This window comes from Cryptomeria japonica, chromosome 5, assembly GCF_030272615.1.
Source record: "Cryptomeria japonica chromosome 5, Sugi_1.0, whole genome shotgun sequence".
NCBI classification, from domain to species: domain Eukaryota; kingdom Viridiplantae; phylum Streptophyta; class Pinopsida; order Cupressales; family Cupressaceae; genus Cryptomeria; species Cryptomeria japonica.
Genome location: NC_081409.1, coordinates 686,095,058 through 686,167,146, shown reverse-complemented (window position 1 = coordinate 686,167,146; position 72,089 = coordinate 686,095,058). Strand labels below are relative to the sequence as shown.

The 72,089-nt window shown below is 34.5% G+C and overlaps 5 protein-coding genes across 5 annotated transcripts; 4 read left to right on the top strand and 1 right to left on the bottom strand.

Annotated features, from left to right (window-relative positions):
• Positions 1-12,230: 12,230 nt before the first annotated feature.
• On the bottom strand, positions 12,231-16,178 carry LOC131875651 (protein SRG1-like). The gene is made up of 4 exons (XM_059220256.1): positions 15,870-16,178; positions 15,404-15,645; positions 13,243-13,567; positions 12,231-12,684 (listed from the first exon to the last, which is right to left on the bottom strand). Exons 1-4 carry the CDS (start codon positions 16,140-16,142, stop codon positions 12,421-12,423), a joined length of 1,104 nt encoding a protein of 367 aa, XP_059076239.1. The 5' UTR covers positions 16,143-16,178; the 3' UTR covers positions 12,231-12,420.
• A 25,708-nt stretch (positions 16,179-41,886) lies between these two features.
• LOC131875650 (uncharacterized) lies at positions 41,887-42,474 on the top strand. The gene has a single exon (XM_059220255.1). The coding sequence runs from the start codon at positions 42,105-42,107 to the stop codon at positions 42,459-42,461; it is 357 nt and encodes a 118-aa protein (XP_059076238.1). The 5' UTR covers positions 41,887-42,104; the 3' UTR covers positions 42,462-42,474.
• A 3,265-nt stretch (positions 42,475-45,739) lies between these two features.
• On the top strand, positions 45,740-46,482 carry LOC131040736 (17.6 kDa class I heat shock protein-like). Its single transcript, XM_059221618.1, has 2 exons — positions 45,740-46,109; positions 46,202-46,482. The coding sequence occupies exons 1-2, from the start codon at positions 45,887-45,889 to the stop codon at positions 46,480-46,482; spliced, it is 504 nt and encodes a 167-aa protein (XP_059077601.1). The 5' UTR covers positions 45,740-45,886.
• Positions 46,483-50,962: 4,480 nt separating this feature from the next.
• Positions 50,963-51,736, top strand: LOC131876392 (class I heat shock protein-like). The gene is made up of 2 exons (XM_059221617.1): positions 50,963-51,246; positions 51,342-51,736. Exons 1-2 carry the CDS (start codon positions 51,126-51,128, stop codon positions 51,620-51,622), a joined length of 402 nt encoding a protein of 133 aa, XP_059077600.1. The 5' UTR covers positions 50,963-51,125; the 3' UTR covers positions 51,623-51,736.
• A 2,655-nt stretch (positions 51,737-54,391) lies between these two features.
• Positions 54,392-55,266, top strand: LOC131876391 (18.1 kDa class I heat shock protein-like). The gene is made up of 2 exons (XM_059221615.1): positions 54,392-54,804; positions 54,900-55,266. The coding sequence occupies exons 1-2, from the start codon at positions 54,582-54,584 to the stop codon at positions 55,178-55,180; spliced, it is 504 nt and encodes a 167-aa protein (XP_059077598.1). The 5' UTR covers positions 54,392-54,581; the 3' UTR covers positions 55,181-55,266.
• Positions 55,267-72,089: the final 16,823 nt, after the last annotated feature.

The following is a 72,089-nucleotide window of genomic DNA, read 5'->3' as shown; positions in this document are numbered from 1 at the left end:
AATACAATAGGGTTTTTCTAGGCTCTCTCAACCATGAATGTGGGTTTTACAAGGCTCCCACATCCAGACAAGGCCCAAACCACAACAATACAACCTAAAAGTATAATATGGGAAATGGGGTTTTGAAAAGGCACCCGAAACCTTTTACATAATAAACCACAGGGGTTTTTATAGGCTCCCTCAACCCACAAAACAATCTAGGAAACTACATTTTGATAGGGAACCCAAACCCTTGTGTGAATAACACCATGAAAGAATTGATAGAAAACCTCAACCAGCAACACAAACATCAGCAACTAAAAGCACCCTAACCCCTTCTCTCCACATCAATAGGAGAAAGAGTCACCTCAATAGGACAAGGAGGAAAGCAAACCAATGGCCCAGAAAGTCCTCTCACAACCAACAAAAGCCAAACCACTCTCTCACACCTAGTCTCCACCTCAATACGAGAAAGGGCCACCTCAATAAGACAAGGAGGAGAGTAGACCAATTGTCCATACAATCCTCTCACAACCCAACACACAAGCAACCACTCCACCTTTATAAGAGGGAAACCCACCTTTGACAGAGGTCTGAGAAAACAGGGAGAAGAAGAAAAAGAAACCCAAACCAAGGATGAAACAAGGAGAGAACCGATGATCTACTCACACTAGAGTCAATGACTCCCACCAAAACAACTGCACAAAACCAAGACCGAGAAACGCTCTACACCAAGCACCCAATGCCTACCAAGGATAGCAAGGGAGAGAATGAAGAGGGGAGAAGAGGGGAAAGAGCCACAAACACCACCCTCAACATCTCCATCAAACCCATTCTTAGCACCGTCCACCCCTCCACTCCTGGCCTAGGCCATACCCACACCAATATCCACATGGAGAAGAGCACCTAACATAGGAACACAAACTGCGGTTAGAATATAGTAAAGATCACAGGCTTCGACACCCTCCTCCAACCTCATCACAAAAGCAGTGAAAAAACCCTGTCAGAAGGAGAGAACACCAATAACTATTGTAGAACCCAAAGAAGAAAGCACCAAATCCCACAACCTCACGAAAGGTAGGGGCTTTCATTCCACCCCCAGCACAACATAGGCACCAAACAACAATTCACCTAGATAGACCATCCCTTCAACAATTTATGCCTCGTCATCTCCATCATCTTTAGAGTTGGCATCCTCCTCCCTTGAAGAAACCCTAGAACCTCCACTACCACATCTCTCACTTCCACTCATTTGAAAATTTACAAGTATGATATTAAGAATTGTTGCTTAGGGATAGTTGATGTGAATAACTCCTTTATGAAATGCAGGTTTGTTAGCATTGAGGTTTTGTTGATCAAAATATGATAAAATTTTGGAAGGAGCTCATTTAGATGAACTATAACAATGGGTCTAATTTAAGCTTGTTGGGTTTAAATAAAATGCACCTTGAATTGGGATATACATACATTCATATATATAGGAGGGGAGAATAAGTCAACTTAACTAAAATTTGATATAAGGGTAAATGTTTTTTTTGAGAGAGAGTAATGTATTGATAGGAAAACATGGTTAAATACTTCTTTATTTAAATGCATAATAAAGAAATAATCTTTCTTTTGTGGAGAAATAAACATTTTCTTAAATATATGCAAATGTATCAATCTTAAGAGATATTATGAATGCCCTCTTAAAATTTCCTTATTATTTTTAATTATACTTATCTATACTAAGTTCTATGTTAAATGTATAGCGACATAAGGAGCAATGCCTTAAAAATCTAATGAGTTATTTAGGTTCTATAAGAAAAAAATATGAGCAAACTAAATTTTGTAATATTATGTTAGAGTGATGATTATAATTATACTTATCAATATGAGTTTGAGACGTAGTCTACGTCAATATGAAAATAAAACTTGTCAAATTTAAACATGGTGATCAATATAACAACTCTTGGATTTAAATTCCTTAGAAATAAAATGACCAAAAATGAGCTTTTGTCCTTTGCAATTTCAAAATTTTGAAGACTATCTGAGGGTTTGGGTTATGAAGCTATTAAGTGGGGAGGGGCCTATGGCTTCCCCATCTAATGTATTTGCTTTAGTGGTAGCTAAGGAAGGAGAAAGGGTGAACAAGGCCACATCCTCTCTGGAAATTAATAGCAAGGATCCAAGCAAGTCTCTTGTCTCCCCTCCATGTCTTATGTAAAAAAGTCGATGGGTGTTAGATCCTCGATTATGGTGAAATCTAGGTTTTGGATCCTTTAAAGGTCTCATGTGTTATAGAAGGGCTAGAGGTTATGGTTCCTAATGATCTAATAGATGAGGCGATTTATAGGCTACAATTGTCCCTTGTTAGTAAGTTTCTTACCTTTTGTCCCAATGTTGATCAAGTTAGGAAATGGGTAGATGCTATTTGGAAGCTCAAGGGTAGTTTCAATATTAGTGCGATGGCTAATGGTATATTCCTTTTTAGTTTTATGGTTTATGAAGACCTATTTAAGGTGCTTACTGGTGGACATTGGGATTTTGATAAAAATAAATAAAAAAATTCCTCTCCTTATGTAAATGGGAGTTAGAGTTTAGTGGCTCCAACTTAGATTCACCTTCCAAGACTTCCTTTGGAGTTTTGTAATTTCAATTTATTTCAAGGCATTGCTAATTATTTTGGCTATTTTTTGTTGTTAATAAAGTAACCCAACAAAATTCTAGACTAGGGTTTGCCAAGATTTGTTCTAATGTGGTTATTAACATGCCTTTTCCTTCCAATATGACTCTAAAATAGAGATTTTTCTTGTAGAACCAAATCATTGAGTATGAAAATGCAAGATTTTTTTTTAGATCTATAAGAGATTTGGCCATTTGAGTGACTTGTGCAAGAGATAGATAATGGAAAAAATAAAAATGTTGTTGGTCAAAATAACCATAATGCTATTTTGAAATCCCTAGCCTTAGCAATGGATATTTGTAACCAAGTTGAAATTTGGGGGAGAATAACATCTTACGAGATCAATCAATTGAAATTATGATGTAAAATGATCATTAGAAGAAAATATATAAAAAGACAAGAGGGGTAATCTAGTTATGTCTTATACATTATATCCTATAGTTGAATAAATTTGAGGAAGCATATACACATCTTCTATGGGAAATGATCAGTAAGATCTAACAAAATTAAATTTTGGTAAATAAATTTTATTTGAAGAGGGAATTATATTATTTAAAAATGAAGTTTGTTGCAAATAATTTAAATTCATTTTGTTTGATTTCGAGCTAGATGGGATCCATTAATGTTAAGTTTAAAGAAGAGGATAAATGTATTTTTTTACTTATCTATTTTCTTGAATCGTGGCAATATCTAATTCTTCTTCTAAGTGGATATATGATAGATCCAAAGTTGGATGCCCTTGTTTCTACTTTTTATTATAAAGGAAATAAGGAGAAAATTTATAAAAGAGTGTTGAAAGGATGCATCTTCTAAGTGGATATATGATAGATCCAAAGTTGGATGCCCTTGTTTCTACTTTTTATTATAAAGGAAATAAGGAGAAAATTTATAAAAGAGTGTTGAAAGGATGCATTACATATTTTGTGTGTGTGTGTGTGTGTGTGTGTGAGAGAGAGAGAGAGAGAGAGAGAGAGAGAGAGAGAGAGAGAGAGAGAGAGAGAGAGAGAGAGAGAGAGAGAGAGAGAGAGAGAGAGAGAGAGAGAGAGAGAGAGAGAGAGAGAGAGAGAGAGAGAGAGATTTTGATGTTGTTTTAAGATCACAAGAAATAGTAAAGTGAAGTGTTGAAATTGTGGAAAATGGATACATGCGAAGGAGTGTAGGAATAAGAAAACTTATGATTCCTTCACTAAAAAATCCTCTAATGGTGATAAATTTGAATTATTTATTTATGTTAATACTATTTTTAATGAGCCATAGTTGAATGAATAATGATTTTCATATCATATGACTCCTTAGAATAAATTATTACTTTCGACCATGCTTATTATAGGGGATAATTGTATTCAAGCAATAATAACTTGCATAATAGTGTCGAATGTAGGAAGATATGGTTGTATTTAAGTGATTGATAAGTCAAAATTCTTATTGATGTTTTGTATATTTCAAGATTTGTACTAAATTTAATTTCTATAACTAGTTCAAATGATTTTGGATTGCTTGTGGCATGACAAGTTTGTTTGAAATTTGGTGAAAGGAAACTTGGTGGTTTATATAGGATCTCAAGTTGGCACTTTTATTTTGTGTTAAAGCCTACACTTTTTTTAATTTTATAAAAGTAATTAGCAATTCAAAAATTGCATGATTAGGCACTTTAGTAAAAAAAAATCTTTGGACCATGATTAATAAAAAATATGGTTGATGTTTTTTCTAATTTCCCTAATAGTCAATTTTATTTTTTTGAACACTATGTGTTAGGCAAGTAGAATATATCTTCATTTCATATTGGAAGATATTGAACAAAGAGGTTTTTAGAGATCTTCATTCCAATGTATTTGGTATAATGGATGTGGGTTATATGGGAAAACATTTCTATAATATTATATTCATTCATGATACCTCTATATATGTATGAGTTTATTTTATGGATTTTAAGCTAGATTTTTTCCTTAACTTTAATGAATTTAAAACTCTAGTTAAAAAATAATAAAATAAGAAAATAAAGGTATTGAGATTTGGAAATGGTAGCAAATATTGTTCTAATTAATTTGATAAGTTTTGTAAATATGTAGGTATTTGTTTGGTAAAATACAACTCCCTACATACCACAGAAAAAGGGCTATAAAGAGAAAGGACCAAACATTAATGGAAAGAGATAGAATTATATTAATTGGTATATAGTTGGGTTGATATTTTGACCTGAGAGGTTGTGATTATTACTTATTATAGAGTAAATTAATCTCCTTATACAACTCTTGTTGATAATTTAATTCCTTATGAAGAGTGGATAGGTGAAAAACCTTATGTTGAATCACGTTTAAGGGTATTTGGTTGTGCAACTTATGTTCATGTCCCTAAGGAAGAATAAAATAAATTGGATACAACAACATATGTATACGATATAATATTTTCAATTAATACACATGCAATGGTAAGAATGTGAATGGTTATAAGATTTTTAATCCACATAATATAGAATATAATTTATTCTAGAGATGTTATTTTTAGAAAGTTTGGAACATTTTTTAGATCTTGTATAATTAAAAAGTTAAAAAATAGGAAGATGCATGTGTTGAATACAATTATGGGTTACATAATGGAGAAGAAGAAGAGATTTCAAATAAGAGTTTTCAGCAAGATGGATTAGTTGAGCATGTATAAGAAGAAGTAGAGCACCTTAATCCTAACTTGAGAAAATATCAAAGTGGTATGTTTTCACATTCCAACTCATTAGAACAAAAAATATAAAGTAATCATGGGACCAATGTTTTTTTGATTTGTTGAATGAAATAATTAGTCAGTTTTTTAAAACAAGTAATAGAATAAGGAGATAAATAACAATACCATTGCAAGGCTTTTCACTAAAGGTTTTAGTAAATAATTTTTCCACAAGTCTTTGATTCTGAGAGAAATCACTACAAAAAGTTTGATATGTCTTCACATGAGTCAAGGGATCACCTTTTTCATTGTATAACTCCAATTGGGAAATTTGTACAAGTGTGACAAAAAATATCACAAAATAAACAGAGGAAAGAGTTGGTGTCTAATATGATCATAAGAAAACTTAAAAGAGATACAATGCTAGTCCATACATCATAAGAAAAAATTTCATAAATGATTAAAAATAAGTCATCAAACTTGTAACACTTTCATGTCATAACTGGGTGACTAACACTAGTCACATAGGTGGAATAAAAAGATACATGTCATTGAAGAATGAAACATCCTAGGTTCATTGGAAAACATATCCAAACGCACCACTCAGATTAGTCATCCATGACTTCAATAATATGCAATAATTCAAGCATCACTACATGCAACTGCACATTCATTGAACATGTAGGCATTTATAATTGATGCAATGTAGCCAATTGTTATGCAATAAGACATATGCAAAAGGAAGCTCTACCATATTCACATGACATACATTTAATTCAAGGGTTAAACTCACATAGAGCATTATTTTTACTAGTAGGAAGTTATGACTACAAGGATATGACACGTACTTTGATAACATGTCCATATAACAAGTTCAAGAAAGGGTACACAATGATTCCTAATACAAGATGACTTCATTCGTTGACTTATACAAGAGATGATTAATCCATTCAGCTATGTAGAACTACCCACACAAAGGAATTAAAGAAAATTATATTACAAACCACCTTCACATGCCTATTACAATTATATCCATATACTTAACAAAGGTAAAAAAAATGGAGGCACTAAAACAATATGATATTGCCATGAGTCAAAATTACATAATGAACTCAATTAGGATTCGTAGTTTCAAGCACATTACAATGATGTCCATATACTTAACCAAGATAATAAAATGGAGGCACTATACCAACATGATACTACCATAAGGCAAAAATTTTGTAGGATAGTCACTTTTACTTTGTGCAACAAATGGTTTAAATAGAACAATTACTTTGCCATTCTTGGGTTTTAAAAAGAACAATCACATTGTCATTTTTGATACAAATTGGTTTTTATAAAGAACTCACATTTTGTGATGAGGCACTAAAAAGAACAAGTGTCTATTGTGATTGGCACATTTGTGCAATCTGTACAAAATCCCATAATTTTTTGGAGGTATTATCTCTCCTTTAGTGGGTGTAAGAGAAACCACAGTATTTTAATAGCGATCCTGCCTCCTAGTATCCTGCATCTGTGAGAGGGAATGACTCAAGCGATACTTTAATTTGATCCGCTATATTAAAAAAAGGGTGAGACAAAAGTCATAGCTTGCTGGTATTAGCTTTTGTTGTTCTTGTCAATCTAAAATGAGTTTCATACTCAAAGTACAATTGCCTTGGTGCACGTAGGTGCTAGCTGGCCTCCTTCTAACTAAACACCTTTGTTCTAGAAGGCCAAAACCCCATATTTACTAATTCAGAAAATGTGGATCATATCCCAAAGCTAACCCTTCATTGCGAGACACAAAATTCCTTGGTCAAAGGTTTTTGAATCTTTGAGGTAAGAGATTTGGTGTGCCTATATCATGGTGGGGGAGCCAGTGTCACCATATCTTTATGTGTCTGCTTTATTTGAGGTATTGTTATTTATAGTAAAGAGCCTTAGCAGATATCAACAACTTTATAGCCTAAGTTGTATGTTTTCAAGTGATTTCAAACATGCTAAAAATAGTTATGTAATAATTGGGCTAATTTAGGCCCTCCTAGATCTCATGCTTTCTCAAGCGTTATGCTTGGCCAATGTGTTATTGTTTGATATCTCTTGCTAAGAGAAAAATTTACAAGATTGACAAAAACACATCAGTGATCAGATCTAATTTTAAATGCATCATATCCTTAAGTCACTAAAACATATCAAGAAGTCCATCTACCATCCGTTCAAAAAGAAGAAGCCTAGTCCTAAAGTCATCCAAAAGTGAAGAAGTTTCTTATAAAAAAGCTATGACTCAGTATTGAAATATTATGTATTCCATGTGGGTAGACATGGAGGGAGTGAGAGACCTATGGAAGGAGGAGACAAAGAGGTTAGGAAAGAGAGAGAAGAGAAGGAGGGAGTTCATAAAGGGATAGGGTTAAGGGGGAAGGAGAGAGAGGTAGAGAGGGAGGGAGAGAATTATAAAATGGACATATATATAGGTGAGATACCTAGAGGGGTAAAGAGAGGTGAGAAACCTAGAGAGCAAGAGAGGAGTGAGATAGGCAATGAGACCTATATGCAGAGGTAGACAAGTGGAGAGGAAGGAAGGGAAAAACCTAGAGAGGGGAGAGAGAGGGTGGATTGGAGAGGTGATGACCTAGACAATGGAGAGAGATAATTAAGAGAGGGATAGATAATAAGAGAGAGAGTGGGGGAGGGAGATAGAGAGGGAGAGGAGAAGAAAGGAAGGGAGATACCTAGAGAGGGGAGGGAGGGAGAAGAGAAGATATAGAAGAACAAAGAGAAGAGTATGAGGGGATGGATGCAGAAGTAGACATGGAGGGAGTGAGAGACCTATGGAATGAGGAGATAGATAGGTTTGGGGAGAGAGAGAAGAGAAGGAGAGATTTCTTAAATGTATAGGGGTAAGGGGGGAGGGAGATAAAGGTGGAGAGGGAGGGAGAGAACTAGAGAGTGAACAAATAGATAGGTGAGAAACCTAGAGCAGGAGAGAGGTGGATAATGATATAGGGAGGGAGAGAGGGAGAGATCTAGATATGAGGAGAGAGAGGATGGAACAAATAGGTAGTGATTAAGAGAATGGAGAGGGAGGGAAAGAAACAATAAGAGAGTGAGAGAGAAGAAGAGAGAGGGAGGGAGACAAGGATAAAAATGGGGGTAAAGAAGAAATGAAAGGTAGAGAGAGTGGGATATACCTAGAGGTGGAGAGATAGGTGAGAGAAACAAGAGAGGAAGAGAAATAGGTCTAGAGTTTGGGGAAGATATTTAAGGGTCAGTGCAAGAAGATGAGTCCACTTTTTGGCCAAAAAGTGGAAGTGTTTTCCCTGATTTTCAGATTTTGTCTCATTTGAGCTTAAATTTTGAAACACTTAGAGATTGAATCTTGGAAAAAGTCAGTAATATAAAAGATATCCCTCTGAGTGTACTTTCCAAATATATAATTTATTTTAATACCCACATAATAAAAAATAACTTTTTAAATGGAGTTCTGAAAACTATGTTTTAAAAATGCCTGTGTCAGGACCATACCATGCATGTGTACAACCCACACTTTTTGACACAATTAAAATTATTTTCTCAAACCGTTTTGGGAAATGGTTTGTAACACACTGAAGATTGATGAGCATATTTTTCTGTATTTTTTTTTCTAATATTTTTTTTTAATTAATTTTTTAATGGCCGTAATTATCTTTTTAAAAATTTGACGTGTACGACCCACATAATTTGATGTAAACTTAACATTTTTTGATTTTTGTTTTTTTTAAATACAAAAGAATTTTGTAGATTGATGACATATTATTTTTTTTCCAAAATTCTTTAAAATAAAAAAGTTATAAAATTAACAAAAGTAGTTAATATTTCAAATTTATGGACCCGATTTAGTATAAATTAAATGAAAAATAGTTAAAATAATCAATTTTTAAATAAATTTACATATTTAGAATCTAGATAGTATAATCTGAAATGGGTTTTAATTTCGTATAAAAATTCTCTGATTAGAGGCGCGCAAACTATTTTTGAAGTTCATATTTGTGCTTTCATTCATGGAGATTTGAATTTGCAGGTCCATGTCTCAGGTGTGGCCATCCCAGGGCTATCCTGGGCCTAATCCCGAGCCAAGTGGTAGGTTGTGGAATCAACTTCCACAAAACGGGCCCCCGTTTTCAAACAAGGGTGGCTTGTGGAAAAAAAAGGAAAAATGCCATTTAGAAACGGGGGCCCGCTTTTAAACAAAACGGGCCCCTGTTTTGTTTAAAAGTGGGCCCCCGTTTTAGAAAAAAATGGGGGCCCATTTTTTTTTGCTTCGAACCCCCGTTACCTTTTGGCTCGTGAGCCCGAAGCACAAACGAGCCCCGTTTATAAGAGCGCGTTTTCCAATGCATGGACTTCTGCGAATTTGTGACTCATTACCTTGCACTTGCCCTAAAGAGAGTGAGATATATAGATAAATAATGCTAATAGGAGCATGCTAATTACTGAAATTTGACTAAGTCTGAAAATAATTTGACTAATTCTAAAAATGTATAAGAAAGAAAAAAGACATTAAAATGTGACTTATTCTTAAATTTTATACTTCATGTATATATTATTCTTCAAGGATTGGGTTTGGAACATTTTCCCTTTCAAAACCTCTCCTACAATTTGTAAATGCATAACATTTGGTGTGCGCAAAATAGGGCGAGCACCAAATAGTTTGCATTAGAATGCTACATTATATTTTTTGTATAAAAACATGACCACTTTTCATGGCCCTCCTTTTTCAAACCCTTAATCTAAACCATTTTCAAAACAAATCAGTAGTTTAGAAAGTATACTTGGAGTAATTTGACTCTTGTTCTTGTTTCTTCTTCAAATTTGGAGTGTAACTATGTTCAATTTGTCGTCAGTGACATCTTAAGACCCCCTTTTGGTACCACATCTTGGTGCACATACCCAAATATAATTACTTCCTAATTCATTAGATAGGTCATATCTATATTTATTATCTAGAATTCAATCACAATAGGGTTTTAATGAAGGAACATGATAGGATCATCTTGAAGAAAACTCACACTAAGCACAAGAGAAAACACTCACCCTCTTGGCTTTAAGTGGTAGGCACATTGTACATCCAACATGGAGTGGTCTACCTAGTGGAATGCTTATATCTGCAACCCCTATCCATGTTTCCTTCATCATCTTTCAACAATCAACCAATCCATACTATGGAGTCCCTCAAAAAATCATATAAGGCACCTTGAGAATATCCCTTCCCATCAAGCCCAAGAGCATGAAATGAATACCTAGTCATTTGGCCTCCTTGCCCTACTTGAGGTTAGCGTGCTTGATGAAACTTAGTGTTATTGCCTCCTTAACATGATATTTTATTCTCCATTCATAATGGAATTGTTGGTTATATAAGTATTAAAGGAATCCATAATATAATTTATTATACAGGTTACATATATATATTAGAAGCAATATATTAATTACTTATAATTCCTACATATTATTAAGTGGAAGACATGATAACAAATGAATGAGATAATTGTTCTATGCATTATGCATCATACCAAACACATATCAAAGTCTATTGATTATCCCTTGAAGAGTAATTATGAAATCAGTTATGAAGTTCGATGCTTTCTTGAATGGATTGGTTAGTCTTCTTAATGGTTCGATGATGAATGTCATATCTCTTCTTTAATCTAGCAATCCACTTTTTGTCTTTCTTGTTGTTTGATCCGCTTGGTCCATTGTTGATTTAAAATATCTATTCTCTCTTCTTCGATGCTAATTTCAGGTTGATGTAAATAACTCATTTTTTAGCTATAATCATTTTCTACTACTAATAAGTTCTTAACTTAATTCTTTTTTTGCACTTCCATGTTGCCCCTCTTTTCCCTCCACTTTATGTCTTTAAATACCTTATTCATACCTCTTTACGAGACAATTATTCACAAAGGTAGGCCGCAAAACAATATTAATTTATTTTAAAATACCCCATAAATCAACCCTACATATATTTAATTTTATTTATATTTTCTTAAGAGAGGTTCCTTAAGGAGTCGACCAATGATAGAAGCAAAAATATTTGGAAAAAATTGCGAGCAATCATGATTAATCGGCAATCGAGAAGCTCCAGAAAAATCGCATCAAATTGGTCAAATGTTTTTCAATGATCTTTTGCTAATAAATTAGCAAACAAATGTGGGATTAATCAAGAAAAAATCATGGATTGTCACAAAAACCTAAATGGTGTGAAAATGTGTAAAAATGTCGCATGAAAAGGTGTAAAATTTGTCTGCTGTGATTTTTATAAATGTTGCACCTAAGGTAGCAAGTTAATGACATCACTGGTTTGTTTGCTCGATAACATCAGTGTTTTTGCTCGATGACAAAGAGATTAGATAATCAGTCAACTTCGAGTTTGAAGAGCTAGCTCGAGGTCGAAGTTCAAACCCTTAAATGCAGTGCCAAGTTTTTATTTTTATTTTTTTCAATTTTTGAAATTAAAAGTTTGTATGTTTACAATTTTTTATTTTTTTTGATAAAAGTGGATAGAACCACTGAACTATATTAAATTTTAAAAGTTTTTTTTGTATGTTTACAATTTTGTTTCGTTTGTTTATTATTATTTTTTTCAAAATTTAATTTATATATATTTTACATAAATTTTTACAAAATAATTACATACAAAAATTTCACAAATTTTACAAATATTTATATAAAATTTGTTAATTTCATAAATTTTACAAATATTTATATAAAATTTTAACAAATTTTATAAAAATTGTTCATATTCATGTCTAGCGATATGACAAAGGTGCGGAACTTGACGTATCCACAAAATTATTCTTCTACTCCATGTTACTGTTACAGAAACTTATTTAAAAGAAAGCAGGAAAGCACACTGTAAAAAGGAAACACATTCAAATCATTTTTACACTATCAAAATTTGAAATTGATATGATGAAATGAATGTATCTGTCTTTCATGCTGGAAATTAAGAAAAAAATTAACATCTTTTGTGCTCTCTGACAATGAAAGGACAGTCCACACCAGAATTCATTCCTCGTCACACATGTAAAATATCCATATACAAACACATATTAGCGATTGCTGCTTATGTACGTTATGCATTCAATGTTCGATCCATATTATTTTCTGCCATTCGCTGTTATACCTGCATATTCATATAATGCTTTTTTTCCTTCAATCTTATGAGACATGTAGTGTCTAATAAAATCTTCATGTATAAATTTCTTGAACAAGCAAGGATGATTTTCGTCAATCAGTTCCAGTGCAGGACTGATCTCTGCATCAAATCCTGGACTGTAAAAAATGGCAATAGATAGTCTGGCATTCTCTTTGCTTGTTACTGCTCTATGCTCGATGCTTCTGTATCTTCCATTTGACATCACCTGCATTAACATTGCAGGCCGGGGAGTTACAGGTCAAAAAGTTCCAATTATTCTGATGACTTTCATTTCCTTAGTTAGATTTCTGACTTAGCTTTATAATACTTTCTCCTTGAACTAGATTTGAGTTACCCATAGTACTGGTAAAGTATATATGTACAAGTGAACTTTCAATGCAACATATGATTCATTTTGCACTTAGATGAAGCCCAATGGGTTATGTCTGATTATGTAATACAACATAATGGGTTTATTGTGTTACATCCTTTCAAATCTCATATAGTGTTACATCCATGTAATTTAAATCTATTCAAATCTTTTATTGAAATACAGTTTTTCTCAACCAACCTAAATTTCTATTGTATTGATCAACGGTACTGTTTATTTTGGCAATGAATTGCTGGGTTTGTATAAATGGAGGGAGAAGAAGAATCATATCACGCAACTCTCCTCACAATTCAAGCCGTTACATACCAAATATATCTAATACTGGAGCTAAAACCAATTAAGTTTACAAACTATATGCATTAGTTTGAAATTAAATTTGGAACATAGATTTACCTCTAAGAAGAAGCCAATGTTAACTACTAGAGCATAAGGAATTGGTTGAATAGCCACCCATTTATCATCCTTTCGGATGTGCAATCCTTCAACTTCGTCATCCTGCAACAATAGTGTGATGCCAGATCCATCTGCATGTGGGCTGAGGCCTAGAACATGATTTGGTTTTGGACATGGTGGATAGTAATTCATCCGCATCTTTCGATAGGTGTTTCCAAATGAATGCTCAAAGTAATCAGTTTTTAGATGTAAAGTTTCTGCAATTAAACTCAGCAGCTGCACAGCAAGACTTTTAATCTCTTTGTTGTATTCATCCACAATATGCCTACAAGTTCCACAAAAGAAAGAAATTTCATAACATACTATTAGTGTGATTTATATGAAATACCAGGGTATTTCTTTATATTGATAAGCACTTGATATTTTTTTTTAAATAAAGCGTTACAAAAAACTATTAGACGTAAAAATGCTAGGTTTTAATATTTGATTTTGATGCCTGTGGATTAAAACAGTACTTTTCCCGGGACTTATTTGTAATGTATCTGTTTCCAAAATTCTGGAATACTGTTCAACTCTATGGAGGGCCATCTGTTGTGGTTGTTAATCGTAATCGAGTATAAACAAGAAACAACATCATATTTTTCAAGAAAATAAATTAGTCATATTGTTATGAATCAAACTATTAGCAATATAAAGGTGACAACTACAAGTATTGCTATAAGTGGAGGCAACCACATGAAATTGCAATGCAATAATGGAAAAACAAAGCGATGCATTCAACATCTTGCTGATAGGGCTAATATGTGGTAGAATGCACATACAAGTATTGTCAGTCACATTTCAAGAGAATCTGAATTTTGTGTTCTGTTGATTACATTTTTAAGAGATTTTTTTATCAAGCTTTGGTTGTTCAGGGGATTAGTCAATTTTGAGTGTTTAATATTTTTAGGTCTAGAAGTGTATTCTTAGTATGATCACACATCATAATTAGAAAATGTCGGTCAACTTTATATGTTTAACACTTTTAAATCTGAAAATGTTAGTTTAATGTGTGTGATTTAAACCGTTCTGAAGATTAGTACCCGAATGACCTTAGATGATGTAAGAGAAAAGAACAACCTCCTCTGCTTCAAACACCCAATCACAAAAACACAAAACTCACAGACACTCTACATTCTAAACAAGACCTAGATTGCAAAATACAAGCTCTCAAAACAAAGCAATTCTAAATTTCATTACAAACACATAGGATCATAGTTATCTTCTACAAGCTGCTGTTCACTTGCTTGTATGCTCAATTTTCTGTTTGACCTCTTTCACAAGTCTATCTTCTGTTGCCAGAAGTGACCACGCTGGTAGGGACTATCACTACGCATCGGCCCAAATAAGTGAAGAAACTGCACACTTATTTAATAAGGGAAGAAAGTGGAGGAAGGCGTGGGAGTATGGGGAAGAAATACAGAGGCGAAAAGAAGAGCATTCATTGCAGACACTATCAGCAAAATTTCAATTAAAAGCATGGTGCAAAGACAAAGTTGGGGGAGGAAGGGAGGAGGGGCTACGATAGAGAGGAGGCAGCCAAACTAGCACAGAGGAATGCGTAAGAGAAAAAGTTGTGTGCTGAAAATCCATTCTGCGATAGAGAAGAGGCAGCCAAACTGGCTCAGAGGAATGTGTTAAGAGAAAAAGTTTGAGTTGAAAAGCCATTAAAAGACATTTGCAGTTTGTAATGTGTGTTTATTTTGGCATTTGATTGGAATTTAATTATGAAATGATGCAAGCTACGTGTGTGAACAGAGAGTCTTTGTTTAGACTAAATGTTTTGAGTTTGAAATTGTTGTTTATAGCATTTGACTGCAATTGTTGCTGTCTCTTCTGGTCATAGTTTTTTATATACATGATCATCAGAGAGTTATCATGAAATACATCTCTAATTTATGTCCTAGATACATGGTGAGAAGGAAGATATGACAGGAAACCTAATTTATGTGATGGATTTAATATAAACATCTAAAAAACTAAAATTAATATAATATCTCTAGATAGAATCATTTATAAAATATGTATACCAGTTAAGTACTATTTTCAATTTCCCATGTAACTCATCTATTGCCAATACACATTGTGATTGAATTTTGAAGCAAGAAAGGGCATGACATACCTGAAATCAGCCGGCACAGCTGGCCACAAACTCAAATTCCTACTCCGTGGAGGACTTATTATTAAACCCAACAAATCGCCCCAATCCAGCTTTTGTTCCTCTGACACAACAAAGATCTGCCCATAGCCCTGAAAATCTCTAAGTGCACATTTCTGTTTCTCCTCTAATGGAAGATGGAAAAACTCCTTCCCGACTCTCTTTATATCATCCATCAGAGAGTGAGGGATGTCATGATTTACAACCTGTAAAATAAACAAGATACCCATTAGTAGTAACACAAGATAGAAGCCTATTGGATTCATGGGCATTGAGGAAATTGTATCAAAACATATACCCATTTCTAGTAATTAGCCTATTTGATTACTATACATTAAGGAAATCGAATTAAAAAGACACCCATTAGTAATAATATAAGATACATGCATACTTGATTAGTGGGTATGTTCAGTAAATTATCCTCATATACCTGAAAGAAACCCCATTCTTCACAAGCCTTGGCAATTTTACAAATCTCTTCTTTCCTGTGAAATCCTCCTTGGGAGAGATTGGTCATGTCAATCACTGGGATGCTCAACTGACCAGGAAGTTTTGTTAGTGTTCCGGGTCTCTCTTCCTCTGATCTCATGTACCTTTCTGGTACAGTTTGGGGTTGTTCTCTTGCAATCTCTTGCACATTGAAAGTTTTAAGGGGAGGATTGCCCCAGTTGGGCATGCTCGAAACTTTGAGAGCTGAATCCATTTCTTATGCTCTGGCCTAACAATGGATCAAATTTAAACAGAATGATCGCATTTGCTCATAAAGAAAGTATTGGAATATGAGTAGATTTATTTTGCTTCTTTCTCCATTTCAATCGGGCCCCGAGACTAGTATGATGAAGAATACGTGTTCAATGGAAGTGGCGAACGAGTTATGTGGCATAAATCTCCCCGTCTGTTTGTGAAGACGATCATCCTTACTCTTGTCGTCAGACTACTTTTATATTGAAAATATGGCGTGTGAAAATAGGCTAGTGGAGTTTGATTGGTTTAAAAAAGAAAGGAAGAAAGATTCTTTCATAGTTCATAATGTCTTCTGAATATGGATTCAATAATTGAGGTTTGAAATATTATAATTTATGGATAAAATATAATTTTTTAATTGTTTTAATAAAAGTATCAATAGATATATAGTAAAGTATCTAATAAAAATATTAATAGATATATTGTAAAGTGTCATTTATATTTAATTGAATGGTATATATTAATGGGACATGTATTTTTAATACTTAAACACACACACAGATATAATTGTTAAAGGTTTATAGTCTAATTAGTGAGGATGATGTTACATTCTTTTGCTTATGTCATCCATCAAGGTTCAAACCCTGAGAAACACAAGTGAGCCAAGTTCGACTCCTAGATGATTTTGACAAATGAGATCCCATTGCTTGTGGTTATTTAGTCAAAGGAGGACTTTTGTTTCAGATGTATGCTTACTCATTATGTTATAAGTTCACAATTTTTTTATTTTATTTTTTATATAAATAAGTTCTACCAGTATGGGGGTAGCTCCCTATATTGCTACAAAAATCTTACATAAGATACAGGACAATTGCCTGTTTACATAACCATCATTACATTTAGTTCAATCCTTTGTAAATAAACTCTAATGCCCTTCCAATAGTACTGAATAGAAATTAAGGGTCATGATGTAAACTTCCCCCATGAAGTATCTAGATAAATTCCCTGATCAATTACCCAACTTTTCTCTAGTAAGTAATTGGTAGGTCACAAATTTTTTGCAACATGTACAAGTTCTTATCCTAAACCAAATAGAATTTTGTTCTTCAATAAAAACATATTCTCTACCTATCATAATTATATATCATTAGTTTTAGCAAGTAAAATTTCTTCTCTTCCAGATAATGTTCAATTAACTCTTTTAAAAAAAATCTAATAATGAGATATTGAATCTTGAAGTACTTGCTTATACAAGACTCACCATTTGGTGCACAAAATCAAATTTTATACATATATAAATATGAAATTTAAATATTAACGGGGTTTTGACTGTGCACGCTCCCAAAACACAGCCTGATGCTGCTAATGGCGGCGACGTTAAAAGCATTGACATTGGCAGAGCTTAGAATATGAGAATCGGACTGTGTGAGAGTTTTATGTTTCGGATTTGGGTATTATTATGAGAGTGTGAGACTGCTTTCATGCCAGCTCTGTTACCTTACTGAGTTTTTCCCTGAAAATCTGATGTAATTATTGCTTTAATTTCTGTATCCAATTTGAAAAAAAATTAATATCATAAAAAAAAAAAGATAAAAGAGTTTCTTTTGTTCACATTACATGGTAGTAACGAAGCTTTAAATTTAAGAAAATTTAAAATTAATGGGTAATTATTTTTAAATTACTTATGAGGAGGTTGACTAAAAGTCTTCCAAGATATAATGGGTAATTATTATTATTATTATTTTAATGGTTAATTAGGAATGCAATGAGAGAGATAAATATGTGAAGAGGAAAAGATGTTAAAAGTGGAACGGAGAACTAGAGAGATAATAAGATATATAAAACAAGGGATGTGATGAGAGAGATAATAAGATATATAAAACAAGGGAAGTACATAAGGAATGTAATAAGAGAGATACAGAATAAAGAAGGAAAGATGTTAAAAGTGGATATGGAGAACTAGAGAGATAATGAGAGAGGGGGAGATAGGAGAGAGAGAAAGGTAAAGATATAGAAGGGATATTTAAAGAGAAGAGAGAGGTAGGTAGTTATATACATAGAGGAGGAGAGAGAAAGATAGATAGGGGAGGGATGGAGTGAATAAGTGATAGATGTAGATAATGAGATATAGATAGAAAGGGAGATCAAAGATTCGAAGAAAGAAATAGAAGAGATAGAGGGGGCAAGAGTGAGATGAATGTATAACTAGAGAAATTATTATTATTTTGTTTAAATATGAATCAATGGTTACATTGAATTTTTTCTCATCTAACATTTGCATGTGTGATTAAACACTTAAACCCTTAACTCTAAAATACTAATTATGTCAATGACACATGTTTTATCTAAAATTCTTATAATTAAATGGTACTAATATATGTCTTCATTAAAATATCTATATTAGTATTATAATGATACACATTTTTCCTAAATTTTCTATAATTGTAAGATAATGATATATAGATTCTCTAAATTCAGTATAATTTCATTAGCAATCACACCATGACACATGACCCAAACTATTAATAATTTGTATATATTTAGCCAACAAGCTACGCAGACAATTTTATGGGTTATAGCTATTTTGGTTCTAAAACGGTACTTTCATGTTATGCAGACAGTAGAAGAAGAGCACCAATAGTTGAGCATGTACCAATTGTTGTGAGGGTTGTTGATACCTTTTGTTTTGAAAATTGAACAAATAAAACCTATTGTTTGAAACATAAAATATCAATTTTTGTTAGGAAATGTACCAATAGTTGTTAGGAAATGTACTAATATTGTAAAAAGTAACCAATCAAGTGATGTCGTATCAGCTGCACAACAAGAGGAGAGGACCCAGTAGTTGTGCACCCTAATTTCGTGCTTCTCAAAATCCTATGTGAAAATTTCAAATCACTCCGAATTTTTTACAACAACTTACTTGGCAAGTCCCCTGCTTATAACTAAGGTTTCAAGGCCACACCATCAAATACTTGTGTAGCTGATGTGGCATCACATGAAAATCTTGGTTACTTTTCACAACAAATGGTATATTTCATTCAATAAGTGGTACTTATCATACAACTATTGGTGCAATGTTGTACAAAAATTGGACATTAAATCAACAAGTATGAGGGTATTAAATCAACAACTTCTATCACAAGAATTGGAATGCGCTCAACTACTGGGTCCTTTCCCCTATTAGGGCCTCTTTTGCATGCTTATTGGTCTCACTTTTTTTTTGGGCTTTTTTGGACACCCTGGCAAAAAGCATGCTGATGTGGCACCATACTTGATGATGTGGTGCTGAAAGCTTAGTTATAAGAAGGGATTTGTCAAGTAAGCTATTGTAAAAAATTGAGAGTGATTTGAAATTTCCACGTAAGATTTTGAGAAGCGCAAAGTTAGGGTGCTCAACTACTAATGTTCTTCCCTAACAACATCCATTTTTATGAAGTCTCACATCAGTCAATTTGTTTGACCATCTACTCTGTCCGTGTACCATGTGACCGCTCTTTAACTAAATGACTTCTACGCAGTTTGATGTCATCCCATGTTCCAAAGCTCCCATTGTTGTCATTTCCTTTATCTTTGTCTTAGCTCCATGTGACCTTTTTGTCTTTGATGGGGATTTAAAGTTGATCAAAACTTGGACAGACTGCCTGTTTAAGTTTTGTACCTAATGACAATGCTCCAAAACAAAGTGGCCATTGTGAATATGCTTCAACCCTTGAGGATTGCAAGTTGTGTTTATAACTTTGAAGTTCTAAACTCATGTTGTCTTGTGCTATCATGTTTAATACTTCTTTTCCATGCCCTCTGTCTCTAAGTTTGATTTTCTAGCTAGCCTCTTAGTTAGCCTAGCATGTAAGTAATAAGTGTTATTGAATGTACTCAACTTCAGTCCTATGGAGCAAGTGAATTCTAATTAACAAAGAGTTGATAGTAGCAAATCATATTTATAAATTAATTATTTATTGATTGGTTATTAGTATTACTATCATAAATCTGTCAAGACCTGTAATGGCATCTTAGTTTTATCCAGTGTAGGGTCAGGACAACATTATTTGAAACATCAAGTATTATGAAGGCTCAATCATGAGTAAACTTATTACGCATGGTGTACAGCAAACATAAAATTCTGGCTTGTAAGAAGTTCTCAAGTCCCCAAAGTGGCGTACAATATGGATTTGTTGTCTTTATACCCATTTTTGGTATTTCTTATACCAATTGTCTTTTCATTCAATTTTGGCGCAGATTTTGGAAGATCTATCGATCACTTGTACTATTTTATAGAAGGTTGTTAACATATCTACATTTGTTCTTTCTTTTAAAAAATTGAACTAAATGCACAACTTAATTATTTTTATTACATTTACTTATGTGTTTGGTAAGCACTCGTCTCTGCTTGGTCGCTAATCCCATGATGTTTAGATCCTAAAATGACCCTAAAATGTCTTTATTTGCTGGAATATGTTGCTTGTCCACTGTCATAGAGACTGGATGTTTCAAAATGTCGAAATATTAGTTCTATTAGAATAATCAGGAACGACTTTAATCACACACACTAAGCTTATACTTTTAAGTTTAAAAGTGTTAAATATTAGAATTGACTGACAATTCCTAGATTTAATATGTTGCTTAATGTATGTTGTCACACTAAATTTAATGATCAATTTCTTCATATAATGCAGATTACAAGTGATCTTGCAAACTCCCAAGATGATCAATTTCTTTGTATGGACCAATAAAAAGAAGGAAAAATGAATTTTTAAATTCATTTAAAATAAAAATTAAACATAGACTATAGAAATTTTGTCCAACAATTTTAATTCTTTGCAATAATTGGTTAAACTAATGGAAAATTAAAATTGAATGAATTCAAAAGTTTATTCACCTTGGTAGGAACTAGATATAAATCTTGAAATTTTATGTATTTTGTATGTATTCTGTCATTAGTAAAATTATTAATCACTCTTGAGAAATCTTGAATATTATTGTAATGACATTTAAAAGGGTTTATAGTTGAAAAATACTACAAGTATGACCTCATAAAATTGAATGAATGCAATAATATTTGCCTTGACAGGAACTAATAAGATAGGGATATTAATCTTGAAATTTTATGTATTTTGTATGTGTTCTTTCATTAGCAAAATTAATGATCACATTTTAGAAATCTTAATTATTATTGTAATAGCATTTAAAAGGGTATTTATAGTTGGCAAACACTACAAGTATGGTCATAAGAGTTATTAAATGAAAATTAGAAATGTACATCTACCTTTCTTATGGGTTAAAAGATGTATTTGTTACATCTATTTTGAGTGTATCAGAGTTTAGTTTTGGGGACATTAGATTTTTGTCAAGATCACGGTTTTCTTAGTTGTTGATTGGTTAAATTATTTGTTTCCTTATCTTTTTATAAACAGGATCCATAGAATGAGGGTGCTATGTATTTCTTTATTATTTTGAACTATTTTTATGTTATCAAAATATTTTTAAATTAAGAAGTTGGGTGAATTATATTATATAATAATATTTTTATCACTACAAGGTTAAAGATATTTTAGGTCGAGGAATATTTAATATGAATTTCAACATAATTTTTCATATTACATGAACAATTAATCACATACTACTTTAACGAGTTAGTTGGAATTATCTACTTTTTATTTATATTTTAACATTTATCTTGTTTCTTAACTCTTGATATTAGAGCATCATTTTTTACTACAAAGAGGTGAGGGGTGACTTTCTTCGAAGTGCTATAATGAGAATATGTAATTTAGTAGTTCTCTACACTTATGTAGTTGAAGCTATACAATAATCTTTATATAGTGACTGGAAATTTCAATCGTGTAAACACAAATTATTAAAGTTAAAAATAGAAGATTAATAAAAGAAAGGGATCAATGGAAAGTTGTAAAGCAAACTTAGAGAAATAGACTCTCATTATCTATAACTTGTAGATCCACATTTTAGAAATGATATTCCTTATGGATCAAACACTTTGAAAATAAGTGAAAATTCATTATGAATATATGTCTATTGGTATTGAATATTTATTTAATCAAATGTAACTATTCATTATGGTTATCTATTTGGCAATGGGTATCTTTTGTGAGAAAAAATGTGTGTACCATGATTATAGGCTATGGCCTTTTAAGGAAGGTAGATATTTTTAAGATTTCTTTAAGGTATTTTGTATTTTTAGTGTTAAAATTTATATTTTATGAATTAGGGTTTTTATATTTGGATTTAGGGTCTTGGGATAAGTTTTACAATGTGTTTGATATCTTTTGGTTCTTTTAATATGACAAACTATGAAAATGAAAAGCCTAAACTATATGTATCCACTTATGTCTTATAAATAAATTCAAATTTAGTGATAAAACATAGATATAGTTTAAATAAGAATTGAACATTGTACCCAAGCTACTAATCTAAGAACCTAAAATTTGAGATCATAAACCTTGAACCTTGAAAGTTAAAAACCTAAAACCTAAATGTTCCATACTAGACCTTGACTCATAAAACCTTAAATTTTGAATAATAAAAGTTCACACATAAACCTAAACTTTAAACCCTAACTTTAAACATTAAACTCAAGTTATTGGCCCAAGTAAACTCTAAACAATAATTTTTTTTATTGATCATTATATACAACTAACTAAATATAAATGCTAAATAATAAGTAGTGAACATAGATCAATAATTAATATTTATTCTTAATGTATTGAAAGATAAACTAAGAAGGGGCTTACCTATAAACCTTAACGTGCCTTTAAGTCTAAAATCTTAAATGCCAAGTTTTATTCTTGACCACTAAAAAATTAACATTAGAACTATTGCTATACGCAAGTTTAGTTGAATGTGAATGCAATGATGCGCATTAAATCATAAATCCAAAATTCTAGATGTTCTTATTAGATTTTTAATTGAATATTTAATTTTCTAATTTGAATATATTATTTTTTTCTTGAAAAATGAATAAAGTTACAATAAGAAGACAACCACTAGACTATCAATTGAGATAACATAGCCACAAGACAACAAAAACTATAAGATAGAGCTAAATATAGATATTACAAACACAACATGGTAGTTTAAATAGTAACAACATACAAACCATATAGAATGCTAGAATCTACATTCTTCTCTAGTGATTGATATGTTGTGCAAATTTGGGAACATGTTTATAAAGGTAGAAGGATTCAGTGATATGAGTTTCAAGTGAATTGGTGCTTTGTAGTGCAATATCTTTTGTGTTGAAGTGTCACAAATGGGTAAGTACACCAAGATAAGGGGGCACAAAGGAGTCTTAAGATGCCACTTTCTTCTTCTTCATTTTTTTTTCATTTTTTTCTGAAATCAACAAAGTCTAAACTTCAATGAGAAAATGAAGTTACACTAAAACCATGAAGATGAAACAAGAACAAGAGTTATAGTGCTCTAATTTTACTTTCTAAACTACTAATTTGTTTTGAAAACGGTGGAGATTAAGGGTTTCAAAAAGGTGGAGCACACAAAGTGGTCCTTTTTTTTAGAAAAAACATTACAGAACACTTGGTGTGCTCCCCCTAAAATGTTAACATTTCTTTGCAATTTTAAAAATTGCTCCAGTAAGAAATTAGGTAACTCCATGTAGTTTATACCAAAAAATTTCAACTATTTTTTTAATGAATATATACATTTTAACTAATTTTCGAAGTGGACAAATCCTGAAATATAAAAATTTGAGTATGCTCCCCTCTAAAATTTGTGAGAACTAATTGAAAATCAATTATTTTTCAAAAAATACAATATGTTGGTTATTGACAAAAAAATGACACACTAAGAAAAGAAATTCAAGATGAAAACCTTGACTTGATCAAAATGTGAAAAAATTATATGGTTGGGTAGCTAAGAGAGATCTCAATGTCATCATGGTGTTTGTTTGTGTTTGCATTAAAACATGTGAAAACTTAATAGATAACAACACAACCAAAAATGTGAGATTTTTTCTATTTTTTGAAAAAAACACATTTCAGGCCCGAATTGGCTGTCCAAGCCTTTGAGCTAGATGCCCAAGGAAAATCCAAGTCAAAGGCTTGGTTTTTTCATAGGTAAACACTTTGACACTCTTCAAATTCAAAAAATGTATTTTTTTTAGTTTGGCAAGTGCTAAATCTATTGCATTAACAATTCTTTGTCTCTCTCTCTCTCTCTTCCTCTCTCTATAAATGCCTATGCAATATATACATAAAATATAACATTTAAGTATGTCTTTTTTATTTCTTATACTTAAAGTTATATGTTATGTATATATTGGTAGGTTGTTTGAGCATGGTTTCAGATCTGTAAGAGTTATAATGTAGATTCTATCTCTTAGAATATCATATAAATTTCAAACTTGGTCAATTTTCAGTAACCAACAAGTGCCCATCAACATTCTCTCTCTCTCTCTCTCTCTCTCTCTCTCTCACACACACACACACACACACACACACACACAACACGTATCTTCCCCCCCTCCCTCTATCTCACTTGATTTATCTATCTCTAGAAGGAAAGAGGGAGGGAGACAGACAAGGATAGAGATTGGGGTAAGAAGGCAACATAAAGAAGGAGAGACCAAAATATGGGAGATGTAGAGAGGTGAAGGAGAGAGAGAGAAAGAGGGGTAAAGAGATAGGGAAAGAGATGCAAAGGGATGTAAAGAACTAGAGAGGGTAGAGATATAAAGATGAGATACCTAGAGCTTGGGGAGAAAGAGGCAAGAGACCTAGGGAGAAAGATAGAGGTGAGAGAGATAGAGGGGGAGAGAGGTGGGTAATGATACATGGAGGGAGAGGTAGAGAGGTAAGTATAGAGGGAAGGAGAGACCTAGGGATGGGGAGAGATAGAGGGTATGAGGTAGAGGTAGTGATTGACAGAATGGAGAGAGAGGGGAGTGAAACAATAAGAGAGGGAGAGAGAACAAGAGAGATGAAAAGAGGAAGTGATAGAGATGGAGGTAAGAAGGGAAGGTGAGGTACAAAGGGAGAGAAGGTGGGACAAACCTAGACAAATAGAGGTAGTGAGCGAGCGAAGGGGAGTTGTGTAAAGAGAGGAACCATATAGTAGAGAGTGAAGGGTAGGAAAGAGAGGTAAAGAGGTATTGTTAGATCTTGGGGGAGAGAAGAGAGAGTGAGATAGAGATGTATAAATGGGACATATGAAGAGCGATAAAGAGATCTATAGGTCTATATTTTGGGGGAGATAAAGATAGTGACATAGAGAGAGTGAGAGAATGCTGATAGGAACATATTGATTACTAATATTTTACTGTCTGAAATTTAATGCTGATAGGAGCATACTGATTACTAAAATTTGACTAAGTCTAAAATTTTAAATGATCTTATAAAAAATACAATCTACATTATAAATCCTAGATATATGAAACCACTCTAAAAAATCCTACTAATATAACGTAAAGTATAAGAAAGATGTTCATTGATAATATTATTTGGCTAGAACCAAATTTGGCGCTTGCCAAATGAAAATGTACCTTCAAAAGTGAATTTCTATTTGGGTAATGCCAAATAGGTTTGACATGACCAAATCTTAGGATTGGCATGCCAAACCTATTGGCACCTGTCAACTACATGGAATTGACTACAATATGTGCATTTATAACTTTAATGCACGATTCAATCCTCAAATGATAAGATTTGCAAATGTAGAAAGATAGAAAGCTTCAAAACTAATTATAAACTCCCAAATATGATTCAAATACTAAAAATGAAGCCCCCCAAATGATAGAAATTCTATGAGTGCCAATATGTCCACATAAAAAGCCATTATGAGATATTTGTAAAAAATGAATAAAATGTGCGTAGGGATGAACCTAGAAAAAGTGCATGAATATATCAAAAGAGATCCTTAAATTAACTTTATAATTCTACAAGACTTATAAATTTAATTTAATAAATAGATAAAAGCTTATGAGCTCAAAAGTCTAAATTAGATATATAACTTTAGATAGAAAAGAAATACACTAGCAACAAAATTAGATAATGAGACATACTGCTATAAATTTGTTAAACTAGCTTTCCAATTATATATCGTTTGTACAAAAATATAGTATTTGAACCAAAAGATATAAAATTTTGAAAAAATCTACCCAATTAGGGCTTCAAAGGAAAAAGGTGCGCCCCTTAGAAATTAGTGCCCAATCATTGACTTGACCAAGGGTCTAGACTAGGGTTGTTGCCCATGGAGGTTGTACCATCAACTAGGGATGAGTAGTGGTACCATCAACTAGGGATGACTATTTTAGTAAGCATAAAAATGGCCATGTTAACAACTCATCCTCATAAATACTGTCTACACATGATACTAAATATGATCTCAAATACGTGTTTGTATCACCTTTTTCATCATACATTTCAAATTGAGGCGTCACAAAAATTTTAGGTACTGAATAAGTCCCAATGTCAAAATATAGAGGTGTATTCCTAGTATTTCAAAATTTATTACTATCTTGCCCATTTTGTCTTATATCCACTTTTTTTCCTACTTGATTTATCTTGTGAAGTAGTGCATCTAGGGTGGTAGAAGAGAGAGTGATATATGAGGCTTAGTTACTAACATGGTGTGTATGCGTATGTTTTAAGAAGTATTTTGTTGAATGAATTAGTAAATTAGGATAAAGGAATAACATATTCAAGGTTCCCAAGGGTATTAAGATATCAAATATGGAAATGACTTGGGTAAGTGGGGTAGTGGTAGGTACAATAGTGGTAGGAAGAATAGACATGAAGGTGTGGTACATCATTTTGTCGATGTAAATCCCAAGAGTGGTATGGATAATAGGTAAGCCATATTGGGGCTTGATAAAGTGGAGAAAATATAAGTACTAAATGAAAAGAAATAAGTGGTGGTGGAAGTGTTAACGGTAAAGGATGGACTTGCAATATTTGGAAGTGTGCATATAAGTAGATGCACTACTCAAAATAGATGAAGCAATTTTAGCACAACAACTTGTAAGATCTCTAATATATGTCTTGTTAATGAACATATTGTGAGTCATATTAGCTACTTTGTAAAGAATTTTTATATTATCCAAACTAGTAAGTCCAAGTATAAAATCTTGTTTATCTAAAAGAGGGCCTTAGTTTATACTCTTTACTATTCTCATTATGTGCATTAGAAAATGTCCCATCGTCATTGGTTTGGATCTTGTTAGGGAATACATGATTAATCCTTCTTGGTGTAAGATTAATAAATTGAGTGACTAATGACATAAACAAAGGATGAACAATAAAGCTTCAAAGAGTACTTTCAAATTGTAAAATTAGAAATGTTAGTGATATATCTTATTTGAAAGTGAAACCCTGATGTGTTGTTTGATGGGGGGTAAAAGAGATTACCCAATAAATCTCAAAAACCCTAATGTAAAAAGATAAAATAGTTTATAAGTAATCAATTAAGAAAATATTACAAATCTTCATATTTAAAAATGAGATTTCATAACAAATATTTATTGTAGCTCATGATAAAAATAAGACATTTGAAGAAAACTAGGTTGTGAAGGATTGACTAAGTTCACCGAAATGAAATAAGAGTGTTGTTAGGGTGAACCTTAGCTAATCAAATACAAATCATATAAAAAATTACAAATAAGATAAGATTAATTAATGATAATTGGTGGTTGATAACTTGACCAGTGTATTTGTTATCTAAAATTTCATTACCCATGTAATTTTAGCCAAAGGATGCATATTTATCAAATGATTGCATTTACAAAAGGTACATTGCAGTGTTTAAAAAGAAAAAAAGGGGTATTTTTCATTTGTATTGAACAATGATAGATTACAAATTGAGTTCATGCATCTGAAGCATATTTATATACACTGAGTTTCTTAAAACCTCACACAAGCCGTGAGCTTAGCATTTCTATCTTTCCTACATATCCAAAACAGAAAAGGATAGAATCAAATAGTGAGTGTGAGGATAACCAGTCATTGCCTTAGGTTGCTTTGACTGGTTATTGGCTGCCCCGTTGCCCTTATGACTGTTTTCTCGATCTTCAAACTCTGAAAAACCCCTACTTTCCTGCACAAAAGAGAAGAGGTGTTAGATCCAACAGATCTAAGCAATGAAAGATTATCCTACAACGTATCATTTATCATAGCCTATCATATTTCTGTTTTGAAAGGGCGGGAAAGATAAAGACACAAATCACTGTTTCAGGAGAAAGAAATGTTTATGCTGATGTGTTTGTTTCATGTGCAGATAATTAGTTACTCTAATTGGCATGTGCCCCTGACCGAGGCTCCCTTGGGGTATGAGCCCGACATACCTTTTAGAGTAACTAATCTCAGAATATCAAAGTGGAATGATGAAGAAACTAACTGAAGTATCAAAGGGACATGTTTGTTTTAAATATGAAACCTTTTACTTTACTATTCATGATATGCATAAAAAGAAAATATTAATGAATAAACTGTTTTAAGGGACATATTATTTCAATGTGAAACCTTACAGTATTTAAAAGGGTCAATACCACATCGTGAAGATAAACAATTCAATGCAACAGGTTGGTAAAGAAACAGAGTATCTGAGTTTTTTAATGCATGTTCAAACAGTGAACTTCAATGAAATCAGAATCAACTGGTAATGAAATGAGTGTCACGAGCCCGTGCTCGAACTTCATTTCTACATAAGATCAATCCCAGCATGTGCCAAAGTCAGAAATTTAATAAGGATAAAACACAATCTCATCAAAAAGTACAATTCTCTCAAGGAAAGAATGTGGATAAAATGACATTGGTGAGCAGAAAACAAAGCCAACACAGCATAGTGTTCGGGAACTTCGAGGATTGGGTTTGACACCTCATCTTCTAGCATGCCGCAGTGCTCAGGCTTTGAAAGAGAATATTAAGGACAAGCTATTACAGTTTTGTCATGTTCCAGCTGGGTATATTCTCAACATCTACGATGTTTCGTTTCCAACATTTGGCATGTTCCTCTCTTACTAAGGGTTGACTTGGATCTTGGTAACTATGAAAGATTTTTAGATGTGACTCTGACTCAAGACAATACCAATATCTAGTGAAAAAATGTCACTCCCAGTCGCAGTCAATTTCAGTCTGAAAATCCTAAGTCAAAGGTAGATTTGCCAATGTCCTGTACAAAGAAGATGGCCAGAAGACATGACCTGGCATCCATATGGAGATAGCTTGTTCTTAAAAACAATGCAGATGGTGGAGACAACCAAGTATCAATTATAAATCTGAATGTTTCTAAGGAAAAGGTAACCTTCTTGGAAAAAAAGGCCCACATAAAAGGTATTATGAATAGTATATCATTTAAGTCCTGGGAAGATTTGTGCTTTGATACTGGGGGTAGTGATCATGCTATGATAATGTGGACTGAAAAGGAGGGTGGAGGTGGTTGGAAACCAAAAGCACTGCACAGAAACCAACACTCTTCAGCTGTTTTGGGAGTTTTAGAACAAGGGTTCACCTTGATATGGCAACACCATTGTCTCATTACTTCATATACACGGGACATAATTCATATCTAACAGGCAGAGGTGATGAATGGGGCACTCAAAGATTCAGAAGCACTTGCTGGGGGTATGCGCATGGTCGAGCTGAGATCCAAAGGAAAGATTGATAAAATTGGAAGGATTGAACAGTGGGTAGTTGAGCTTGCCCATGTTATTGCAGACAATTTTGACACAATATTTCACTAGAAAATACACCAGAAGGGATCGACCTCTTCAGGTTATCTTCTATGGTATCAAACAAAATGCAGATTGCTCTGGCTTTGCATTTGCAGCAACATTCAATAGAATTACAATAATGTCTGCAAATTATAATCCTTCCAAAACCGCAGCTGACAAAGAGAATAAAGAACTCTCCACTCAAAGCTCATATACGAGGATTGCCAGACACAATTACAAGTTGGGTATTGTTACAGGATTGCGAGATTCTATCAAAAAGAGTTCTGGAAAATGGGGTTCAGAAGACGGAGATGAAAAAAAAGGCGAACGGGGTTGCAAAAGAAGTCGAATTAATGGCTATTTCGTCTGTCTAAGGGACAGAAACGCCTTCAATATCGTATTGTGCTCATCGAGATAAGCTCGTTGGTACCACATTTGATGTTCTCTGATACTCATTAGTCTTATTTCTCCAATGGCGTTTCAGGGTAGACTGAAAGAGCTGTTTGTCAAATACGGTAAAGTCGGTTTAGGAGTTCATTTATCTGTGTCTGCCATGTCTATAGCGGGCCTTTACGTTGCCATTAAAAACAATGTAGATGTGGAATCTATGATTGGCAAAATAGGTCTTCATAGTCCTTCCAAGGAGGAGACAGCGAAAGAAAATGAAGTTGCAAATCGGTTGCCTGGGGATGAAGAAATATTGAGTGGAACTAGAGATGGGACAGAAGAGACGAGAAAGCGAGGTTCTGATGTGCTAGTATCGGGCGGGGGAGCATTGATGCTTGCACTTCTATGTAATAAGGCGCTTTTTCCTGTGCGCGTGCCCATAACCATTGCTCTCACGCCTCCTATTGCCAAGTTCCTTGCCAGTGGGAGTCTTGTAAAGGGTGGTTTTAGATAGGGTTTTACTTTCTTAAATTAGGGTTTCAGGTGATTTATGAATTAAAGTTTCAAGCCCTTTTTTTCTCTAAGGGCTGACTGAAATCAGATTGGAGATGTTCCAGTTGAAGACTACAAAGCAGTATTAAATGTTTTAACAGAGAGGTTTAATTTTGACCTTAACAAGAAGTATACTAGGGAAAAAAAAAAATTCATCCTGTTATCGACAACACAAATACAAGCTAATGTTGCAAATTAAGAAAGAGATTGAGAGGGGTGTAGAACCTGAGAAACCATCATATGTGAAACAAGAAGATTGGGATGCATTTGTTGCAAAAGACAAAAGATGAAGAGTTTGCAAAAATCAGTAATAAAAATAAAGCAAGAAGGAGTCATTTTCATACCTGTAGAGAACACGATTTGCATTTAGAGAGAAGACTCAGAAAGCCCAGCACCCTTCGTCAATGGTGGCACCAAACCCTCGTGAAAAAATCAGAATATCAATGGCGGCACCAAACCCTCGAGAACCTTCTTTGTTATTCGCATTTTGCAAAATGAGAAGAATATGATGGAGTGGAAAACTTTTAGGGTAACAAAGAACCCTTTGTCATTTTGTATATTCTCCCTCAAGTCCGCTGGGCTTATGAAATATGCAATATAATAAAAATCAAACATATTCGATAAAATAGATGTTTATCAATATGTCAAATATGTTTTATTTCTATTATATTTTTGTTTTCCTTCTTGGTTAAAAGCTGGTATTTCTTTGTAAAAGGTATTTAATTACAATGCAATTATAAATTGTAATTGAATATTATTATTCGAAATGTAAAAGGTGTATCCATATGCAAGAAGGAGACTAAGTCTTTTGACTTAGTTTTGAAGGAGGAGTTAATTCAGGAGAGATAAGGCTCTCATTGAAGAAGTCTTTTCAGTTTGGAGACATAAGGAGAGCATATAGGATCATGCATAACCACTTGGGAAATATTCAAAAGGAGTTGAGATAATTTTGGAGACAAGAACATTTTTATAGGAACATGAGGTTGTTTGAAACCAAATGGAGTGAATCTAGGGAGGTTGGAGCACTTTTAGGTAAAGGGTCGAAGTTGGACTTTTCCACCATTTTGGGGAGCTTTTATTACTTGGTTAAGCGTTTTGAGGCTATTTCTAGTGATCTTTTGGGTTGGTTATTTATTAAGGAAGACTTTTCCATGTTTGTAGCCCTCTTTGGTGTCTTCTAGACTCCTTTTTTTGAGACAGTTTTCTTGCATCCGACCCAATCAGTTGGGGTTTTTGTACTTAATGCCTGAAGACACTTCATTTGTAGTTAGTTCAGATTTATGCAAGAATAGTGTTTTCAGAGACAGTTTTCTTGTCCTTAGCATTTCTTTTGCACAGATTCTGTAACTCAGATTTGGAGATATAATATATGAAACAACATCTTTTGGAGCGATTTTCTATGGAATCAAACCTTGTTATCCTTCCAATTTTTTGTGTACAAGCATGATTGATGAAGCTAAATTTGTGAGTTATATTACTCCTTGTTTACTTGTCTCAGTCAGTACCTTAGTATAGGAACGTATGTATGTTTGCAGGTCATAGTATGTGTTTTAAAGTTCAAAATTTTTGAGTGAAACATTATCATTTCCTCATTGGTTCGTCTCAAGACCTTATTATGAAATACTTATGCAAACTTATAACAGGAAAGAAATGTTTATCAATTAAAGTAGAATATTGTAGACTAAGATCAATTTTTTATTATTTGTCTCTCACATTTTGGTGTATCACCAGGTTCTTGTTAATTTTAGTTCAGTTTTAAGTACTATTTCTGTAATTTCTTATCCTTTACCCTGCAAAGTAAGTCCAATATTAGAGAGTATCAGGTGATTATCCAATAGGAACCGGCCTAGGAACCGGAGGTTTCATTTCAAGTTGCGCATTCCCACATGCAGAAGTGAATCCCATGTTAGGCCAGATTGCTAAACTTATAGTTTAGTAGGGTGCAAATTTGTGCCTTAACAGTTTTGGCACGCCCGGTGGGACCTTAAAGGAGGTTCATTTTCATATTTTATGCTGATTTTGATGCACTGTCAGCATAATAAAGACCTGTAAGAGGTTTTTTTCAGGTGTATCTGGCGACTCCCTGGTAAGAAGATCAAGTGAGCATAATTATTTTGCCTTATGAGAAGAATTGAAACTAGAAGTTCCAAAAAATTTGAATATTTGCAGCTTTCTTCACCAAAAAGACAAGGAAGATCAGCCAAAAGAACCATATATACAAAAAGAGGCAAGTCATTACCTCCTACAAGAGTTTATCAAAGAAGAGGTAAAGCTGTAAACAGGAATCGAAGAGATAGACATTCAACCTCACCTACTTATAGAGTTGCTGCTCCTCTTCCTTTTAATTTTTCATTTTTTACAGGAGGAAGCTCAGCTGCAGCAAGTACATTAGTTCAGCTTGGTGCTATGGCCTTACCAAGAGCCTTTGCTTTCGTGCCTTTCAATCAAGGAAGCCCATTGAATTTCGCCCAGCATCATGACGTGCCTTTGGCGGCACTAAAAGGCTTACCAGATTTCACTGGAGAAGGCCAAACACTAGCAATAGACCACATCCATGATGTGGCAAGTTTATGTAATGTGCACCACGTTACAGAAAAAGATGTTACTGTAAAATTGTTAGCAGCATCCTTGAAAGGAAAAGCTTTAGAATGGTTCAGAACTTTGGCTGTGGGGTCAGTTAACTCGTGGGATGAGCTTGGGGATCTGTTAACCAAGTTTTTTGAAGACAAGTCTGATCACTTGTCCCTGGTGGAACAGCTCACAACTATCAAGCGTGCTCCTCAGGAGTAGATGACAGATTTCAACTCTCGTTTTCAAAAGACATGGAAACGAATACCAGCAGTGGTAAGACCAAGTGCAGAACATGCATTTTTGTATTTTTTGAAAAGCTTGAATAGTGATATCTCAGTAATGATTCAATCAATGGGTGGTACTTCGTTGCCCCAAGCTTTTGGCATTGCTATTAGAGAAGAAAATATCTTTATACAGGCTGGTAAGATAGCACCTAGGCCTCCAATGCCTTATTTTCTGGCTATTCAACCTGACATGCCAATTAATATACCACCTCTTGCCTCTTTGCCTGTTATACCAGCAATGCCTATTGCTGCTCCTCAAGAGACAACGGTAGCAGGCACGTCAAATGAAATACATGAGATAAGGAGCAGCCAACAAAAGATAGAAAATATTTTGCAGACTCTGGGAAATGAGTTGACAAGTATTAAGAAGCATTACCAAGCTCCAAGGCCAACTTTTCAGCAACCGAGTCAAGGCTACAATCAGCAGTACCAGCAGAATAGACAGCCTTATCAGAATAATTACCAGGGTGCGAGGCAAAATATTAATCAAAGGTCTTATCAGCCTTACAATCCAGCACCTTTGAATGCTACAAATGTAGTAAGAGACATTGTACCTGCTCAAAACAATTTAATATCAGAGGTGGACTAGTGTTATCCTTGCAACCAAGCTCATAATCAGTCTACATGCTCTAATGGCATGATAAATCAAGCTCTCATGGTACAAAATGCTACAAGCTCACAACCGGATATACCTCCAGCTGTGCCTGAACAACAGCAGGATATGCATACTATGGAAACTGGTTTTCTTAACTGGCAAGATGAAGAATTTAATGTCATGAATGGCGATTCACCGATTGCAGCCAATACTCGAGCTAAGAAAAGAGCTCTTGACATAGGCCAAACATCAGAGAAAGGTAAAGGACCTGCAACCGAAGAATCGTCATTCAAATCCACACAAATACCAAGCATTCTGAAGAAAGTACCTGTTGCAGCAGCTAAGGAGCAGTTTCAAAAGGATGCAGATACGTCTGTTGTCAAGACACAACAGAAAGTACATTCAGTTGTACCTTACAACATTGTGGACACCATGAAAAAGATGAATGTTACCATGAGCATGTGGGATTCTTTAGCTATTCCTGGACAAGTTAATAGTTTGAAGAAGGCATTGAACGAAGAAATTCCTCCTAAGGTGACATTTGCTGATGCTGGTAAGGAGGCTGTGTTGACTAATACTATTGTCCAGAATGATGAAAAGGGGAACAGCAATAAAGAAGCAACTTCAATCCAAGGTAAGAGCGTGAAACCTCCCCCGTTTTACGTTTCTCTTATTATTGGTGATAATTTGGTACACAACTGCATGGTGGATAGCGGAGCTACATGCTCTGTTATGCCTAAAAAGATAGCCGACCAACTTGGTCTGAAATATGATTTATTAGAGAAAGGCGTAGTACAGCTTGATGGTTCGGCTGTTAGGACTATAGGCTTTATCAAAGATGCTAGTTTAACCTTACATGCTTGTCCTAATTTCTCTATATCTCAAGATATTTATGTCATAGATCTGCCCCCATATTTTGCCCTGTGTTTGTCAAGAGAATTTACTGCCAAAATAGGAGGATATTTATCATCCCATTGGTCACACATGCTGTTCCGAACTAGATATGGAACCAAAGTGACTATCCAATCTGAATTGTTGTCTAAGAATCATATAGAGCCTTATACGCCTAACATCATTAATGCTAATTGTATGATTTTTGAGCATGATGAGTATGCAGTTGTTCATGAGCCTGTAACTCAGGTCAGTGAAATACCGGATGTCCTGTTAGATGAATGGGCAGCAAAGAATGTTTTGGAAGATGAAACTAGTATCCTTGTGGATGCTGGTTTGGGAAACTATATGTTTCAAGAAGCTGGTTTAATTATGCCTAATCTGGTTAAAGGATAAGAAGCTAATATTGAATCTCAGAATGATGTTTGGGAGATGTTCTTTGACGGGTCACGAAGCAGGAATGGTTCAGGAGGTGGGGTTATGCTTGTTTCACCTAAGGGTGAGAAATATTATGCAGCTTTCAAGTTTGGTTTTGCCTGTACCAATAATACAGCAGAGTATGAAGGGCTGATTCAAGGTTTAGAGTGGGCAAGAAAACGTGGAATTAAAAACCTGAAGGTGCATGGTGATAGTGAGCTAATTGTTAACCAAGTTAGAGGTTTGAATGCAGTAAAAAATGATACTTTAAAAGCATACAAGCTCAGGGTTTGGGATTCCATTGAAGTTTTTGATGCATTTAACATTATAGTTGTTCCAAGAAGTAGAAATCAGCATGCTGATCGGTTAGCTGCAGTTGGAGCCCAATATAATATCCCAAACAGTATAAAAGGGACCTGTGATCAGCAGCATATCAAGATTATTATCCGGCCCTCAATTCCGGATAATAATATTAATTGGCAAGTGTTTGAATCGGATGAACAAATTTTACAATTCCTATTGGAGGAAGATGTGTTCGCTGCCTCAAATCAAAACAGAATTCAGCAACAATATGGGGATCAAGTCATTCAACTGAAGTCAAATAAATTGCCCAAGGGTCTTGTTACCTTGGAGTCAATTTTTAATTCGGATGATCAAGCTAAAAAGAATAAGACCAGTTTGATGGTCCCGCAAGAGCATTATGAAGAGTTGGAGGTTGCACCCGGGAAAAACTTAAAGATAGGTAAAGTGAATTCCCCTACTGAAAAGGAGTCATATGTTCAGCTTTTTCAAGAGTTTGCAGACATTTTTGCATGGGAATATGGTGATTTGAAAGGTTTCAATCCTAAATTAGCACAGCATACCATCGAGTTAGAACCAAATGCTAAGCCAGTGAGACAAAGGCAACGTCCTATCAACCCAAAGATAGAGCCATTAATGCAAAAGGAAGTTTTTAGGCTCATTGAAAGTGGCATTATCTTTCCCATCAAACACACCAGCTGGGTGTCCAATCTTGTACCTGTTAGGAAAAAGAATGGAGAGCTTAGATTATGTGTCGATTTCAGAGACCTGAATAGAGCATCCTTGAAGGATAGGCATCCCCTTCCTTCAATGGAACAAATATTGCAGTATGTGGTTGGTTCGGAAAGATTCTCACTTCTAGATGGTTATTCAGGATATAACCAAATTCTAGTCAGAAATGAAGACCAGTATAAAACAACTTTTACCACTAAATGGGGTACCATGGCCTGAAAAAGAATGCCCTTTGGTTTATCCAATGCAGGGGCAACATTCCAGAAAGCCATGGATATGGCATTTAGTAATCTGATGCACCAGTTTGTTTTGGTTTATCTTGATGATATCACAGTTTATTCTAAGAAGGTCGTAGATCATCTTGGGCACTTAAGGCAGATTTTTGAGCGCTGCAAGGAGTTTGGTGTTTCACTCAACCCCAAGAAATGCATGTTTGCTGTTCATGAAGGAAACTTGTTGGGTTATGTTGTTTCTAAGCAAGGTGTCACAGTGGATCCGGAAAGAATAGCAGCAATCTTGGAGATACTCCTGCCGCATCATAAGAAGGGATTACAATCTTTCATTGGGAGGATTAATTTTGTTAGGCGTTTCTTGCCTAATATTGCAGATTTATTGAAACCACTTACAGCCATGCTGAAGAAGAATGCTGTTTTTCACTGGACAAAAGAAGCAAAGTTAAATTTTCAAACTATCAAGGAATCACTTGCGGCAGCACCTGCTCTAGTAAATCCAGACTTTAGCAAAGATTTCATTTTGTATGCATATGGTGGTTATGAGGCTATTTCTGCAATGCTGGTCCAGAAAAACACAGAAGGATTGGAACAACCTATTGCATTTTTTAGCAAAGGATTGGAAGATTATGAGCAGAGATATAGCTTTGTTGAAAAGCATGTCCTTGCTGTTGTAAAGAGCCTTAAAAAGTTTTGGCACTTGTTGTCTCATAACAGGGTACACCTGAAGGTTGCTCATCCAAGTGTAAAAGAGTTTCTCCTCAGTAAAGATCTCAGTGAGAAAAGAGCTGGTTGGATAACACGGGTTATGGAATACGACTTAGACATTCAGGTCACCAAATTGGTTAGAGGAAGAGGCTTGTGTGAACAGATTATTACAAATGAAATTTCAAGAAAAGAAGAAGGAGTAGAAACAGCTCTGGTGATTGATTTGATGGCTGATGATAACAGTACATCAAGCTGGTTGCAGGATATGGTTCACTTTCTAAAGACTAGTGAGTGTCCAGCAAACCTAGATAAGGCAAAAAGAAGGTACTATCGGTTACAATCAGTTCCTTTTGTCTTGATTAATGATATATTGTATAGGAAAGATCACAATGGTGTCCTCCTTCGATGTATTGATTCAAATCAGATTACAAAAATCTTGCATGAATTCCATGATGGCCATTCGGGAGGTCATTTCTCTCCCAGGACTACTGCATATAAAATCCTAAGGGCTGGTTACTATTGGCCAGATGTTTTCAAGGACTGTCATGCATATGTAAGGAAGTGTGTTAAGTGTGTTATGTTTGCAGGGAAAGAACGGCTGCCAGCATTACCGTTACATCCTATAAAAGTAGAACAACCTTTTGACAGGTGGGGTGTTGATTTCATTGGTCCTATTAACCCACCATCAAGTGCAGGCCACCGGTGGATCATCACTGCAACCGATTATTTTACTAGATGGACTGAGGCTGCAACACTGAAGGATGCTAATGAGATGGCCGTTCTTAATTTTTATGATGATATTGTGAACAGGTTTGGAGTTCCCGACTCCATAGTGTCAGACAATGCACTCGCTTTTGTAGGCTTAAGGGTGACTGATTGGGCTATCAAACACAACATATATCTCAATACTAGCTCAAATTATTATCCTCAAGGCAACGGATTGGCAGAGTCCACAAATAAGAACTTAATCAGAATCATCAAACGGACTTTGCAAGAGAATCAGCGTGATTGGCATTCAAAGCTGAAGGCAGCCTTGTGGGTGGACAGAATCACACCAAAGCAAATTATTGGAAACTCACCTTATCGGTTGGTTTATGGGAAGGAAGCAAGGTTATCAATAGAAACAGAATTGCCAGCACTAGATATGGCCGCTCAAATGGTGCTATTTGAGGAAGAAGATCCTATGCAAGTGCGTTATGCACAGTTAATGGAATTGGAGGAAAGTAGGAGAAAAGCGGGATAAACAATGGAGTTTCAACAGTTGCAGGTGAAGAAGAGTTTTGATAGGAAAGCTAGAGCCAGGGAATTCAATGTGGGAGATATTGTACTCAAGTGGGATGAGCTCAAGAGCAGACCAGGCAAGCACACCAAGTTTGATTCATTTTGGGGAGGTCCGTTTGTCATAATAGAATGCAAGGAACACAATGCTTTTCAGCTGGCCACGCTGGAAGGGGAAAATTTGCCATTACCGGTAAACAGTATTTACCTCAAACCTTGTTTTGAGGTCTATCCTATTTTATGAGTAATAGATTAGTGGTGGAATAAAGTGCTGCTGCACTATTTACTTTCAGTTTTGGTGTTCCTAAGTGCTGTTGCACAGTTTGCAGTTGACTAGGCAGTAGGAATACTAATAATAGTAAGCTCATACCAACTAAGAGGGTTGTGTAATCAAATCCTGCATTCCATATGCTGGAGTATACTCAACATGCATACATAATGAAAAACCTCATTACCCAGCCCTCTTACTTCATACTACCTTGCCTATTATTAGTATCTTTAATGTCTAGCTAACTTTTAGTTTCCCTGTTTTCAATAAGTGTTTTGAACACAAGTTGCTGTTATAAATATTCAAATCTGATAGATAACTGAGACAAAATAGTCCAATATAAGATTCTGAATATACGCCTATCCCTCAGGATAGGGGAGCCAAGCTATCCAGAGCCATAAATCTGCACTCAGAATTCTATCTTACACTATTTTATCTCAGCTATTTACCTTAGTCCAGAGTTGTTCCTAAAAGACTCACTGCCCAATGGATTTCTAAGGCTACTGGGTCCTGTATAGCAGGCATACATATAGTAGAAGTCGCCAAATTGTTATCTAAAATTTCATTACCCATGTAATTTTAGCCAAAGGATGCATATTTATCAAATGATTGCATTTACAAAAGGTACATTGCAGTGTTTAAAAAGAAAAAAAGGGGTATTTTTCATTTGTATTGAACAATGATAGATTACAAATTGAGTTCATGCATCTGAAGCATATTTATATACATTTAATTTCTTAAAACCTCACACAAGCCGTGAGCTTAGCATTTCTATCTTTCCTACATATCCAAAACAGAAAAGGATAGAATCAAATAGTGAGTGTGAGGATAACCAGTCATTGCCTTGGGTTGCTTTGACTGGTTATTGGCTACCCCGTTGCCCTTATGACTGTTTTCTCAATCTTCAGACTTTGAAAAACCCCTACTTTCCTGCACAAAAGAGAAGAGGTGTTAGATCCAATAGATCTAAGCAATGAAAGATTATCCTACAACGTATCATTTATCATAGCCTATCATATTTCTGTTTTGAAAGGGCGGGAAAGATAAAGACACAAATCACTGTTTCAGGAGAAAGAAATGTTTATGCTGATGTGTTTGTTTCATGTGCAGATAATTAGTTACTCTAATTGGCATGTGCCCCTGACCGAGGCTCCCTTGGGGTATGAGCCCGACATACCTTTTAGAGTAACTAATCTCAGAATATCAAAGTGGAATGATGAAGAAAATAACTGAAGTATCAAAGGGACATGTTTGTTTTAAATATGAAACCTTTTACTTTACTATTCATGATATGCATAAAAAGAAAATATTAATGAATAAACTGTTTTAAGGGACATATTATTTCAATGTGAAACCTTACAGTATTTAAAAGGGTCAATACCACATCGTGAAGATAAACAATTCAATGCAACAGGTTGGTAAAGAAACAGAGTATCTGAGTTTTTTAATGCATGTTCAAACAGTGAACTTCAATGAAATCAGAATCAACTGGTAATGAAATGAGTGTCACGAGCCCGTGCTCGAACTTCATTTCTACATAAGATCAATCCCAGCATGTGCCAAAGTCAGAAATTTAATAAGGATAAAACACAATCTCATCAAAAAGTACAATTCTCTCAAGGAAAGAATGTGGATAAAATGACATTGGTGAGCAGAAAACAAAGCCAACACAACATAGTGTTCGGGAACTTCGAGGATTGGGTTTGACACCTCATCTTCTAGCATGCTGCAGTGCTCAGGCTTTGAAAGAGAATGTTAAGGACAAGCTATTACAGTTTTGTCATGTTCCAGCTGGGTATATTCTCAACATCTACGATGTTTCGTTTCCAACATTTGGCATGTTCCTCTCTTACTAAGGGTTGACTTGGATCTTGGTAACTATGAAAGATTTTTAGATGTGACTCTGACTCAAGACAATACCAATATCTAGTGAAAAAATGTCACTCCCAGTCGCAGTCAATTTCAGTCTAAAAATCCTAAGTCAAAGGTAGATTTTCCAATGTCCTGTACAAAGAAGATGGCCTGAAGACATGACCTGGCATCCATATGGAGATAGCTTGTTCTTAAAAACAATGCAGATGGTGGAGACAACCAAGTATCAATTATAAATCTGAATGTTTCTAAGGAAAAGGTAACCTTCTTGGAAAAGAAGCCCCACATAAAAGGTATTATGAATAGTATATCATTTAAGTCCTGGGAAGATTTGTGCTTTGATACTGGGGGTAGTGATCATGCTGTGATAATGTGGACTGAAAAGGAGGGTGGAGGTGGTTGGAAACCAAAAGCACTGCACAGAAACCAACACTCTTCAGCTGTTTTGGGAGTTTTAGAACAAGGGTTCACCTTGATATGACAACAACATTGTCTCATTACTTCATATACACGGGACATAATTCATATCTAACAGGCAGAGGTGATGAATGGGGCACTCAAAGATTCAGAAGCACTTGCTGGGGGTATGCGCATGGTTGAGCTGAGATCCAAAGGAAAGATTGATAGAATTGGAAGGATTGAACAGTGGGTAGTTGAGCTTGCCCATGTTATTGCAGACAATTTTGACACAATATTTCACTAGAAAATACACCAGAAGGGATCGACCTCTTCAGGTTATCTTCTATGGTATCAAACAAAATGCAGATTGCTCTGGCTTTGCATTTGCAGCAACATTCAATAGAATTACAATAATGTCTGCAAATTATAATCCTTCCAAAACCGCAGCTGACAAAGAGAATAAAGAACTCTCCACTCAAAGCTCATATACGAGGATTGCCAGACACAATTACAAGTTGGGTATTGTTACAGGATTGCGAGATGCTGTCAAAAAGAGTTCTGGAAAATGGGGTTCAGAAGATGGAGATGAAAAAAAAAGGCGAACGGGGTTGCGAAAGAAGTCGAATTAATGGCTATTTCGTCTGTCTAAGGGACAGAAACGCCTTCAATATCGTATTGTGCTCATCGAGATAAGCTCGTTGGTACCACATTTGATGTTCTCTGATACTCATTAGTCTTATTTCTCCAATGGCGTTTTAGGGTAGACTGAAAGAGCTGTTTGTCAAATACGGTAAAGTCGGTTTAGGAGTTCATTTATCTATGTCTGCCATGTCTATAGCGGGCCTTTATGTTGCCATTAAAAACAATGTAGATGTGGAATCTATGATTGGCAAAATAGGTCTTCATAGTCATTCCAAGGAGGAGACAGCGAAAGAAAATGAAGTTGCAAATCGGTTGCCTGGGGATGAAGAAATATTGAGTGGAACTAGAGATGGGACAGAAGAGATGAGAAAGCGGGGTTCTGATGTGCTAGTATCGGGCGGGGGAGCATTGATGCTTGCACTTCTATGTAATAAGGTGCTTTTTCCTGTGCGCGTGCCCATAACCATTGCTCTCACGCCTCCTGTTGCCAAGTTCCTTGCCAGTGGGAGTCTTGTAAAGGGTGGTTTTAGATAGGGTTTTACTTTCTTAAATTAGGGTTTCAGGTGATTTCTGAATTGAAGTTTCAAGCCCTTTTTTTTCTCTAAGGGCTGACTGAAATCAGATTGGAGATGTTCCAGTTGAAGACTACAAAGCAGTATTAAATGTTTTAACAGAGAGGTTTAATTTTGACCTTAACAAGAAGTATACTAGGGAAAAAAAAAAAATTCATCCTGTTACCGACAACACAAATACAAGCTAATGTTGCAAATTAAGAAAGAGATTGAGAGGGGTGTAGAACCTAAGAAACCATCATATGTGAAACAAGAAGATTGGGATGCATTTGTTGCAAAAGACAAAAGATGAAGAGTTTGCAAAAATCAGTAATAAAAATAAAGCAAGAAGGAGTCATTTTCATACCTGTAGAGAACACGATTTGCATTTAGAGAGAAGACTTAGAAAGCCCAGCACCCTTCGTCAATGGCGGCACCAAACCCTCGTGAAAAAATCAGAATATCAATGGCGGCACCAAACCCTCGAGAACCTTCTTTGTTATTCGCATTTTGCAAAATGAGAAGAATATGATGGAGTGCAAACTTTTAGGGTAACAAAAACCCCTTTGTCATTTATTATATTCTCCCTCAAGTCCGCTGGGCTTATGAAATATGCAATATAATAAAAATCAAACATATTCGATAAAATAGATGTTTATCAATATGTCAAATATGTTTTATTTCTATTATATTTTTGTTTTCCTTCTTGGTTAAAAGCTGGTATTTCTTTGTAAAAGGTATTTAATTACAATGCAATTATAAATTGTAATTGAATATTATTATTCGAAATGTAAAAGGTGTATCCATATGCAAGAAGGAGACTAAGTCTTTTGACTTAGTTTTGAAGGAGGAGTTAATTCAGGAGAGATAAGGCTCTCATTGAAGAAGTCTTTTCAGTTTGGAGACATAAGGAGAGCATATAGGATCATGCATAACCACTTGGGAAATATTCAAAAGGAGTTGAGATAATTTTGGAGACAAGAACATTTTTATAGGAACATGAGGTTGTTTGAAACCAAATGGAGTGAATCTAGGGAGGTTGGAGCACTTTTAGGTAAAGGGTCGAAGTTGGACTTTTCCACCATTTTGGGGAGCTTTTATTACTTGGTTAAGCGTTTTGAGGCTGTTTCTAGTGATCTTTTGGGTTGGTTATTTATTAAGGAAGACTTTTCCATGTTTGTAGCCCTCTTTGGTGTCTTCTAGACTCCTCTTTTTGAGGCACTTTTCTTGCATCCGACCCAATCAGTTGGGGTTTTTGTACTTAATGCCTGAAGACACTTCATTTGTAGTTAGTTCAGATTTATGCAAGAATAGTGTTTTCAGAGACAGTTTTCTTGTCCTTAGCATTTCTTTTGCACAGATTCTGTAACTCAGATTTGGAGATATAATATATGAAACAACATCTTTTGGAGCGATTTTCTATGGAATCAAACCTTGTTATCCTTCCAATTTTTTGTGTACAAGCATGATTGATGAAGCTAAATTTGTGAGTTATATTACTCCTTGTTTACTTGTCTCAGTCAGTACCTTAATATAGGAACGTATGTATGTTTGCAGGTCATAGTATGTGTTTTAAAGTTCAAAATTTTTGAGTGAAACATTATTATTTCCTCATTGGTTCGTCTCAAGACCTTATTATGAAATACTTATGCAAACTTATAATAGGAAATAAGTGTTTATCAATTAAAGTAGAATATTGTAGACTGAGATCAGTTTTTTTTTATTTGTCTCTCACATTTTGGTGTATCATCAGGTTCTAGTTAATTTTAGTTCAGTTTTAAGTACCATTTCTGTAATTTCTTATCCTTTACCCTGCAAAGTTAGTCCAATATTAGAGAGTATCAGGTGATTATCCAATAGGAACCGGCCTAGGAATCGGAGGTTTCATTTCAAGTTGCGCATTGCCCACATGCAGAAGTGAATCCCATGTTAGGCCAGATTGCTAAACTTATAGTTTAGTAGGGTGCAAATTTGTGCCTTAACAGTATTTTCCACGTTAAGAAATTTAGGATAGTATTTAGCTCTATGAACAAAGAGTATGTGCAAATCTAGAATGTCACAAAATTCTAAATGAGCTTTTGAGTCTAAAATTGGATGATATTGGTATTCACTTTGGATTCTATATAGGACTTGTACTATGTCAAAGGGCAAGTTCGATAGTTCAAGACAAGATAATGGCGATAGATAGGTTAGGTCTAAGTTGAGATTTGTTCTTACACATAGTGAAATGGTAATATTTTATTTACTTGGTGTGCCTCTATGTTCTTTGCCCTTTTTCAATATTTACAAGATTGATATTATTTAAGATTAACTAGAAAGGAATTTCATTGTATTGCAAGGAGGTAAGTTTTTTGAGGTCAATCGCTAGAAATGTGTACAAAGTTAGAAGACACGAATCAAACATTCTAGGATGATGTATCCAAATTCATTACTCTTTTCAATGTACCAAATCTAAGTGTGTCACTATTGATTACTTATTTACTACTTTGGGATGAGAATATTTTAAATGATGTTTGGATAAGTGGAATAAATGTATTGAATGTCTTTGAATTCTAGCGCATGACACCAATTTTCACAAGATGTGTGTTTTGTTGGCTTGGGGTAGGAAGATGAATAGGGCAAATCAAGAATATTTTTTTTTAAAATTAAATTGGAAAGAGATAATAAAATTTTGTGTCTCTTTAGGGAGTTAACCCTATGACCATGAAAATATCTCAAGGTAGATGAACAATTAGATCTAGGTGGCTAATAAATGAAGTGCATAGGCGAATGATATAAATGTACATCTATGAAGAATGCATAGATGTGACACACACATGAGAATAAGGTAGGGAATAAGAGTGTAAGAATATGTATACGTATGGAGAGGTAAAGTACGAAAAAGGTGAGTTAACATTACACAAGTTATATATATTTCTTATAATTCTTAAAAAGATTAATTTTTTATTTGTATATTTTTTTATATAAATATTTTTTGCATATCTGTTAATTTTCCAACTTTCCCCATTTTTCTATTTTCAAGACTTTTATTTTTATTTTTTATAGTTTTCTGTTTCCTTATAAAAATAAGTTCTCCAAATTTGCTAGTTTTCCAATTTTCCCTATTTTCTATTTTCGACCCAAAGATATAGTTTTTTTTAAGGTAACCCACAATTTAGGAACGCATTTTCGAGATAACATAAAATCCTCTCTTGGGAGGCACCGTAACGAACTTATTCCCTCTGTAACTTGCTAGAACTATCGAGAACAGTTCAGAGCAGTCTTAAATCTTCGCCTCAAATCCTCTCACCTCATGTATAAATTGAAACCAATCTTTCTCATGGATCATCATCAAGATAATCAGCAGCATTCTATTCATCTGCAACCTCTGTATTTTTCGATTTCATTGCATCTTCAATTGCGAAAAGTATGGCTTTGACTCCATTTTTTGGAAGGGGCATGAGCGCATGGGATCCATGGGAGAACAGCCTGTTCGATCCATGGCTTCCAATTTCTCGCGTGTGGGACTGCATGGATTTCAGTGTGCCCACAGTGCCCTCTTCATTTTCAAGGGATGCCATGGTCATGGCCAACACTAGGGTTGACTGGAAGGAAACCCCTGAAGCTCATGTCTTCACCGCCGATTTTCCTGGTAATTATTAATCCCTTTGCCCCTCTCTCCAGGGTTTATAATTTCATTTACAGCGGTGTCTTAAAGATTTTAATTATTTTTTGTGATTGCAGGACTGAGGAAAGAGGATCTGAAAATCGATTTAGTGGAGAAGAATACTCTGCGAATAAGCGGTGAGAGGCACAAAGAACAGGAGGAAAGGATGGATCAGTGGCATCGTGTTGAGCGGTCGAGCGGGCGGTTTATGAGGCAATTCCGTCTGCCTGAAAATGTGAATGTGGACGGCATTTCTGCAAAGCTGGAGAACGGGGTTCTGACTGTGAAAGCTCCCAAAACACACCCTGATGCTACTAATGGCGGCGACGTTAAAAGCATTGACATTGGCAGCGCTTAGAATATATGAGAATATAAGAATCGTACTATGTGAGAGATTTATGTATCAGATTTTGGTAGTATTATAAGGGTGTCATGGCATCTCTGAAATATAAAGCGCTACTTGTACCCTTTCTTTGGATGTTGAATATATAACTTGTTCAATTATGAGCATTGTCTATCTCTCTTTCAATTGTTCTTTTAAGAAATCTGAATATGAATCCATGATCACATTGAATTTTTTCTCTTCCCTAAAATACTAATTCTATGTCAATGGCACATATTTGATCTAAAATAAATATAATTAAATGACATAATGTACCTCTTAACGTATTCCAATGAAATGCCTTTTTTTTTAAAATTTTAATAATTGAAAGATAATGATCTACCTATTCTCTAAATTTAATATAATTTCACTAGCAATCACACCATCATGTCCTCCTAATTATCTTTAATTTTATAAATAGTTACATAAACCATTGCCTTTAATTAACATAAAAGTGAATGACTTAACATAATTTAAAAAATAAAAAATAAAAAATTCAAATGATATGGCATTGGACTCTGATAAAAAGTTTCTTCTATAGTACCTTTGTGGACCAACCTTGATTATGTTGGTAGATATTTAAAACAAACTATTCCCAATCTAGTGCTAAGGACATGAAAATATAATCAAGTTTGAGTGATAGACCTCTAGTGCTAAGGACATGAAAATATAATCAAATTTGAGTGATAGACCTCTAGTGCTAAGGACATGAAAATATAATCAAATTTGAGTGATAGACCTTACTGAAAAAACAATGTTTACCTCATGAGACTCGAAGGCTCTCCCGATCTTGCTAAAACCCCAATGATGCATCCTCTAAACCATGAATGAGTAGATTGGTACAATGACCATGAGCTGGATTGGCTGGTGTAGGTTGAGGAGGAGGTGTCGAATCAACTAATGTATATAGTGGAGGGTTTGTAGGATGCACTAGAATTCTCTCCTCTCTCCCCATGTCATCCTGAGATGCTCTACCACAATGGCTCGTAGATCCACCTCCCTCTACATGTTGTCTCACCTATGTTGGTACATCCTCGAGTGGGCTCCCAAGAATTGAAGAAATAAGTGTATACGAATCCAATAAATCGGTAGACAAAAATGCACTCATCCTCTACAAAGGATCAACCTCTGTCAACCATGCAACGTCAAGTGGAAATGTGATATCTACACGGACATAGGGATCGGCGCCACTATTGGATGTCACATTTGTAGCCTGCGGAATGGTAGTATGTGACTGCAACAAATATGTTACCCGACATCATCAGCTACTGCATCTACTGCCTGTGATAACTCCAAATGTATTGGTAGAACCAAAAGGTTTGGACCAACTAATGTTCATTTATTAATGAGCGTTGATGCATCATGTCATCTATATTTATCATTGAGCCTCCATCTCCCCCGCCCAACATTCGTTGGTATAGATGTATAATTGACCTGTAAGCCCATATGAAACTCTGGAAACAATTGTTTGCAGAAATAAAGTGGCAACTCATCCTTCTGTGGCCACATATGATGAGTTGCCAACCATCTAGGATATATGAATGGTGCCACAACTAGATCAGTGCATCTGGTAAGTAAATATCCTCTAACCTTACGTTGCCTTGGACCTTGATAATGGGTGAACACCATAAGGACTTGTGTGACAGATATATCCCTGCTCACGGTTTCCCATTTCACCATGCTAGTCACGCTACGAGAAAGGGAGGCATAGAAATAATCGACAAACATATCATCATAAGGATTATATGTCTAAATAGTGTCAATCATACATAGTAACTCATCCCTAATAGTTTGTGCCCTTTCCTTATTTGGTTGGACAATGGTGAAATCTAATGTGGACTCAAGATGGTCTAATGCACGATGTAGGTCCTCAATGGTTTCGACATCACTATCACTGGAGGGCATTCGACAAGACTGTCTAGATGTCTGGTCAGTGCCCTCGCAATGAACACTACCATCTGATGCATGATCGGCCATATGGAAAATATCTGTATGTGTAGTTATAAAAGAAAGAATTTTAAAAATAAGTATTCAAAACTATTTTAAAATAATTCAAACTAATACTGAAAACTATTTTAAACAAATTCAAACATATTTGAAAATGATGCAATTGTAATTTAAAGTACAATTTGAAGTAATTGAAACATTTGATACAAATTACTTTAAAGAAACATTAAAATTAAATACATGTACATACACATAGACATGCACATACACACACACACACACATACACCCACATACACATATTCACACAGACACATACACATGCATGCATGCATACATACACATACACACATATGTGCACATACATATGCATACACACATATGTACACACATACATGAGTCACATATGTGTCTGTGTGTATGTATGTATGTATGCATGCATGTGTATGTGTATGTGTGTATGTGGATGTATGTGTGTGTACGTATGTATGCGTGTTTATGTGTGCATGTGTGTGTGTATGTATGTAGGTGTATGCACGTGTATGTATGCATGTGTGTGTATATGTGTATGAGTGTATGTATGTCTATATATATGCATGTTAGTGTATGTATGTATGTATATATGTGGGTATGTATGTGTATCAATATGTATGTACGTGTCTATGTATACACACATAAACACACATACATACATATACACATACATATACATACATGTACACACACATACACCCACATACAAACATACACACATACACACATACACATACACATGCATGCATACGTACATACCCACACATATGTGCACATACACACACATATACACATACATACATATACACGTACATACATACACACACATACACATGCACACACATCTACATCTATGTATGCATGTGTATGTGTATTTGTATGTATGTGCATGTGAGTTTGGGTGTGGGTGTGGGTGTGGGTGTGAGTGTTGGTGTATGTGTCTATGTCTTTGTATGAATATGAGGATTTATTTTTTTATGTGGTGTATTGATTATAATTTTTTATAGTTTATATGTAAGGGTAATGAGAAAATGATTTTTTTTAATTATTAATAGGTATATGTGTATATTTTTCTAATAGTTTCATAGTGTCGATTTTCAAATTTTACTAGGTTTAATTTTTTTTTCTTCATTTTTCTAGTATTTTCATTCTAAAAATTTTCAAAAATTTAATAAACTATAAAATTAAAAAAATTATAACAATAAATATATTAATTTTTTAAATTACAAATACAAAACCAAAAAGAAAAAAAGAAATAAAGATGAACTTACCTAGAAAAACGAGGGCTGGAAATAAGCTCCTTGTGAGTCCGGCCGAACTCCCAAAGTTCCCCAGGGTGCAAAAGAGTGTCGATCGATGAAAAATCGGTTTATAAAACCGACAATTCGATCGGACTTTTAACGCCACATAGGTGCCACGAGGCACCACACAGCCCAAGGGTAGTTCAGCAGCCGAACTACCCTCAGTTGGCCCAAAGTGTGACACAACTCCATGCTTTTGCCCATAGATACATGCACACATGAGAATAAGGTAGGGGCTAAGAGTGTAAGAAAATGTGTGTATATGGAAAGGTAAAGTACGAGGATGAGCTTAATTTTACACAAGTTATAAATTTCTTATAATACTTTAAAAAGACAATTTTTTATTTTTTATAATTCTCTATTTATTCATAAACTAATTTTTTTAAATTTGTCAATTTTTTAATTTTTCCCATTTTTCTATTTTCTAATAATTAAAAAATACCATTTTTTATTTTTTTATAATTTTATGTTTTCTTATAAAGATAAGTTCTGCAAATTTGTGTTTTCAATTTTCCTCATTTTATATAATTTTTTTTTAAGGTAGGGAAAGGGTACTAGTAGTGGACATAGCTAACTTCGCGCACATAGAACTCTCAAACCGTATGTCGGATTTCAATTTTTTTTTGGTTGTATGCACGTTGTGGAAATCGTTATGTGTTGAAAGGTTAAAAAGTGGTAATTTCAAAGTGATTACCCATACATGAACTCCTTTGCACCAAAAGTAGATAACTCAAAATTTGCAATAGTAGTGAACAAATGCCCCAATAGTGATCACCTTTTTTGACATGTTTTTATTATAATTAGCCCATTTGTGCACCACTACTGGCGTGCAAAATTATCCACTATTGGTACATGTGATATTCTAGTACTAGGATTGGGTTGACAAAAAGATGTGCACTATTGAAATTATGGGTTGACAAAAAAATGTCCACTATTGAAACTGTGTCCACTACTGATACCACAATTTAGAAACACATTTTCGAGATAACATATAATCTTCTTTTCGGAGGCACCGTAACGAACTTATTCCCTCTGTAACTTACTAGAACTATCGAGAACAGTTCAGAGCAGTCTCAAATCTTCGCCCCAAAATCTCCTCCTCTCGCCAACCCTCTCATCTAATGTATAAATTGAAACCAAATCTCTCTCATGGATCATCATCACGAAAATCAGCAACATTCTATTCATCTGCAAGCTCTGTAATTTTCGGCTTATTTGCATCTTTAATTGTGAAAGTATGGCTCTGACTCCATTTTTCGGAAGGGGCATCAGCGCTTGGGATCCATGGGAGAACAGCCTTTTCGATCCATGGCTTCCAATTTCTCGCGTGTAAGATGCCATGGACTTCAGCGTTCCCACAACGGCCTCTTCATTCTCAAGGGACGCCATGGCCGTGGCCAACACAAGGGTCGACTGGAAGGAAACCCCTGAAGCTCATGTCTTTATCGCTGATTTGCCAAGTAATTATTAATCTCTTCAACCCTCTTTCCAGGGTTTATTATTTGCATTGCAGGGGTGTTTTTGAGAGATTTTAATATTTTTTGGGCGATTTCAGGACTGAGGAAGGAGGATTTGAAAATCGATTTGGTGGAGAAGAATACCCTGCAAATAAGCGGGGAAAGGCACAAAGAACAAGAAGAAAAGACGGATCAGTGGCACCATGTTGAGCGGTCAAGCGGGTGGTTTATGAGGCAATTCCGTCTGCCTGAAAATGTGAATGTGGACGACATTTTTGCAAAGCTGGAGAACGGGGTTTTGACTGTGAACGCTCCCAAAACACAGCCTGATGCTGCTAATGGTGGCGACATTAAAAGCATTGACATTGGCAACGCTTAGAATATGAGAATCAGACTGTGTGAGAGTTTTATGTATCAGATCTGGGTATTATTATGAGTGTCATGGCATTTCTGGAATATTATAAAGCACTACGTCTTGTACCCTTTTCTTGGATATTAAATATATATCCGTTTTTGTTTCAGTGCTCAATTATGAGTAGTGTCTATTTCATATAATGTTTTCATAGACTTAGGGGTGTGGAACATTCTTGTTAATGAAATTTTTTATAAAGATTAGTTGAGATTGCAGGGTCATAATATATACGGTGATTTCTTCTCAAAGCCATACATTATAATTCAGAATTCCTGATTTTCTTGTTGATTATTTCTGTTATTGTATAGTTTTGGAGTATTTCTGAAGACTGCTTTCATGGCAGCTCTTTTACCTTACAGAGGTTTTCCCTGAAAATATGATGTAATTACTGCTTTAATTTCTCTATCCAATTAAATCATAAAAAATAAATAAATAAATTTAAAATTAACGGGTAATTACTTTTGTGGAGGTTGATTAAAAGTCTTCTAAGATATCGATGATGTGAAGTTAGTCTATAATAGGTATTTATTTTTATTTTATTTATTTATTTATTTTTTTAATGGTTAACTAAAAGTCTTTCAAGATATTGATGATGTGAATGTAGTCTATAATGGATAAATGTATAAAACAAGGGATGTAATGAGAGAGATAAATAAGTGACATAAGTAAGAGGGAAAGATGTTAGAAGTGGATATGCAAACTAGAGAGATAATGAGAGATATAAAACAAGGGATGTCATGAGAGAGATAAACAAGGGACACAAACAAGATAAACAAGAGAGATAAATAAGGAAGCAATGAGAGAGATGAATATGTAAAGAAAGATACCCATTAGTAGTAACACAACATAGAAGCCCATTGGATTCATGGGTATTAAGGAAATTGTATCAAAACAAATACCCATTGCTAGTAATTAGCCTATTTGATTACTATACATTAAGGAAATTGAATTAAAAAGACACCCATTAGTAATAATATAAGATAAATGCATACTTGATTAGTGGGTATGCTCAGTACCTGAAAGAAACCCCATTCTTCACATGCCTTGGCAATTTTACAGATCTCTTCTTTCCTATGAAATCCTCCTTGGGAGAGATTGGCCATGTCAATCACGGGGATTCTCAACTAACCAGGAAGTTTTGTTACTATTCCGGTTCTCTCTTCCTCTGATCTAATGTACCTTTCTAGTACAGTTTGGGGTTGTTCTCTTGCAATCTCTTGCACATTGACAATTTTAAGGCGAGGATTGCCCCAGTTGGACATGTTCGAAACTTTGAGAGCTGAATCCATTTCTTATGCTCTAGCCTAACAATGGACCAAATTTAAACAGAATGATCGCATTTGCTCATAAAGAAAGTATTGGAATATGAGTAGATATATTTTGCTTCTTTCTCCATTTCAATCAGGCTCCCAGACTAGTATGATGAAGAATACGAGTTCAATGGAAGTGGCGAACGAGTTATGTGGCATAAATCTCCCCGTCTGTTTGTGAAGACGATCATCCTTACTCTTGTCCTCAGACTATTTTTATATTGAAAATATGGCGTGTGAAAATAGGCTAGTGGAGTTTGATTGGTTTAAAAAAGAAAGGAAGAAAGATTCTTTCATAGTTCATAATTTCTTCTGAATATGGATTCAATAATTGAGGTTTGAAATATTATAATTTATGGATAAAATATAATTTTTTAATTGTTTTAATAAAAGTATCAATAGATATATAGTAAAGTATCTAATAAAAATATTAATAGATATATTGTAAAGTGTCATTTATATTTAATTGAGTGGTATATATTAATGGGACATGTATTTTTAATACTTAAACACACACACACACAGATATAATTGTTAAAGGTTTATAGTCTAATTAGTGAGGATGATGTTACATTCTTTTGTTTTTGTGATCTAAAACATTGATGATAAAAAAATTCATATAATCCAAAAACATACGAGCAATATTAGAAATTCATATAATCCAAAAACATACGAGCAATATTAGATTAATTAACGATAATTGATGATTGATAACTTAGACAAGTGTATTTTCCATTATAAGAAAGTGAAAAGGATAGTATTTAGCTCTATGACCAAAGAATATGTACAAATCTAGAATGTCACATAATTGAAAATGAGCTTTTGGGTTTGAAATTGGATGGTATTTGTATTCACCTTGGATTCTATATTGGATTTTGTACTATATGTTAGAGGGCAAGTTCAATAGTTCAAGACAAGATAATGGTAATACATTAGTTGGGTCTAAGTTGAGATTTGTTCTTACACAAAATGAAATTCTAATGTTTTATTTGCTAGGTGTCCCTCTCCATTCTTTGTCTTCTTTTTTTTTTTTTTTTCTTGTATCTATAAGATTGACAGTATTCAAGAATTCATTACTTGAGAAAATGATTTTTTGTTTTTAATTCTTTCTATTGTCTTATAAAACTAATCTTTATAACTTCATTAATTTTTCAACTTCCCCTTCTTCTATTTTCTGATAATAATAATTAAAAGGTACAGTTTTTTATTTTTTTTAATAATTTTCTGTTTTCCTGTAAAAATAAATTCTGCAAATTTGTTAGTTTTCCGATTTCCCCCATTTTATATTTTCTACTCAAATATATATATTTTCAAATTTCAAAGGTAACACGCTTGACAACCCAAAATTTAGGAACGCATTTTGGAGATCAAAAATAAATAAAATCCTCTTTTGGGAGCCACCGTAACGAACTTATTCCGTCTGTAACTTACTAGAACTATCGAGAACAGTTCAGACCAGTCTCAAATCTTCGCCCCAAATCTCCTTCTCTCTCGAACCCTCTCATCTCATGTATAAATTGAAACCAATCTTTCTCATGGATCATCATCAAGATAATCAGCAGCATTCTATTCATCTGCAAGCTCTGTAATTTTCGACTTCTTTAATTGCGAAAAGTATGGCTTTGACTCCATTTTTCGGAAGGGGCATCAGCGCTTGGGATCCATGGGAGAACAACCTCTTCGATCCGTGGCTTCCAATTTCTCGCGTGTGGGATGCCATGGATTTCAGTGTGCCCACAGCGGCCTCTTCATTTTCAAGGGACGCCATGGCCGTGGCCAACACAAGGGTCGACTGGAAGGAAACCCCTGAAGCTCATGTCTTCACCGCCGATTTGCCAGGTAAATATTAATCTCTTCGCCCCTCTTTCCAGAGTTTATTATTTGCATTGCAGCGGTGTGTCTGAAAGATTTTAATTTTATTTTGGTGATTGCAGGACTGAGGAAGGAGGATCTGAAAATCGATTTGGTGGAGAAGAATACCCTGCGAATAAGCGGGGAGAGGCACAAGGAAGAGGAGGAAAAGACGGATCAGTGGCACCGTGTTGAGCGGTCGAGCGGGCGGTTTATGAGGCAATTCCGTCTGCCTGAAAATGTGAATGTGGACGGCATATCGGCAAAGCTTGAGAACGGGGTTTTGACTGTGAACGCTCCCAAAACACAGCCTGATGCTGCTAATGGCGGCGACGTTAAAAGCATTGGCATTGGCAGCGCTTAGAATATGAGAATCGGACTGTGTGAATGTATCAGATTTGGGTATTATTAGGAGAGTGTCATGGCATTTGTGGTATATTATAAAGCACTACGTCTTGTACCCTTTTCTTGGATTTTAAATATATAACGGTTTTTGTTTCAGTGCCCAATTATGAGTAGTGTCTATTTCATATAATGTTTTCATAGACTTATGGTGTGGAACATTCTTGTTAATGAAATTTTGATAAAGATTAGTTGAGATTGCAGGGTCATGATATATACGGCGATTTCTTCTCAAAGCCATACATTATAAATTTCAGAATTCCAGATTTCCGTGGTGATTATTTCTGGTATTGTATAGTTTTGGACACCCTTATCTTCTGCTCAAGTATTTCTGGAGACTGCTTTCATGCCAGCTCTGTTACCTTACTGAGTTTTTCCCTGAAAATCTGATGTAATTACTGCTTTAATTTCTGTATGCAATTAGAAAAAAATTAATATCATCGAAAATAAAAATAAAAAATTTCTTTCGTTCACATTACATGGTAGTAACGTAGCTTTTAACTTAAGAAAATTTAAAATTAATGGGTAATTACCTTTAATTTACTTTTTTGAGGTTGACTAAAAGTCTTCCAAGATATTGATGATGTGAAGGTAGTTTATAATGGATAAGTGAATAAAATAGGGATGAACAAGGGATGCATTGAGAGAGGAAGTAGTCAATAATGGATAAACAAGGGACTTAAATAAGGAATATAATGAGAGAGATCAATATATAAAGAGGGAAAGATGTTAAAAGTGGATATCTAAAATTAGAGAGAAAATGAGAGATAAACAACGGACGCAAACAAGAGACATAAATAAGGAATGCAATGAAAGAAATATGGAAAGAGGGAAAGATGTTAAAAGTGGATATAGAGAACTAGAAAAATAATGAGAGAGAGGTGGAAATAGGAGAGAGAGAGAAAGGTAAAGATATAGAGGGGATATATAAAGAGAAGAGAGAGGTAGATATATACATAGAGGAGAGAGAAAGATAAGGGAGGGATGGAGTGACTAAGTGAGAGATGTAGATAATGAGATATAGATAGAGAGGGAGATCAAAGATTTGAAGAAAGAGATAGAAAGGTCAAGGGTGAGTATGAATCGATGGTTACATTGAATGTAACACTTAAACTGTTAATTCTAAAATACTAATTATGTCAATGACACATGTTTTATCTAAAATTCTTATAATTAAATGACAGTAGGATATGTTTGAATTCAGTATAATTTCAATAGCTATCACACCATCCTTTTCTCTTAATTATTTTTACTTTCATTGACAATCACACACCATCATATTCTTTTAATAATCTATACTTTTATTAATGGTTACATAAACTTTTGCCCTTAATTAACATAAAGTTTGAATGATTTGAACATAACAATATGATATTATGTTCTTAAATATTAAGAAAACTCTATTCCTAATATGGTGCTAAGGACATGAAAATATAATCAAATTTGAGTGACAGTACATGCCACCAAGTAGTGTTATGTGTTAATAATTTGTATATATTTAGCCAAAGCCTATTTATGTGGGGGTGTTAATAATTTGTATATATTTAGCCAAAGCCTATTTATGTGGGGAACTCCTTACCAGATTTCAGAGTCTTATGTTGGGAATTTCTTACATTTGAATCGAAAATTTTACATAGACAATTTTATGGGTTATAGCTATTCTGGTTCTAAAATGTATTGTCGCACGATTACTTTCGTGGGACGCGTCTATCTGGCTGGAAAAAAATGGCAGTACGGATTGACTAACACGTGTGTTAGTCGTGCGCTTTACACCGTCGATTTTGCAATTAACGACTGCGATTGACTAAAATCTCGATAGAACTCGGAAAACTCCGCTGTCTCCTACTATCCCATAACACGAAAGTAAGCATTTTGGAGCCAGAATGGCAGCGTCCATTTTTAAAGTCTCACATCTGTCAATTTGTTTGACCATGTACTCTGTCTGTGCACCGTCCCCTACGGTTAGACTTGACCACCACACTAACCGCAATGCTCAGACTGTCAATGCCACCGCTCTTTAACTATATGACTTTTATGCAGTCTGATGTCATCCCCTGTTCCAAAGCTCCCATTGTTGTCATTGCCTTTATCTTTGTCTCAGCTCCTCCTTGTGCTGGATATTTCCTTCAGACAAGTATTCGGGCTGGTGGGCTTTACATTCGCTGCACCATATCTCAAAATAGTTGAAGGTTTATTGCCCATGGCACTGCATTGTTTGTTCTGCGCTCCATGTGACTTTCTTGTCTTTGGTGGGGATTTAAAGCTGATCAAAACTTGGGCAGATTGTCTGTTTAAATTTTGTACCTAATGACAATGCTCCAGAACAAAATGGCCATTGTGAATATGCTTCAACCCTTGAGGATTGCAAGTTGTGTTTATAACTTCGAAGTTCTAAACTCATGCTGTCTTGTGCTATCATGTTTACTTCTTTTCCATGCCCTCTGTCTCTAAGTTTGATTTTCTAGCTAGCCTCTTAGTTAGCCTAGCATGTAAGTAATAAGTGTTATTGAATGTACTCAACTTCAGTCCTATGGAGCAAGTGAATTCTAACCAACAGAGAGTTGATAGTAGCAAATTGTAATTATAAATTATTTATTTATTCATTAATTTATTAGAATTTCTATCATAAATCTGTCAAGACCTGTAATGGCCTCTTAGTTTTATCCAGTGTAGTGTCAGGACAACATTATTTGGGCCGGGCTTAACCGGCACACTCGAAGCTTTGACTTAGGTGGTCGGGCCCACAGCTTCAGCAGCTCAGACCTTTCCCGTAACCGTAGCTTTTCAGCTTTCCGTTTTCATACTTGTCGTTGCCGTTCCCGTTTGCGTAGCCATTAGCATTTATCGTTTCCACCGTAGTTTAACTGCTCTGTTTCCCGCCTCCGCCTAATTTTTTAATCGAGTTTTGGTATTCAACCAAACTGACCTGCACAATGTATTTGGCTGCGTACTCTCTTGGTGACAGCGACAAAGGTCTGATACAGTTACTTTGGCTTACTGTAGCTCTTTTCACCGCATCCAGCTCCTGCACATGTTACATGCGAGGAGTATGCAGCCAAGGGTCAGCTGATTAAATTGACTGTGTTTGTCGATTTTAATATAACAGTCTCGATTACTTATTAAAATATTTAAAGTTAGCTGCAATATTTCATATACATAAGATAAGTAGATTCATCTTAAACCTAAGGAATATAAATCAGTTCATATCATTTTCTTCATATGCATCTTTGTGTGTATTAAAGACGTTTAATATGCTTGTTCTTTATTGCCATCGAGGCATCGTATTCAAAGTTTCATCCCTATCTCTATATATATGTTTGTCCATATTGTGTTCAGATCTCAAGGGAATATGCTCTGTGGGTCGAATCTCTTGGGGCTCATGTAAGAACACGTTCCCCGAAGTCTGCAATTTTAATTTGATAGGAACTGCAGCAAGGATCTATGATATGTGATAGAATCCTACTCACCCCGAAGTCTGCAATTTTAATTCACTTGGGACTCTTTCTAATCAAGAGATTGGAGGGCTTTCTATTTCTCTCGTCTTGAGTGATGATGCTAGAGGAGAGGGCTGCGATAATTACATATTATGTTCAATTTTCATAGCTTGTAATCGCTTTAGCTTATGAAACAACTTTTTAGACTAATTTATTAAATGATTTATTCTATTATTTTACTTTGTAGAATGCAATCTATGGATTATTTGAAACAAAAATTGACCCAATAGTTGAGCATGTACCAATTGTTGTGAGGGTTGTTGATACCTTTTGTTCCAAAATTTGAACAAATAAAACCTATTGTTTGAAACAAAAAATATCAATTTTTGTTAGGAAATGTACCAACAGTTGTAAGGAAATGTACCAATAGTTGTTAAGAAATGTACTAATATTGTAAAAAGTAACCAATCAGGTGATGCCATGTCAGTTGCACAACTATTGGGGTCTTTTGCATGTCTATTGGTCTCACTTTTTGGGGGGCTGTTTTGGACACCTTTGCAAAAAGCATGCTGATGTGGCATCATATTTGATGATGTGGCCCTGAAACCTTAGTTATAAGCAGGGGACTTGCCAAGTAAGCTGCTGTAAAAAAATCGGAGTGATTTGAAATTTCCAAGTAGGATTTTGAGAAGCGCAAAGTTAGGGTGCACAACTACTGGATCCTTTCCCCTAGTTCCATAATCTTTGAATTGAATGCTTCATGGCAATTGATTAACATGAATGGCCTACATATTGAGATAAAACCAGAAAACACCATGGTTGGAAGGAAAATAATCCATAGATTGCATTCTACAAAGTAAAATAATAGAATAAATCATTTAATAAATTAGTCTAAAAAGTTGTTTCATAAGCTAAAGCGATTACAAGCTATGAAAATTGAACATAATATGTAATTATCGCAGCCCTCTCCTCTAGCATCATCACTCAAGACGAGAAAAATAGAAAGCCCTCCAATCTCTTGATTAGAAAGAGTCCCAAGTGAATTAAAATTGCAGACTTCGGGGTGAGTAGGATTCTATCACATACCATAGATCCTTGCTGCAATTCCTATCAAACCATATGTAAATAGCGAATCATTTGATACCTCTGATTTGTATTTTAGCGTTATTCCTGGTATCTTCTACAACAAACGTGGATTTTAGGGAGTTATTGATTTTAAAATTATCAAGTTGTTCTTTTTTAAATCAAAATCAACATTTAATGGTGACATTAAGATATACATATGTAAATAGCGAATCATTTGTTCAAGATAACCTCTGTATTAAATGAACTTTATTGGTAGCTTGGTGTGGAATAAGGGAAAGAAAACAAAAGTGCAGTGTGAAATGAGGGAATGAAAACAAAAATGCAGTGTGAAATGGGAGGGGAAGAAAAGAAAACTGTTAGAATTCAAAGTTCGCCACACATTTATAATATATAATATGTAATATAACAATAATTTAATATATAATACGTAATATAAAAATTATGATTGCTAGATTTTCAAATAGGCCCTTCTAGCATTCACGGTGATGGTCACATGGTCATATGAAATGCCATAGAGTTCATCTCTATAAATTCCCTCATGTACAATGGCAATGGCAGGCTCACAGTTTGTTTCTGAGTTTGATTCCACAAAAGTGTCCCCATGGAATTCAAGAAGCTGCCCAACGATGAAAACCTGTTAAAATCAGGTGAGTGGCGTTTGGCTTTTGTGGATGAAGTGAAAAGAAATTTTGAAGAGATTAAAAGCAAAGGAATCCTTGAGACGTGGAGCATTCTCCGCCTATTAGATGGATGGGTGACGGGGTCCGGGTATGGGTATGAACTTAAGCAAGGCTATAAGAGCGGAATGGGTGAGATGCTGGTTGTTAAAACGAATGCAGATGGTCCATTCAAGATGTTGTCCAGGGATGCGAACTTAATATCAGGTGATTGGCGTTTGGCTTCAGTGGATGAAGTGAAAAGCAAGTTTGAAGAGATTAAAAGCCAAGGAATCCTCCAGGAGTGGAGTATTGTCCGCCTTTTGGATGGATGGGTGATGGGTTCTGGGTATGAATATGAACTGAAGCAAGGCTACAAGAGCGGAATGAGCGATATGCTAGTTGTTAAAACCAACACATTAAGACCCTCAAGTAAGTTAGTCAGGGAATATCTTCTCTACTTCATTTCTATCGAGTTACTTAGGGAATATCTTGTCTACTTGATTTCTATTACGTTAGTTAGGTTACTGACTATCAACTGAAAATTGAATCTATATATGCAGATGATCTATTCGATCCAAAACTGTACTCCGGAGTGGAGTTGAGTACTCAAGGAAGAGAAGCTGCCTTGCTATTGTCTGCTGATGATAAAATCACTGAAGTCGTTCACTTTGTGCTTTACCTTTTCTCCAAGGATGCAGAGCGTCTAACGGAGTTAGATAATTTGATCCTCAAGAGTAAGAAAGACTTGGGCTGCGACTGCTAAGAGTGATTGGTTTCCATATTTTCCTCTCTTATACCAAGCTTTTGTGTTTCTTATTCCTCTTCTACCTCTACTACGTTTCCTGCTACTCTATGTTTGAGTGATGTTATAATACGTTTCAGTGTTGTTCTTCCTCTTACCTTTACCTCTACCTCTACCTTCACTCCCATGTGTACCACCTACTATGTCATTTCGAATGCTCTTCATCTAGCTCCTTTTACCTCTACCTCTACCAACTACCATGTTTCATCTTTACTATATATCTAAATAAAATTCAAGATGTACTTATCTTGTTTATGGATTGATATTATCAATTCTAGTTCTAATGTCATGCATGCCAATCTTATTTATGATCTCTTAATAGTTTATAAATATCGATATGTACATAGCATATTATTTATGAGTGTGTCTATATATAATCTTTATGTTATAAAGCACTATTTATAATACAAATGATAGATGAATTAGATAAAAAACGGTTCAAAATCTGATAGATGAAATTGTGATAAATTTAAGGATATCAAATACTCATCATCAATATATGTGAGATTTTTATGTATGCTTTAACCACATCTTTGTGATGTCTTGTTTTGAGATATGCAAACTAAAAGATGACCCAAATACACACTTTGAGATCTTTTACTACAACATGTGTACACTTCTTATCTAAGGATAAATAATTCACTAAGGTACTCTAAAGGACTTGAAAGGATTATGTTATCTAATGCTAATTGTCAAATGTACCCCATGGATCTACAACTAGACTTGGTGATTTATCAAAGGCGAGCCTAAGAACTTTACTATTTATGACATATACGAGTGTGCCCATGGATCAAATGAACATCCATTAAGGTTTATCTCAAAATATTCTAGTCATTATGCTCTAAAGCACTTACTCTCTTACATGATCGTATGTCATAAGTTGTGTGTGTTAACAATTTACTAAATTTAATTGTGGATAGAGTGTATCTCAATACAATTAAATCTGTTATGAATTGATGTACAAATGTGAAAATAATAGGATATATGTTATTTAAAAAAAATACCTTTAAGTATGACTTATCAAGTAAAAATGATTCTACATACTCTTCAACATATCCAAGCTCGTTAAGAAAAGTGTTTATAAATAAAGTGGCTATCCCTTGTTCTTTCTAATCATTTAAATATTGAAGCTATCTGAATTTATAGATGTTATGCTACAAAGTTTCTTGACTATTAATCTCGTCTCTCTTGCTTATATCGATCCATGGAATCCAAATAGATCACTTCCTAAAATATTTTAAAGAGAATATTCCATAAATTCCATTTAGTTAATGACCAAGTGCTAAATAATCATGCATGTGTCTATGGAATAATATCTTGAATATAAATTGATGAAAAATATAATTTGAAAGGAGATATATTCAAAGAAATTAGAGACTTCTGAATCAACAAATAAAGGAATTGTAAGAAATAGAAAAACATAAAATAAAGACACTCAAATTAAGGAATGTTTTTTATGGATGAAAAAAATTCTATTAATTTTTTTCCCAAATAGATACTACAAATAGGTGAACCCAATCAATAACGATATCATATATCTAGGAGTTAAAATGGAAAGGAGGGACAAATTGATGATGATTTTATAGACACATGTCTCTTATGAATAAATATGGTACTAAATGAATTTCAAGATATTGTTAAATTTTTCTCTATTTTTAATTTTGTAAATAATTAGAATAAATCAAGTAAGAGGACAAGAGACATGTGTTCTAAATATGGACAAAATTCCTTTAATGGTATAAGAAGGAAGCATTAGAGCCTAGAATTTGGTTATCTACATTATTTAAAGATGCTAATAAATATGCCTAGAAATTTGATGTTTTTCAAAAACCTATAAATCTAACCATAAGAGATAGAACATTATTATAATGTGTTTGTGACACCCTTTGAAATGGGTTGTTGATTTTATAGTTCCATTGAGTCCTCCTACATGCAAACTCAATGCATTCTTCATTATAATTTCCATTTAACACCTAACTATATGGGTAGAAGAAAAAAGAAAAAAATTATAAAGTATTTTTAGCAAATAGGACTAGAATTAGAAGATAATTTTTCATACTATGGGCCTATTGCACAATCTATAAATATTTATTAGTTGATAGGCCTTTTTGGGTGGGAAACCGAAATTGTCTCATGCCGCAAAATTTTTAACCAAGAAACAAGTTTTGAAACCTTAGGCCTAGTTCTTAGCTATATGTTTCTTATCAACATCTTCCACCACCATTGCTTCTCAAATGTGGGTTGATCAGATGAGAAGGAGGGCGGTTCAGGTAGGAGAGACAATCATAGTCGTCAGTTGCCAATGTTTTTTATTAAGAAAGCAATAAGAACGAGGGTGTTGACCCTTTAAACAATGCCCTTAAGGCAGTAAGAGACAACAAAATAGGGGGAAAACCCTAAGAAAACACAGTTGAATAGGACAAAGAAAACCTTGTCAAACCAGTAAACAATTAGAACCCCAATCAAGGAAGGGGAGAGACCCCCAAACCCAAACAAGGAGGAGTTTGGGAGAGGGGAGAAGACTTCCCCTTCCGCATGTGAAAAACCACAGTCCAGACAATACTATCACTAGGACCATCAAAGGATAGATCAAGCAGGGTGGACCCCGTTGGAACACAATGAGAGGTGTTAGTAGAGAGTTGTTGTAGAACAAAAGTAGGCTGTTGTAGAGTAGGAGCAGGTTGTTGTAGAAGATCAACATCGGGAGTAAGTTCGGTAGGAGTAGAATAGAGATACAAAATAAGAGCAACAAGAATTGAATCCTCAAGAATAGAAGCAACAACATTGACAACAACGTCATCGACAGTGAGCAACACAACTTCATCCCAGGGGGAAGACACATCCTCCTGAGAGGAGTTAGCAAAGTCAAAAGCATAGACACTCAGGTGATCAATAGTGGCATCCTTCCACCAAGTAGTAGCACCCTTGTGGCACAGAAGGGAGAAATCTGACGCTAAATGACCCATAGAAAAAAAAATTGACAATGAAAGGGGAGGCCCTCAAAATCTAATGGTTGAGTCCAAGGCCTATTCCTGACCATAAGAACCACATCCCCAGGAAGAGGCGAGGAGATGTTAGTATCCACTAAGATGCGAGCAAAGGTGGAGTGGACCATGGAAGACGTGGCATCATAAACCTTTAATAATCAGCCAATAGAGTTACCAATGGTCTCGTAGCAAGAGTGCTCCCAAAAATGAAGAGGAATATTTGGAAGGCGAACCCAAACTGGACGCACATTAAGTAGTTCAGTAAGCGGGTTAAAAGAAGTTGTCAGTTGACAACATTGATGTAGGCAAGAGATAGCAATTTTTGTTCTTCTAATTATTCTAATTATTATTTTAATAAGTAATTAATATCTTTTCACATTTATGTCTATTTTTGGGGTTTTGGTAATATTCTTTGTTATAGGTCTTGTGTGTGCCAAAATTGAGGTGTATGAAAGCTTTGAAAATGATCGAGATCTACTTAAAATTTCTCAAATTTATGAGCTTGTAAACACTAAAAATGCTACATTTTGATGGGTTTTTTGAGCTTTTTGGTCAATATTTGAGGGACATTTATTTCACTAAGAATTCACTCTGATTATTTTTCTTCTTTTAATATTTTCATGCATCTGGAGATTTTTTTGGAGACAAGAATGCATAAAGAGTTGCAGAGAAGACAAAGAAGGCCTTGCAACAAAGATTTAACCAATAATATAGAAGAGATCTTTAGAAGATAATATTGAAAAAATATTATTTGAATGCTTGGAGGAAAAATCATATTTATGAATGCTCATTGAATTTGCTCAAAATATTTAGTGCGAGTTCCCATCATTTTATTTATTTTTTATATAGCTTTATTTAATATTTCATGAGAAGATTTCTTTTGTTTTGTTTTTGTTAAGATATTTTAATGTGACAATAATTTGAGGCAAAATTTAGGATTATATAGAACGAAAAGTCTAAAGATACTTTATTATGGTGGAATTAGAAAATATTTGAACCAACATGTGGATGGGGAAATTTAGAGGCCAATTTAGAGATGGATAAATACACAATCTTCTCATTAAAAATTTGATAGAATACATCAATATTTGAGAACAATAAGACTGTTCATATAAATCAAAAAAATAATGATAAATTGATTATTTATATTTTTTAAGTAAAATTGACAAAGTCTAACATAAGAAAATTCTGTGAAAATGTTTTAATTATAATTTTCATTGGTTAATATAGTGTAACTAATAAAACCTAATGATTCTTACAGAATATCTACTTGCTATAGGAACAAACAAATATGATCTAAAATCTAAAAAGTTTGCAAATATAGTCCACACAAAATATGGATAGAGAAAAAATATACCTGTTTGTTTTAATTGATGACTGTCAATATAATTTTGATCATATTAATATAATATAAAACATTAATGGTGCATTATTTGATTTAGTAGTAAAATAAATTTTAATAAATAGAAATAGGATAATCTTATCTTTCCTCGTCCCTTTCAGTAAACACTTATCATATTTATTATGATTTTTATTCTTAAAATAAAATTTAATTTAAAAAAAAACAATTCTATTCATTTCTCTAGTAATGAATGTCACAACAACCTCTTCATCTCAAATAGTCTATCTATATCTTACTATTGGTGTAACTATTGCACCTTCTATTTGTGCAAGTGTTAGTAAAGTATCGTTAGTCTCAATTGATTTATATGTTGGATGTAGCATTCATAATTTATAATACATACAAATTCCTAATGTAAGAATGAAAATAACCATTAGTGTGAGGCCCCGCTTGTAGATAAACATAGATACTCCATATTTAGATGCTACCTTGAGATGTTCTACCTTATTCTAATGGTCAAGATATTTGGTTTATGATTATATTGTGATTATAGCTATGTTGCACGCATAAATAGCCTAATTACGTGTGTAGAATCTTTTATACTTAATGTACAATTGAAAATGCAATGTGCTTAGTTAATATACAATATTAATCCAAAATGAGAAAATTATCTTAAATAAATAGAGTAGGGTGATTTTTCTATGTGGGATGAAGTGAGTAGAAATTTTTTATGTCATGTGATGATTGTAATCTCTAAGGACTTTTATTATTTTTCATGTTGGATAATGAATTGAATATTGCAGAGCTTTTGGTTGGTGAGACTTTGGATCATGTTAATTAAGCTAATTCTAGTGCAAGCGAGCTATGCTCAGATCTATGAATCATGTCAATCTATTTTACCATTTGTCAACATGCTCGTAGGGTTGAGATGTAAAGGTAAGTGCACCAAGATGGTGAATAAAAAGGGGGGTATAAGTGGCCTCTTTTTTCTAAATTCAGCTAAACTTGAACTTGGAGGAGTAATTTGAGACTTGTCCACTCCAAATTTGAAGATACCAAAAGAACAAGAATTGTAGTACTCTGAATCTTATTTCAAAACTACTAAAGTTTTTCAAAAATGGATAAGATTAAGGGGGTCAAATATTTTGTGCACACAAAAGTGTTCATATTTTTTATAGCAAAATCTAACATAGTGTCTGGGGTGTGTGTCAAACAAGTTATAGTTTCTTTTAGTATTTTTAAAATCCCTTTAGTAAAAAGATAGTTAACAGTGAGTTTTGTTCCTTTTTTTTGAACTGGACGCATCCTAAAAATCAAGTTCTTGTTTGCGTGTCTAATAACTTGCACCAAAATAATCAAAAAAATTATTTATTTATGTTTTAGTGTAAAGAATGAAGTGTAGGAAAATAATGTATAATTTTTTTTCAAATTTGGACAAGTAGTTCAAAAATTATTTAAAAAATGGCACACATATGTCTCTGAGAACTCTGGAGGCATTGGTAAAAGAAATTAAAAATTATTATGTTAATGTTGTTCAAATCTAAAAAAATAATATGGTTAGAAAACTCACAAGATGTGGGAAACGATGGTGGTAATTTTACAAATACCCACTTGATAATGTGTAAACCTGATGATTAGGAAGTTGAGAAACTAGATCAGAAGAATAAAACATGTAAAAAGGAGGGAAATGAAGCTCCCAAGCCTAAGGCTTTTCATCTTGGGCTAAGTACAAGTCAAAACACATATGTTTGAAAAAACATGTGCGTACTTTTATGAGAAAAAAACATGCACACGTTATAACGTGTACATGTTATGGTAAACAAGAAAAACACGTACATGTTTTGTTGTCATTAAGCTAGAAATGAAACATGGCCTTAGATGCTAATTCCTTTGCCATTTTCTTATTTTTTTAATCAGGATATATACATAATATGTAACATTTAAGTATAAGTTATATCTTCTCTTTGTCTTTTATCTTTGATAAAAGAGAGAAAATATAACTTATACTTTAACTTATATTTTAAGTATATATTGGTAGGATGTTTCAGAATGGTTTCAGAACTCTATGAGTCATAATGCAATTCTAGAACTTAGGAGATCTTATAATTGTTCAAACATAGTAAAATTTCAGTAATCAACAAACTTCTATCATCATTATCTTGCTATCTCTCTATCTCACTCTATCTCAGGCTCTTTGTCTTCCCAATCTCTCTCTCTCTCTCTCTCTCTCTCTCTCTCTCTCTCTCTCTCTCTCTCTCTCTCTCTCTCATGTCCCTATTTCTTCCTGCAGCATTGTAAATTGTTACCGATCCAATTTATACCTTGTGATAGTGCCCCTAATTTAGCGTGTTCTATCCTCATCCCCTCTCTAGGTCCCCTTTGATCCCATTCTCCATCTTTGAGGCCATGAACACACATTGGTGAGGTACCCCTCTCTCTACCACCTTATCTTAGTCCTATTTGCAGAGGGAGCAGGGTGTGGAGCGCCCTGGTCTAGACCATGGTGCCCCAAAACGCCATGGTCCCTCTCAATAGGGCACAAATTTAAATTGGGGCAGGTGTTGTATCTCCCCAACAAAAATTGATCCTCGTGGCTACACATGACTATTGGAGTTTGGCCTAATCGGTAATTTACCTAGGGAACCCTATATAAAGACATTTTATCAACCTATTTTCATCTAAGCAATCTAAGAAATCTAAGTATCCATGTCCTATCATTCGAGCATCCGTGAAGCATTGATAATCAAGCATTTTTCAAAGATTTTCAAGGTTGCATATTCATCATTCAACCATTGTGGATAAAAATTACATCAACCTTGTGTAAGCATGTGTGTGTGATTAGGGTTTTTCATAGTCATGTGTTTGTCATGCCATTGCATACAACATTTGTGATTACATTCAAAGAGAATTGCATCATCATCAACAATTGCAAATCTGAGGTATATATATTCAACATTTATTTCAGTATTTGCATTATTTCATTCAAGGTTAATTCCTAAACTTGGGTTTGACTTAGGTAAACCCCTATCCCCAACATCTTTCCCTTTCTTTTTGTGTGTAGGAAATAGGTGCAGAGTTGTGTTTCGGAGGATTGACAAAGTTCACAAAGGTGAACATGTTTATCTTTTGATGGTAGAAATTTCAGAGGACCATGGCGAATTGATACTACTTGGTCTCAAAAAATTAGGCTAAAATTCTAAGAGAAGATTCCAAACATCTTATTCTATCCAGATCTAGGTCGGTGGCTCTGTGGGAGATCTATAGCTTACTGTTTCTGTCAAAATACTTCAATTATCACCTATTTTACCCTAATTGTCAACATTCAAATCAATTCAACTCATGGAAGGAGAAAAACCCCTACCCAAGGAGGCTAGAATCTAATCAGAATCTTAGTCTTTTGAGGCTAGATCTATTCGATTCCCACTCCTTCCTAATGTAATGGTTAGTTAGGAAATTAAGTAGTTTTATTATCTTAATTTAATGTTAACCTTGATTTCTCACCATTACATTTTGGTGAACTTGACTTCTTACACCCTTATTAATTATTTGTGTTCTCAAATTTGACTTAGGCATTTTAATTTTCAAGTTTGCACTCATAGATTTAATAAAAAATATATAAATTTAGAGGTTAAATTCATAGAAACCCTAATTTATTTTGGTTAATTTGATTTGTGGGTTGCATAGTTTGTAACTTGTGTTTTTGGATATGATCTTAGGCATTCTAATGGCACTTAATAGATTTGATTTGTTTTCCATTTCACATATGATTACATTACTTAAATTTACATACGTTTATCAAAATCGTGTGTTGGACAATGGTTCCTTTCACTTTACATTGCTTCTTTTCATTCCTAGCACTTTGCCAGATTGCATATTTAGAATTTCAAAAATACTTCATATTAATCAATTAAATCTCAAAACTTTTATCCATGATGCATGTTGTTTTATGGTGATCTTTTTAACGAAATGCATTACGTATGTAGATTACATAAAATCTTTTGTATATAATCATAATCCTAGGGATGATATTGAAAAACCTACCACTTTAACTTCTCCTAGGGTATCCCATGTGAATGAAGAAAAAGTCAATATTACTATCAATGATCTCTCTAATGGAGAGAAAACATTGAAGAGCAACACGATACCATCTTCTTCTCATACACATAGCCTAGCGCATAGGGGGCAAGGTCAATATATTGGTGTTTCAATCTCTCTAGATCCCCCTTATTCTCTTAGAGCTTATCTTAACCATCAAACCATTTGTACAAAATATGATGTTATGCATTTCATTCATGATCTATCTCCCCACATAACATTAAGTAAATATGAGGCCTTAGATGATAAGGATCTTCCTTCCAACCTATCAAAGAGGATATGAATGATGATTAAAAAGGAGAATTTCCCTACAAAGGATATTCCTGGGTTGATTCAGAATAGTGATTCCCACTTTTACCTGCAAAATAAAATCACAGGTGTGGGAAATATTTTTTTGAGATGTTCGTATGAACTAGTATGGTTCACTCGAACTACCCAAAGGGGTTCGAACGAACCCAAACCCAAAATTGGGTTCATTTGAACACAATAAAATATTATATTTCCCCCCCCCCCCCCCCCCCCGCCCTTCAATCGAACCCTCATTAAATTGTTGTTTTGATGGCTTCTATATAAGTCCAAAATGATAGTTGAGATGTCATTATCAACTTTCAGTTTGGGCTCCACTAGGGTGGTTAGAGAAAACCCCCCTTGTACTTTTCATCAACAGCTCATGTCAACACTCCTCAACACTTTTCATTCGACCTACATTGTTCCGGGTGCACAAAATTACCCTTTTTCTTGTTTAATTATGTTTTTTTTAAATATTTTTTTGATTTATTATTAGATTTATTTTCTTAAAATAGCGTATAAAAGAGTTTTGTTTTGTTTTTTAATATTTTCAAATAAATAATTGTATATTTAATATTTATATTGAACATTTTAGAAAAATGTTTGAATTTTTTTAGCAAAACTTAGATAACGAAAAAAAAAGGTTACAAAACTATTAGAAAACTTTTCGAATTTTTTAGAAAACTTTTGATTTTTTTTTGTATTACATTACAAAATAATAGAAAATTTTTAACTATGTCCACTTAAGTCAACTTAAATTGAATTTAAATTAAGACCTCTATGATATCTTTTAATATCCTAGTACCTGACATGGCCCTTTAGGACCCCATATGACCCCTAATGACACCATATGACCCCTAACGACACCATATGACCCCTTAGGATAATATGATTTCCTAAGAGGTCATATGGTGTCCTAAGGGATCATATGGTGTTCTAACACCATGTTTGGCCCCTTAGGGCCCAATATGACCCCTAACGACACCATATGACCCCTTAGGAAGACATATGAACCATTATGACCATATGATTTCCTAATGGTTCATATGGTGTCCTAAGTGGTGTTCTAACACCATGTGTGACCCCTTAGGACCCCATATGACCCCTAAAGACACCATATGATCTCTTAGGACAACATATGACCCCTAACAACACCATATAACCCCTTAGGACAACATATCACCCCTTAGGACAATATGATGTCCTATAGGGTCATATGGTTTCATAGGGGGTCATATGGTGTTCTAACACCATTAGGCCCCTTAGGATCCCATATGACCCCTAACAACACCATATGACCCGTTTTGACAATATATGAACCATTAGGACCATCATGTCCTAATGATTCATATGGTGTCCTAAGGTGTCATATGGTGTTCTAACACCATGTGTGACCCCTTAGGACCCCATATGAGCCCTAACAACACCATATGACCCCTTAGGACCCCATATGAATCCTTACAACACCATATGACCCCTTAGGGCAATATGATGTCCTAAGAGTTCATATAGTGTCCTAGGGGGTCATATGGTGTTCTAACACTTGTTTGGCCCCTTAGGACCCCATATGACCCCTTAAGACAATATGATGTCCTAGGGGGACATATGGTGTCCTAGGGGATAATATGTTGTTCTAACACCATGTCTAGCCCCTTAGGACCCCATATGACTCCTAACAACACCATATGACCCCTTAGGACAACATATGAACCCTTAGGACCATATGATGTCCTAAAGGTTCATATGGTGTCCTAAGGGGTCATATGGTGTTCTAACACCATGTGTGACCCCTTAGAACCCCATATGACCCCTAATGACCCCATATGACCCCTTAGGACAACATATGAACCATTAGGACCATATGATGTCCTAATGGTTCATATGGTGTCCTAAGGGGTCATATGGTGTTCTAACACCATGTGTGACTCCTTGGGACCCCATATGACCCCTAACGACACCATATGGCCCCTTAGGACAACATATGAACCATTAGAACCATATGACATTATTTGATATTTATAAAAATGTTGAGATGCTTATATTTAATATACAATTTCTATTTAAGTAGTGTCATTTATTAAACTAATCTTAAAATGTGTACACATGTAACAATTTCCTCATGTTACGCCTAGCTTAAGCTCAAAGTGTGTGCGTAGGCAAGATTCTTTTGATGCCACA

Coding starts and splice junctions, on each gene's coding strand:
- LOC131875650 (XM_059220255.1), top strand. CDS start 42,105: ATGTCTGCCATGTCTATAGCGGGCCTTTATGTTGCCATTAAAAACAAT.
- LOC131876392 (XM_059221617.1), top strand. CDS start 51,126: ATGGACTTCAGCGTTCCCACAACGGCCTCTTCATTCTCAAGGGACGCC. Junction 51,247..51,341: donor CTTTATCGCTGATTTGCCAA/GTAATTATTAAT, acceptor GGGCGATTTCAG/GACTGAGGAAGGAGGATTTG.
- LOC131875651 (XM_059220256.1), bottom strand. CDS start 16,142: ATGGATTCAGCTCTCAAAGTTTCGAGCATGCCCAACTGGGGCAATCCT. Junction 15,646..15,869: donor AAGAATGGGGTTTCTTTCAG/GTATATGAGGAT, acceptor TTTATTTTACAG/GTTGTAAATCATGACATCCC. Junction 13,568..15,403: donor GCTGTGCCGGCTGATTTCAG/GTATGTCATGCC, acceptor TGGAACTTGTAG/GCATATTGTGGATGAATACA.
- LOC131876391 (XM_059221615.1), top strand. CDS start 54,582: ATGGCTTTGACTCCATTTTTCGGAAGGGGCATCAGCGCTTGGGATCCA. Junction 54,805..54,899: donor CTTCACCGCCGATTTGCCAG/GTAAATATTAAT, acceptor TGGTGATTGCAG/GACTGAGGAAGGAGGATCTG.
- LOC131040736 (XM_059221618.1), top strand. CDS start 45,887: ATGGCTTTGACTCCATTTTTTGGAAGGGGCATGAGCGCATGGGATCCA. Junction 46,110..46,201: donor CTTCACCGCCGATTTTCCTG/GTAATTATTAAT, acceptor TTGTGATTGCAG/GACTGAGGAAAGAGGATCTG.